General features: G+C 40.7%; 2 protein-coding genes across 4 annotated transcripts in view; one reads left to right on the top strand and one right to left on the bottom strand.

Moving 5' to 3' along the window:
• LOC108715773 overlaps nt 1–4,351 on the top strand; it is a 15,828-nt gene extending 11,477 nt beyond the window's left edge. Inside the window, exons 3-4 of the mRNA XM_018261227.2 lie at nt 2,843–3,246; nt 3,374–4,351. Of these exons, the coding sequence (XP_018116716.2) occupies nt 2,843–3,246; nt 3,374–4,054 (1,085 nt within the window). The 3' untranslated portion in view covers nt 4,055–4,351. The remainder of the gene's footprint in view (nt 1–2,842; nt 3,247–3,373) is intronic.
• Nucleotides 4,352–29,199: 24,848 nt separating this feature from the next.
• On the bottom strand, nt 29,200–68,662 carry sun2.S (Sad1 and UNC84 domain containing 2 S homeolog). Of its 3 annotated transcripts, XM_018261224.2 has the most exons (23): nt 68,481–68,662; nt 67,217–67,403; nt 66,438–66,497; nt 65,587–65,722; nt 60,773–60,977; nt 55,965–56,078; nt 44,851–45,002; nt 43,307–43,429; nt 41,747–41,845; nt 40,402–40,495; nt 37,347–37,417; nt 36,123–36,268; nt 35,268–35,495; nt 35,163–35,183; nt 34,587–34,643; nt 34,199–34,242; nt 33,883–34,048; nt 33,169–33,402; nt 32,953–33,037; nt 32,755–32,870; nt 32,511–32,678; nt 30,347–30,439; nt 29,200–30,063 (listed from the first exon to the last, which is right to left on the bottom strand). In XM_018261224.2, exons 6-23 carry the CDS (start codon nt 56,066–56,068, stop codon nt 29,950–29,952), a joined length of 2,115 nt encoding a protein of 704 aa, XP_018116713.1. In that variant the 5' UTR covers nt 56,069–56,078; nt 60,773–60,977; nt 65,587–65,722; nt 66,438–66,497; nt 67,217–67,403; nt 68,481–68,662; the 3' UTR covers nt 29,200–29,949. The 3 variants fall into 3 exon arrangements, with proteins under 3 accessions (XP_018116713.1, XP_018116715.1, XP_041417578.1); XM_018261226.2 differs by lacking the exons at nt 65,587–65,722; nt 66,438–66,497; nt 67,217–67,403; nt 68,481–68,662 and adding an exon at nt 61,300–61,417; XM_041561644.1 differs by lacking the exons at nt 34,587–34,643; nt 35,163–35,183; nt 65,587–65,722; ... (1 more) ...; nt 67,217–67,403; nt 68,481–68,662 and adding an exon at nt 61,300–61,417.
• Between the last annotated feature and the right edge of the window lie 3,427 nt (nt 68,663–72,089).

Genomic DNA, 72,089 nt, shown 5'->3' with positions numbered 1-72,089 from the left:
CTAGGGTAAATTGGATCTAGCTGCTGAAATTCTAAAATGGAGAGCTTGTTAACAAAAAGTTAAATAATGCCACAACCACAAAAAAACAAGACCAAGTAACCAAAATTTTGTCACAAATGTAGGTGAAAAAATGTGCTGCATGTTGTGTGTAAAGTTGCCACCTGGTCGCTATTTCACTGGCCTTTCCAGTAAAATACAAGCCAAGGCAGAGCCAGTATTACAAAAATTAGCAGCAAGGTCAATAAAGCTGTAATCACCTGACATTCCACCTCAAAGCTCACTACCAGGAAGTCTCTCCTTCCCCTCTATCCACTCATCTCACCAAATTTCACCTCCAATTGGACCTAATCCATAAAGCGCCGACCTTTCTGTCTCTCCAAAGTTGGTGCTATTTTGCGTCCATATTGATACATCGCGCTCAAGTTAAAATGGGCTTATAATGTATTTGCCTAACTGAAGGGACACTATACAATGAGCTTCTTAACCTCTGTCCTTCCATGCCCTACGCTGAGCTCATCAAACAGGGATTCCAGCGTCTGCATAAGCAGGAGATTCAAGTGAACAACAAATTCAGAAAGAGCTGGAAGGAAAGCTTGGAATTTGATAGGAGCTTACAGAATTCTTAGAAAGAATCTCTCAAGTAAGTGATCCCTGCAAGTAAGTGATACCTGTAATGAGGAAAACAAAGATTTCCTAAACATATCCTTTTTCTAAATACAATTTTTGCATCACTGGCTATTACAGTTTTGAAATGTATATACGAGAACAGTAGATAAAGCACACCCAGGGCCAGATTTAAAAGCTGTGTGCCCCTAGGTCCCTCAATTTCTCCCCCCAGCCTGCATTTACCCCTGGCAGCTTGCACCACCTTCCAACCACCACAGCAGGTCACCTATCTACTACTGCTGCCAGCCGTTCCTATACAATCTTCACTGGGGACTGGTTGGGTGGGAGATTTAAATAACTGTTAAAATATTGCCCCAACCTCTGCTGCCCTAGGCTTGGCCAGACCTTTGTGACTTGCCCACAAATCCAGACCTGAGCACTCCGTTCATATATAATTGCAGTAACTTGTTGATATATCATATTCTCAAAGCACATGCAGGATAAATACAGTGGCAATTTCACGTGTAATAGTGCATACTAGAACACAATAGGATAAATACAGTATTAATTCCATGTATGAAATTCTTAGAACACATGGCAGGATAAATACATCACCAGTTCCATGTATAACACCCCCAGAACATATAGCATGATACATACATACAGTGAAAATGTCATATAAACATTCAGATTCAGAACATATGGTGGTATAAATACAGTGTCAATTCCATGTATCACACCCCAACTTTAAAAAAAAAATGTGTATATGTATGTACAGTATATATATTTATATATTATGCACAGTATGTAGACAACCATTTCCACCCATCTTAAGTTATTAGTAATGCACCAAATCCAGGATTTGCCTGGAAAGTTTAATTTTTTTTCCTGTTTGCTGTGCACAAACCCTTCCTAGATACAAAATAGGGTTCAGTTCAGGATTCAACCGGATCCTTCATGAAAGATTCAGGATTCAGCCAAATCTGAAAATAGCAGATTTGGTACAGTACATCCCTAACCGTTATCCTTACTTGCTTTGCCAAAATGAGCTTAATCGCACCTCACTTCTCTTCACCTACTAAAACTAGGTAGACTAGATAGTCGTCAATTATTTGCGAAAAGGCTGATTTTTTTTAGTATTTTAGGTATGGATTATGGTAAGTCATTTTTGGAAAATTACATTTTTTGGGGTATCAAGGAAAATTTTGTTCCAAAGATCACAATCGTGTTTTTTTTCTTCTAATGTAAAAAAGCTTAAGATTTGTATATGTTATGGTTGTTTAATGTAATAACCTGCATATGAAAAAACGAACACGTTTGCTGAGGTCAGTTTACACGGACATTGGACATGGATAGAGATCTGGCTAAAAGATAGACTACAAAGAGTGGTGGTAAATGGAAAATGTTCTAATTGGACCAGTGTTGTTAATGGAGTACCGGAGGGCTCTGTAATTGATCCTTTGCTTTTCAACTTGTTTATCAATGACTTGGAGGCGGGCAATGAAAGTACTGTTTCTATTTTTGCAGATGATACTAAATTGTGCAGAACTATAGGTTCCATGCAGGATGCTGCCACTTTGCAGAATGATTTGTCTAAGTTGGAAAACTGGAAAATGAGGATCAATGTTGATAAATTCAAGGTTATGCACTTTGGCAGAAATAATATAAATGAAAGTTATACACTAAAAGGCAGTGAGTTGGGAGTTTCCTTGACTGACAAAAATCTAGGGGCTTTTGTAGATAACAAGTTGTCTAAATTCTGGGCAGTGTCATCTGTGGCCACAAAAGCAAATTAAGTCCTGTCTTGTATAAAAAAAGGCATTAACTCAAGGGATGAAAACATAATTATGCCTCTTTATAGGTCCCTGTTAAGGCCTCACCTAAAATATAACTAACTATAAAGGAAACTATTTTATTTTGCACAGCCTATCTGTTTAACCAGTTTTTATTTTTACACTGAACTGTTCCTTTAAATCTTGTTGTTGTGAATCTGCTTCCTAGGACTCAGCTGAATGATGACATCACACTGACTGTGACATCACAATGCCAATGCCAACCTACCCTTTAGGATCTCAGGCTGTACAACTGTCAAATCATCGTTTGCATCGAGTAGTGATGAATCTCTCCTACTTGTTGCTGTTATTTTCTCTTTTTATCTCAAATTTTAATTTCAAAATGCATCAAAATCGACTAATCTACTGGATTCTTATCTCCAGCTACTTAATCCCCCATGTAGTTTATGGAAGTGGAATGGATAAAATGGAAGAGCCTCTCTATAACGCCAATCATATGTGGCAGATGGATGGAGACAGTTCCTGGGATGATGAGACCTCTGTCGTCCTACAGTTGATCTGTGCCGATGTTTTACTGTGGCTTTTCCTGGTTTTGTTATATTTCTGGAACAGCGGAGAACAGACACTCTCAGTTTTTCTCTTGCTCTTTATTGTGAAAATGGGAGGAGTCCTACTGCCCTTCTGGTGGTTATTCCCCAATATCTACAGAAGCGGACATTCAAGCCAAGTTATTCCTCCAGAGGTCGAGCTAGAAGATACCCAAGCACTTGATTGTCTACAGAGCCTTTACATCAGCAATGTTGTGGTGCTTTTCCTGAGTATTGTTGTGTTACATCTGTGGAGCAAGGTGAGTACATCTCAAATTTGGGGGAATTTACAGCAGGGTAAACACAGACCCTCATTAACTCATTCTCATATTACCCCCCTGTGGGCAACAACAGTTTGTATAATGACTGTTTTATCTTTCTGTATAGGAGAATAGAAGGCAAATGAAAGATATCGGCCAAACTATCATGTTAACTGCAGCACCTGTCATATCAGCAGCAGTATCTCTTGTGTGCTCTGTACTTTCTTTGGGAAACATGTTGGTAAAGACACCAGCCAACAAAAAGGAAAAAACAGTCAGCCAAAGAAAGAAATCGAACAAAAAGAAACACAAAAGGGCCATAAATCAACCAGAACCACAACCCACGGTCAGCCTGGAGCAAAGAGATTCTGCTCAAGAGCTTGTGGAGCCAATGGAGTCTGCACAGGAGATTGTGGAACCAGAAGACTCTGCTCATGAAAAAGTGGGCCCATTATATTCTGCAATCATAGAAGAAATGTTGCTTGTGGATGGTTGCAATGAAGAAATTGCTGAAGTTGGCCATGAAGATATTCCCAGGGCAAAACCTTGTATGAGGAATAATTGTGTCTATAATGAGGATCTAGATACCACTGTTTTGACCACAGAACCCACTGAGAGCCAAGAAACAGAAGTCATTTCTTTTCCTGAGAAGAAGAAGAAAAAGAAAAAAATCATCCGCTTATTCCAGTTCATTCAAAATCTCAAAGACACCAGAAAAAAAAAGAGTGGGAAATCCAAGAAACAAAACATTTTCATGAACCTAACATCATGTTTCAGGTGCCATTCAGTAGACTCTGATGATCCCTAGACCGGAGGACAATCTATTCCAAAATATTTGTTTATATTTATATATTTTTTTTTTTACTATACATCAGTTATGAATAAAATTTCTATATATATATGAAAATTGATGAGATGGAATCATAAACCTTTTTGTGTGTTGAAAGAAATGATTTATTTAGTGTCACCTTCTAGTGACCGGGATTCTGTTAAGTCGCGCATTCATGTAAGACAGTTACAGTCAATATGAAAGATTTTGTGGGGTTCACATCTGGCACCTATATATTTTTAAAGGGATGTATTCTGAGCAGGCCTGAACTGAGAATCAAAATAGGCCCTGGCATTTCAAATACACACAGGCCGCACCTGCCCAACAGTGACTTTCCAGGGCATCATACAGCAGCCCCTCTGGCATTGCCAGAATCCACAGATTGTCAGTCCGGGTCTGCATCTGAGAGTTTGATAAGAAGATTAAAATGACTACTTGTTATTCAGCCATTAAATTCTATGTCTCCATGCAAAGAGTTCTCAGTTGTGGCAGGGGCACATAAAGCAGAGAGACAGTGCTTTTAGCTGCAAAGAGGGAAGAGTTAAGATTTCTTGAAAATATTCAAATATATCAAGGGAATGAAGAGAGTTAATGGGAAAAAAATCTATAAAATAGCTGAATAACAATTGTATGTCATAGGTTAATGGGCCAACTACTATACTGGATGTAGTGAGCTCTAGCGACCAAGAACGTATAGCAAATGTGCCAGTAGTTAAAACCCTGTGGAATAGTAACCAAAATGTTATCTCATTTAATGTCTGGTGCTAAAAAAAGCAAATCTACACTGGAGCAACAACAACAATTTTGAATTTCAGAAAAGCAAATTTTAGCTCAGTACTTCATAGCATAGATTGGGGAATTCTGCTAATAACACAGAATATAAATGATTGTCATTTAAAATAATATTAAATCATCACTGTTGTCAAGTTATTAGTTATTATTTGTTTAACATGTTCTTGTGAGGTAAAAGCTTCCTGGTCTGAAGTTTGGTTTGAGACAGATTTTTGAAATATATTATTTATCTTGACTAATTTTTTCAATTGTTCTTGCTTAGCAGCTTTTAGTTTACTGCTATGTGCACGTGAGCATTTTGACATTTTTAGATCATACTTAAGTGAATTGTTACTACACTAAATGCTGAATAATACACTATTTGGACAAAACTGTCCGCAGGAATGAGTGACATTACTGGATAATAATTTACACTGACCTGTCAATGAGAACAAGTGAAGCCATTAATGAAAAACATTTTTATTAAATGTCAAAACAAGTGAAGCTACTAGGTAGTAAATAAAAATTGTTTCAATTGAACTTCAATTTGAACAAGTGATACTCCTAAGTGTTTAATGAAAAATATCTAGACCGAATGAACTTCAGTTAGAACAAATGCCACTAATAGGCCCTGAATAAAAAATTATTTAGACTGACCAAACTCCTAGTCCTAGGGGATAAATAAAATTATTTACATTGACTGTACTTCAGTTACAACAAGAGACACACTCTAAGGTACTGAATAAAATTATTTAACCTGACTGAACTTCAGTTACACGAGACACACTCCTAGGTGCAGGATGGTGCTGAATAAAATTATTTAGACTGACTCAGACTGAACTTCAGTTACAACAAGAGATGCTTCTAAGTGCTTAATGAAGATTATTTAGACTGACTAACCTTCTGGCAGAACAAGACGTAGTGGTCCTATGTAGGAACAGGACAAGTCATCAAGGAAGGCACTGTGGTGGTCCTCCACAATATAAAACAAGCCCATGATCTAAGTCAGACCTTAGAAATATATAACTATATGACTGACGCATGGACACTGCCTTGACGGGGCGCGTCAGCTTATGCATGCTTTGTACAAACTTAGTAACTAAAAGTGTCTTTTTTAAGAACGTTACAGTTCAATTGTGCAAGAATATTTTTTCAGGGGGATATTGAGAGTGCTGGGGCTACCTTGTTTAGTATGTAAATTATACCTTGCCCATGTGTACCCAATAAGAAAGGTGAGGCGTAGCATTTCAGCTTGTTTGTTTAAAAATGTTATATATATATAGGGGGCGTGGCCTAACACTGCATGGCGTGAGACGTGTCTCGGGGGAGCTCCGGACCCAGGCCTAATATTATTAACAAAACAGCGGAGAAGCAGACATCAGATTGGGACAAGAACCCTATAGCATCCCCTTTAAGCAACAAAGATGGGAAGAACGCAAAAAAAAAAAGGTTCGCCGACCAAACTAACGGCCTTTTACGGATCCAAAGATAAAATGGAAAGTACGCGGAAAAGATTCCAAGATGGCGATGAGAGGGATACCTCGCGCCCATCCTCCCCAGCTTCGTCAATAGCACAGTCGCAGCATGAAGAACACAGCCCGTCACAGACGCAAGAAGGCCTCACAACAGCCACACTGAAGGGCCTGCTACACTCACTGCGTAAGGACATACATAGTGACATGCAAAAGTCCCTAGCAGAACTGCGTACTGAAATGCGAGAGATAGGCGGCAGAACCGAGCATCTGGAAAATAAAATGGAGGAAATGGTGAGCTCACACAATGAGGTTATTGACCTCACCTCAGCCCTAGAGGAGGAAGTATCTGCTCTAAAAATGAAATTGGCAGACATAGAAGATAGATCTCGTCGCAATAACGTAAGACTGAGGGGGATCCCGGAATCCGTCGATACCAAGGACCTAACTGCATATGTGAAAGCATTCATGGCAGCGATTCTCCCGGAGGCGCCGGAATCAGCCCTAATCATAGACAGGGCACACAGGCTACCGAAAGCGAGAAATGCACCTGCGACGGCTCCCAGAGACGTAATCATACGGATTCATTTCTATCATATCAAAGACCAACTACTTCGAGACCACCGCTTCACCCAGGATTTGCCGGACACCTACAAGGATGTCTCCCTTTTTGCGGATCTCTCCACGGCAACGATAAGAAGAAGAAAGGAGTTTGCCCACATCACTGCAGCGTTAAGGGAAAATAGAATCCTCTACAAGTGGGGATTTCCCACAAAGCTAATTGTCTCCAGAAATGGAGCCACAGCAATTCTCCACACACCAGAAGATAGCCGGAAAATGTTAGCGTCCTGGGGCATTCTGCTGGAGCATCAGCACCCCGCTACGCCGGTAAAGAAAGGTCACAGAATGGAAACAGAATGGATGACACCAAGGCCCCGCGTGAGGAAATCACCATGACTCGAGACGGTCTAAGTATAGCCTGTTTATTTTATGCTCATATAATCGATACTAATTTTCTGCAACTCTGAGTTACTTGTGGCCAGTTGGGCCGGGGGCCGGAGCCCTGTAGAGACGCTCTCCCCTTGAGATCATAGGATCTTTTTTCATTTGACTCTTTGTTTTTTTGCTCACACCAGTTCTACACCCCCCCACAATTCTGTGAAACTGGCTGCCAAAACCCGAGACTATCTTCAAAGTTCTTTTTCTTTTTATGTGCAGTATCACAGTAAATCCCCATACATTTGGGAATGGTGAGGAAACCGGTTTTCCCCAGGCATGTATATAGTTGGCGTATTGCCCAATATTCCGTTAACCCCAGTTTTACTTCCAGGAACATGCGGTATAATAAAAAGGAATGTATGTATGTGTATTCACGAACAATATGCTCTGCCAATGGTACAGGATACATAGATGTAAGCCCCAGGGGTCCCGCCTATGGTCGACGACGAAACTTTGATATAAAAGATGGCGCTTAAATTCATATCGATAAATGCTAAAGGCTTAAACTCCCCTTTTAAAAGATCAAAGATTTTACATGAGGCACAACGAAGCAAAGGAGATGTAATATGGGTGCAGGAAACCCACTTTGATCGCGATGCCCAGCCCTCTTTTGGTAACAAAAGATATCAACAGGTATACACGGCCTCGGCCCAAGAAAAGAAAAGGGGAGTAGCCTTATTATTTAGCAACCACACGGGTTTTGAGTTTCAGAACCAATGGCGCGACCCTCAGGGCAGATACCTCATTGTAGTGGGTTTAATAAGAGGTGAATGTTATACATTTGTGAATATATATGCTCCGAACAGAGGGCAATATAAATTTATCTCCACAGTGCTACGCAAGGTGGAGGAGATAAAAACAGGATGTACTGTCATAGCGGGAGATTTCAATGTAGTTCAAAATTTGGAGTTAGATTTACAAAGGAGTAAAACCGCTAGCACTAAAGCTAAAGAAAATACTAAATTTGGGACCCCACTGGCCAAATTAATAGCAACCCACTCATACCTAGACCCTTGGAGGGTGGAGTTCCCAAACCGGAGAGATTTCACATATTTTTCCCATGTACATTTAATGTACTCCAGAATAGATTTCTTCTTAGTAGACCAGTATACCCTGCAAAGGATTACAGAGGCGGACATAGGACCCATAACATGGTCCGACCATGCCCCGATTTCCATAACAATTAAAAATTCCCAGCAACCAAAAACATTCTCGTCATGGCGCCTTAATGAGGCTCTATTGACACAACAGCTCAACAAAACACACATTCAGTTAGCGATAGAATCCTTTTTTGAAACTAATATTGCTTCACAGACCTCCCCTTTTATCAACTGGCAGGCACATAAAGCCACGATCAGAGGTCTATACATACAAATGGCCTCCAGGATCAAGAAACAGCAAACAGCCAAAAGAAATGATTTAGAACAACAACTACTAACACTGCAAGGAGTAAATAAAAACTCCCCTTCAAAGAAAGTTACAAAACAAATAACTGAACTAAAAGAAGAATTACATCACTTAGACCTGCAGAAAATGGAAATAGGCCTTAGAAAATTAAAAATCAGATATTATTACAAGAGAAATAAAGTGGGAGACCTACTAGCAAAGCAAATTAAAAATATCAGGATAAGAACGCAGATACAATCTCTCCAAGATGAACAAAACCAAATATTGTATAACCCAAAACAAATAGCAGATTGTTTTGCCAGATTTTATCAGAAACTGTACAACCTCAATAGGGACTCAAATACCCCGCAGCCGTCGAAAAAGGGTATTGAGGAATTTCTTGCCCAGGCTAATTTGCCGAAACTATCAGTAAACCAAAAAACAATTTTAAATGAGCAGATTACAGAAGAGGAGGTGGGCAAGGCCATTAAACGCCTGAAACCACACAAAGCTCCAGGCCCAGACGGCTACACAGCCATTTATTATAAGACATACATAGACCTGCTCACCCCACATTTAACACAATTATACAATTATGCAGCAGAACAACAACAATTCCCTGCAGAAATGTTAGAAGCACATATCTCCCTAATTCATAAAGAGGGGAAAGACCCTAGACACTGTGCCAATTACAGGCCAATTTCCCTGCTGAACTTGGATGTCAAAATATATGCTAATATCCTGGCCTCTAGACTCCAAGAAATACTCAGTGATATCATTGACCTAGATCAGGTGGGCTTCGTGAAGGGTAGACAGTCCTTGGATGGCACCAGACGTTTCATTGATCTAATACAGATAATTAATAGGAAGAGAATCCCTACTCTGGTGCTATCCTTGGATGCGGAGAAAGCCTTTGATAGGGTACACCATGGCTTTCTGGAACAAACTCTTAGAGCCTACGGTATAGAAGGTTGGGGATTGACAGCTATACTTGCACTATACTCTAAACCCACAGCACGTATAAAAATGGGAGGATTCCTCTCAGACAGGTTTCAGCTTACTAATGGTACGCGCCAAGGGTGCCCCATGTCTCCCTTAGTCTTCAACTTAATAATGGAAACCATGGCACAAACCATAAGGGACACTCAGGAAATAGAGGGGGTGAAAGTAGGACAGAGAGTTCACAAGATAGGACTATATGCAGATGACGTTATTATAGCAATTACCAACCCAGAGAAGGGAACAAAAGCACTACAAGATATTCTGGAATGGTTTGGGAGAGTGTCCTTTTACAAGATAAACGTGAGCAAAACCCAAGCCATGTGCATCAACGTACCAGACAGCATACAACAGAAGCTACAAAATATATACGACTTTGATTGGAAACAGAACCGACTGAAATATCTTGGAATATTCCTCACAAAAACACCTGAACAGCTCTATAAGGCAAACTACTTGGGTCTACTTGCCAAAATTAGACACATAATAGAAACTTGGAAGATCAGCATGGTCTCTTGGTTTGGACGCTTAGCGATTGTGAAGATGATGGTCCTCCCCATAATCCTATACACGTTAAGGACGGTGCCAATACGGGTCCCAAAATCCTTTTTCCAGGACATACAGAAAAGTATCACGTGCTTTATCTGGGAACGCAGAAAACCCAGAATAGCACAACACCTTATGACTCGACCTAATGACAAGGGGGGGCTGGCAACCCCTGACATAGAAAGATACTACAAAGCCAACATTCTAGCCCAAACATGTGCATGGCATCTACACCCACAATCTAAAAGGTGGCTAGAATTGGAACAGGATTGTGTTGCTCCCCATTCCTTAACACAAGTTTTGTGGTCACAAACGCCAGAAAAGGCGGCTAAAGGAATAGACATGTATACAGTACAAGCGGGCCTGCAGTGTTGGGCAGAATGTGCAGGACCTGAGGGAAAGATACCGTTCCCATCACTTAACGCTCCTAAAAGAATGCTGGAACTACATACAGAAATCGACCTGAAGTCATGGGCCACCAGAGGAATATCCACACTTAAGGACCTATTTGATGGCTATCGGTTGAAAACCTTTGAACGCCTGCAAAGAGAATATGACATTCATAAATCAGACTTTTACAAATACCTGCAGATTAGACACCTATTGTCAAAGTTCCCAAACCCCCATAGCAGGGAACGGACACCCTTAGAAATTTGGTGTAATACAAGTCCAGATGCACCCAAAGGCATCGCAAGATGTTACAAATTATTATCCACGGGATTACACCTGGGAAAGTTCCCCGCAATATTAAAATGGGAGAAAGACTTCCAACAGTCTTTTGCACCAGAAGACTGGTGGGGAGCCATCAAAAGATTGAAATCATATACCAGCTGCGCAGACCACATAGAAAATTATTACAAGATCTTACATAGGTGGTACTACACACCTGAAAAACTTTCTCAGATGTACCCAGGCACCAGTATGCTATGCTGGAGAGGGTGTAATAGCAAGGGTTCGATGATGCATATATGGTGGAGCTGCAGTATTATACAGAACTTTTGGACCATGGTCTATCAAACAATCCAGGAGGTGCTGAACATGACACTTATAAGATCGCCAGCGATGGCTCTCCTGGGAATGGACACAGATATGGGAGATAAACCATCAGAGTTGATTTTAACACATATCTTTATAGCAGCGAGAAGACTGATAGCAAGATTGTGGAAACAAAAAGGAGCCCCATCATACGAACAATTATTGGCAGAGATAAACTCCAATCTACACTACCAAAAAGCCGCCTGGAAGGCTACAAACCATCCCTTCAGTGACAATCCAATATGGGAACAATGGACTGTATGCTATGATCAAAACACCAAGGTCTAAGAGTTAAAAGTAAAATAAAAAAAAAAAAAAAAAAAAAAAAAAAAAAACACAATTCCAAGGCAATAGAATGAGGTAAAAGGATATGCCACAGAGCAAGTAAAGGAACAGGTAGAAAATAGATACACATGGATACACTCTCAATATAGAATTAAGTGGGAAGCTCTTCCCATACCGCAATGGTTTGTGTCCTGGTTTCCCAATCAGTTCATAATCATCCCCCCCCCTATTTTTCCCTACCCCACATAAATAACGGCTATACGCTAACAAATCCTTCTGAGAAATCAAGGGATAAAGCATTTCATGGTTCAAGATAAGATATGGAGTTAATAAATGTTGATGTTGACATGCAAAATGATTCCATTGTGTGACATTGAAAGCTGTATGTAATCATATGGAAATGTATGTACTAATGCTTAAACATTTATCAATAAAGCCGTGACTTGAGTGAAAAAAAAAAAATGTTATATATATATATTATATATATATATAAATATTCAACTAGTAGTTATAGTTAAACTAAGAAAAACTGCCTGCCAGGGAGCCTGCAGTTGCTGTGTGCAGGGCCAGATTTGCACAATGATTGTCACCTGACTAGTGAGTTGCATGAGCTCAGCAGCAGCCTGCACTGGGACTGTCTCTCACTGCTGCCGCCTCTAACTGAACCACCCAAAAGAGTGTGAATCACTTTCCCCAGTCCTCCCTATCCTGACCTCCACATTCATTGTCTTCCCTCGCCTTCCTTCTTTCCTCTCAGTCACTCCTACTCCTTTCCAATCACCTCAGATCCTACGACACCAATGGGGCCCTTTAGGTTTCAGGCCCCCTCGAATTGCAGGGGCCATGTTTACACCACTGGGTGGCATGCTGGTCAGCCAGATTCTAAGGAGCCTGTACCCGTAATCCCAAATGCTCTGATGGGAACCACTGCGTGCGCTCCTGTGGGGGGGGTCAATAGCGAGGGCGGGCCGATGCCAGGGCCCTGTGGCCCACCTAGGGGTGGCCAAACTGGAAATCTGGGCCTACTCAAGGTGCAGGGTACATGATCACAATGAGATTCAAAATAGGTTCTGGTATTTTGGGTGCACATGTATCCATCTTTACTGGGCATGCCTACTTAATTTGCCAAATCTGATTGGTTGACAGCCTGACACAAATCACCTGATTACAGGGTCGGACTGGGGGCTTGGGGCCCACTGGCCCTGGGTCCCCCTCCTGCACCCCCTGGCGCTCCGGTGCCGTGTATGTGTATGCGGTCAGTGTGCAGAATCAAAACGCTAGTGCACACGCGTGAAATTTTGATTTTGCCGCAACCCCCGACAAAGTTGGGTTGCACGCCACTGGGAAGCGGATCTGGGCCGGCGGGGCTCTTGTGGGGCCCACCGGGTTTTTTTCTGGGGTCCCGTCGGCCCAGTCCGACACTGCCTAATTGGATGAGTGACCAGTACAGTACATACTGATATACTGCTCTCATTTTCAATAGTATCCTAGCCATACAGCATGACTGCACTGCTGTTTAAAAGGCACCTGTTGCTGTTCATGGGTATGTGTGACATCAAAAGCAATATGTGCATGAGCTCTGACACGACTGCTCACACGGGGAGCTCCCGCCAGGTGCCAGTGTCTTATTGCTAGTGGGGGGCCATTAAAAAAAAAAAAAAGACTTAACCCCTATTAGACCGCACCTTTGGTTGGGGTCTGGGATCAAGCATCATTTTTACCGGCCAGGCCAATAAAATACCAGCCAGGTGGCAACCCTAGAATTTGGGATTAATATATTTAGCCAACAGGTTCCCTATAAGAAAAGGGGCAATAATGTCATTATACCGAGTCACCTCCCTACACAAGTACAAAAGTAACTACAACTTGACACACACTTTTCTCAGCCACAAAACTGTAATAGTATTAGTTATTTCATTTGCAAACAATGCGCAAACAGAAAGACCTCATTTGCATTCAAATAGGACATTGATTTGTCTTGTTAGTCGGTAACTAAACATACGTGTTCAGAAGTCCAGTTTCATTCCCTGGTTTATCTACAAAATAACAAAAACAAACATGGCTCCCAGTCTCGAGATTCAGGCCCGGAAGGAAGCCACGCCTTAAGTGCCTGTGATTGGACAATCGAGACGTCACGCCTTCTAATCGCACCATTTTCCAACAGGATAGGCTGCTCGCTATTCTCTAAAATCTGTGCGCAAGTGATAAAGAAACTTGCGTTCCTACGGATCGTCCTCACGCTAGTATTGCGTAAAGTCTCCATCTCGAAATAACTAAGCAGAGCGGGAAAAAAACTCGGAGCAGCTATTGGCTTTGGATACTGTTCAAAACAGCGTTGTTGTAGCGCCTGGGAGTCACAAGGCTGAGCGGTCTCTGTGTGGGGCTTTCTTTAATCAAGGAGCAGTGCCGGCCGATTAGACCGATTGCAATTTACTCCACATCGGCCCCGCACCATTAAAAAAGAGGCAGCAGGTGCCAGGACAAGCGTTTACTAGTTTGTAATCGCTCTTCCCCGCCTATGTAACCTCACACGCACAGTAATTGATTCCAGTCTGGCTCCCAATCACATATTCAATGTCCTGCTTCTGCTCTTCTGGTGTCGGGCCTGGGGGGCACTAGCAAGGACTTTGTTTTTTTTTTACTAGCTTGAATTATTTATCTAGACATACCTCCCAACATGGAAGTAAAAAGAGGGAGAAAATTTTTTTTCCACACATAGCACAGCAATTTTTTTACCACACCCCTTTCTGTGGCCACACCCCCTAATTACCATGTTCGTTTTACAAAAATTGGCAGGTTATGAAAGTTTAAAAATATTTCTCCTTATCTAAACTGTTTTTGTCTCAAAATTGTTACAAAGTATCTTATTTGCACCTGTTAGCTGTTTTGGGCTCTCTGCTAAAAGCCAATTAAGTGAGAAACTTTGATTCTTTTCTGGCTGTTCAGTGCAGAGAAAAGAGGGACTTTCCAGTACAAATGAGGGACTGCGGGTTGAGCTGTCAAAAGAGGGACTGTCCCTCCGAAAAGGAAGCATAGGTATTCCCCTGTACTAAACACAATTCAGCAGGAACAGCCCCTGAGTTTGCTCATAATCTGTACAAAATACATTCCATAAAACTATGACAACGTAGGTATTCCCCTGTACTAAACACAATTCAGCAGGAACAGCTACTAAGTATGCTGATGGCAGCATAGCTATTCCCCAGTACTTAGCACAATTCAGCAGGAACAGCCTCATAATAAATTTTCTCATAGTCTGTACAGAGAGATACCATAAAACTATGGAGGCATAGGTATTCCTTTGTACTAAGCATAATTCAGCAGGAACAGCCCCAGAGTTTGCTTATAGCCTGTACAGATACATTCCATAAAACTATGACAGCATAGGTATTTCCCTGTACTAAGCAAAATTCAGCAGGAAGAGCCCCATAAGTTTGCTTATAGCCTTTACAGAGAAATCCCATAAAACTATGACAGCGAAGGTATTCTCCTGTACTAAGCACAATTCAGCAGGAACAGCCCCTTAGTTTGCTTATAGTCTGTACAGATACATTCCATAAAACTATGACAACATAGGTATTCCCCTGTACTAAGCACAATTCAGCAGGAACAGCCACTAAGTATGCTGATAGCCTGTACAGAGAGATCCCATAAACTATGGCAGCATAGCTATTCCCCAGTACTTAGCACAATTCAGCAGGAACAGCCTCATTATAAATTTGCTCATAGTCTGTACAGAGAGATACCATAACACTATGGAAGCATAGGTATTCCTTTGTACTAAGCACAATTCAGCAGGAAGAGCCCCTGAGTTTGCTTATAGCCTGTACAGCTACATTCCATAAAACTATGACAGCATAGGTATTCTACTAAGCAGGAACAGCCCCATAAGTGTGCTTATAGTCTGTACAGAGAAATCCCATAAAACTATGGCAGCATAGCTATTCTCCAGTACTTAGCACAATTCAGCAGGAACAGCCTCATAAGTTTGCTCATAGTCTGTACAGTGAGATACCATAAAACTATGGAAGCATAGGTATTCCCCTGTATTAAGCACAATTCAGCAGGAACATCCCCCTAACTTTGCTCATAGTCTGTACAGAGAGATCCCATAAATGAATGTCAGCATTGGCATTCCCCTGTACTATTTACCATACAGCAAGAAGGTTTGAGGGTAATCCTTAAAATAATCCACTCTATGTTTACATTTACTATGAAATTTAATACATGTTCTGTGCAGTTGAAGCCCTTAAACATTAAAAATAGAGTAATTAGTGAAATATATTTGTTTTTATATATTATCCATGGTGCTTTGCACTCGTCTCTACAATGGTCAACAAAGTTGCACAGGGCACATGGTCCCCAGCCCTGATTTACAGCAGTCACTTAGACAGAGGGTAAGACAGGCACTTTTTGCCCACCCAGTCCTGGAACCCTGTGCCAGACAGCAAAACTCCCCTATGGGGCACCGCCAAAATGGTTCCAATTGGGCCCTGCAGTTGGTAAGGCCGGCCCTGACAAGGAGATTACAATATGAGGGGAAGTTTCATGGATGTAACTCAGGTGGGTGTTACTGCAATACGAGCATTTAGATATACAATTAGGACGATGAAGTATGAAACCTGTTCTTGAGTATATTGTATAAAACCTATAAGGGTTGCTAAGCACTTCTGACAGTAAACAGAATGGCGCGTTGTTCTCAAGTAGGCTCGTGCTTGTGCAGACTGTAATATTATGTTGTTTTCTTCTTTATAACATGCTCGGGGCAACACAAATGTCGCTACTTACTTCTGTGTGCTGCAACAACTGTCTGGCAGGCTTAGTGGGAGTTCTTAAGCTGAAGCTTCAAGCGTTTTTTGTTTTTTTATGTGGAAACAGCAGCATAACCCGCTGTAATTCTGAGCTCAGCGCGGTATCCTTGGTCACTCGCCTCCATTTGTTATTTATAGACTTAAATGCACACATTTACATTCATCCTGGTTCTCCCAACACTCCAAAACATGATAAAATTGCCCCTTTTGAGGTGAATGTAAAGTTCTGTGGAATATGTATATAAAGAAATGTTCCCAACTCTTCTACAGAGTTCTAGAGCTATACTGTTGTAGGACTCCCTCAGGACCCCCCTCACAAAAAATAACATTTTCAGGGCCCACACCAGTGACCTGCACCCCCAGAACTACCAATCCCTCAACGCCAGCAATCTTGCAGTGGAGTGTTCCCTATAATAGTTACGTAACAGCAAATACATAAGGAAAATTTTTGGGGGCATTTCTTTTCTGTTCATAAATCGTGGGACCTATTTGTAGGTGTTTGTGACATACGTTCCTATTGATACAATCTTGTTTTTCTGGAATACTATGTTTAAAGTAATGCTCCGGAACATAACTGCAGAGGAATCACTACAGCGGGGCACAGTAGAGTACAGGGCCCAGTAAGAGCTAAGACGCACAGAGTAGAGTCCTGAGCGGGTCCATTTTTTGGAACCCGCAACCTGCAATACACAACCCTGACCCACATTCTTACCCGCTTGGACCCGCTACCCGACAGGCAAGTACCTTATCCGAAACCCGGACCCGCTGACCATCAAAAATCAGGAACTAAAACTAAAAATCAGGAGTAAAACAGGCAGTTTTGTCATTGTAAACCGGAAGTGACATCATCAGAAGTAGAAGTGATCAGAAAAAAGGAGTAAAAATCGCTATTGAGAAGACCCGCGGCCCGACCCGCATCTATACCTGCACCTGGAACTTCTACCCACAACCCGACCCGCTGTAGGACTCTAGCACAGAGCTACTAGTAGCAGCTACTCGTCACAGCTACAAAACACCAGAAAATACTCTGTAGACAACACTGAGAATTGCCTCTGCTAAGAAGCACTTAGAGAAAATCATCAGTAAATTATCAGCATTGTCTATTTTTGTAGCCGTGACAAGTAGCTGCTATTAGTAGCTCTGTGTGTCTACACAGCAAATTCAATATGTAATGGTACAATAGATAATCTTCCCATTTTTTGGGGGGCCACTAACATCTGTTAAAGGGGTGGTTCACCTTGAAGCGAACTTTTAGTATCCTATTCAATGACCAGTTCTAAGCAACTTTTCAATTGGTCTTCATGATTTATTTATTTTTTATAGGTTTTTTTAAAATTATTTGCCTTTTACTTCTGACTCTTACAGCTTTCAAATGTGGGTCACTGACCCCATCTAGAAAACAAATGCTCTGTATGGCTACACATGTATAGTTATTGCTACTTTTTATTACTTATATTTCTATTCAGGCCTCTCCTATTTATATCCCAGTCTCTTAATCAAATCAATGCATTGTTACTAGGGTACTTTGTACCTGTTTTCTCTTGTATAAGTAATGCTAACAAAAAATGCTTTTTTCTTTCTCTAGCATGATGTGGAGGAGAAAGAAATTACTGTCCGTGTTGTGAACTTCCCTAAACTTTTTTATGCTTTCCATCGAGCAAATTTCCCATGTAAGTTACTTATTGTGGTTTTTAATATTATTTTTTTTAGAATATTTGCAACAAAAAACTTTTTTTTTTCTTGAAAACATTAATTCTGTAAATATTTTAAACTATAGAGTATGTACTTGATGGTCTTCTGGACCAGTGATTTAAGGAACCCACACCAATCCAGTGCCTAGGATTTCCCCTTGCTTTGACCTGATATGATATGGTGGGCATTGCCCAAACTGGATCTGGTAAGACACTAGTGGGACTTAAGTTTTATTTGTCAATTCTGTTAAAGGAACAGTAACACCAAAAGGTAAAAGTGTTTTAAAGAAATTAAAGTTTAATATAGTGTTGCATTGTACTGGTAAAACCAGTGTCGGACTGGGACACCAGGGGCCCACTCTTAGTACTATTATTAGCAGTATGAGGGCCCACTGACACCTTGGCCCACCGGGACTTTTCCTGGTCCCATCAGTAGGTTTACACACATTAGCTGACCTTTCACTAATCCATAGTAATGATTCCCTGGAGGCTCCGTCCCTGTCCTCCAACCTGTATTAACAGTGTATATACAAATTTAGGAATTATAAAGGCCCTTTTTCCTGGTGTGCCTGTAGGCCAGTCCGACACTGGGTAAAACTAGTGTGTTTTCTTCAGAAACACAACTATCATTTATATAAATAAGTTGCTGTGTAGCCATGGGGGCAGCCAGTCAAGCACAGGATACACAATAGATAACAGACATTCTGAAGAATCACATTGTATACTACAGAGCTTATCTATTATCTACTATCTGCTGTGTATCCTGTGCCCTTTCTCCTCTTTCAGCTTTCAATGGCTGCCCCCATGGCTACATAGCAGCTTGTTTATGTAGAAGTTGTGTTTCTGAAGCAAACGCACCAGTTTTACAAGTGCAACACAACAGTTCATTATTTTTTCATTAGTGTCACTGTTTCTTTAAGAGACTATCCCCATGTCTAATAAAAGGGACAAAGCTTTCCTAGGCAAAGTAATCCTTAGCAATTGTTAAGATATTTTCATTTAAACAGGTGACCACTAAATGCTACTATTTTTTTTTTTGCTATAGGTGAAATTTGCACATTTTTTTTACATAATCCCATTTTGGTAGGAGTGAAATCAAATGTTGTTCCTCATAGGACTTAAACTAGGAAAGTCTGGAAAGCACTGCCCTGTAATATTAACCTTTAGTTTTTCTAGCAAATTCTTCATAATTTTGGTAAAGTGGTCCAATAGTATCTGTAGTTACATTCAGAAACAATAATTTTTTTCCCTGCTAACCTATTGTGTGCAGAATTGTGTATTCTATAGAGCAGGGTTGTCCAACTGGCGGCCTGTGACCCCATCTTGTGTGCCCCCCCACATGAAAGTCTGCCTGCTGTGATTCCTTAGCCTTGTAAACTTTAAAATCTAATCAGCACTGCGATGAACTGACCTCTGCATTGTTCACTCATCACATTCAGACAGTAAACTCCTGCATTGTTCACACATGTAATCCCCCTGCATTGTTCACACTTGTAACACGCCAATTGTTCACACCCCTAAAGCCCTGTACTGTTCACAGAAACTGCTGGAGGGGTACCAGCCGTGTGTATGTAGCACAGTATTTGCTGTTCATATTAGAGTCCTGATAGGATTTCCTATCTCCTGCTGTGTTCTGCCTTCCCTGTGTGTCACACTCTGCCTGCCCTATGATCTGTGTGTGTCACATTCTACCTTCCCTATGCTCCCTGTGTGTGCTGACATTTTTCACATATGAATGATATTCCTGCAGTGAAGACGATTTGGGTTTTTTGGTGTGTTACCACCAGTAATGTGGACATGGTCTTAAACGTTCTTGAGATAACATAAGTGCGGTTTAAATGGGTGTAGTTTAAAAGGGGAAGTGGTCAATACTGGTTTCTATTATCGACCCTTCACCATGTAAGACAGAAAAATTCTGTCCGTCGGTACTAGGGATGCACCGAATCCGGGATTCGGCCAGGATATAGCCTTTTTCAGCAGGATTTGGATTCGGACGAATCCTTCTGTCCAGCCGAAACAAATCCTAATTTGCATATGCAAATTAGGGGCGGAGAGGAAAATCGTGTGACTTTTTGTCACAAAACAAGGAAGTAAAAAATGTTTTCTCCTTCCCACCCCTAATTTGCATATGCAAATTAGGATTCGGTTCAGTATCCTTCGTGAAGGATTCGGGGGTTCGGCCGAATCCAAAATAGTGGATTCGGTGCATCCCTTGTCGGTACCACAGAAGTTGGTCAGCACCGCTGTAGAGGAATACATATATTGGCATAGATTTAAAGGAACAGTTGAGTGTAAAAATAAAAACTAGGTAAGTAGATAGGCTGTGCAAAACAAAAAATGTTTCTAATATAGTTAATTAGCCAAAAATGTAATGTATAAAAGGCATTTTTTTTCTTTGCAACTCTATTAATGGGACCAAGATTAAATGGGACTGTTGACTAGAATAAATGTGATATATACGTTACGTAAAAAAATACGTAAAATAGTGGTGTGAAAATGTGATCCTTGTGTTCTATTGATATTTTGTTTTCTGAAACTGATTTCAAAATTTCTTTGCAGAGTTCCGCAAACTTCCCTGGGGTCTAGGTTCGTATTTTCAGGGGGGGGGTTTCCCTTAATTTTTCTCCCCTTCCTTTATAATTCATGCTTTAATATATGTAAGCAGTATTTTCCAGTTTGCTGTTATTTATTGGAATATCTTTATATTATATACACTGCGTACCAGTTTTTGCGAAGTTAAATATATACAGACTACATATTAATGTATTTTTTTTATTTTTTAATGTATTTTTTTATAGGAGGAAGCACAAACTTGATCTTTCAAAGCACTAGTATGTGAAATAACAAGACTATTAGATGAATGTAATTACACTTATAAGCCTTACATGTTTTGTGCCATCTGTGGAACGTTGGCTTAGCCTGTGCAAAGTCGACTAAGCTTTTATTTCACTAATCCGTCCTGTCTGGTCTGGTCTGTGCCTCCTACTAAAAGTGTACATGAATGTTCTGCTCCCCATATTGATGGCTTAGGCCTCCCACCCCCCTATCCTGGTGAGTTTCTTATATTAACTGCTTAATATAACTGAAACTGTTTGGCTCTAATTTTGTGAATTGGAGGGTTGACACTATGGGGCACAATTACTTAGCTCGAGTGAAGGAAAAGAATAAAAAATACTTCGAATTTCGAAGGTTTTTTTGGCTACTTCGACCTTCGACTATGACTTCGAATCAAACGATTTGAACTAAAAATCGTTCGACTATTCGACCATTCGATAGTCGAAGTACTGTCTCTTTAAAAAAAACTTCGACCACCTACTTCGCCACCTAAAACCTACCGAGCATCAATGTTAGCCCATGGGGAAGGTCCCCATAGGCTTTCCTAGCTTTTTTTGATCGAAGGAAAGTCGTTCGATCGATGGATTAAAATCCTTAGAATCGTTTGATTCGAAGGATTTAATATATTTTTCCTACGATGGTTCGAACGAACGAATAGCGGTAAATCCTTCGACTTCGATATCCGAAGTCGAAAGATTTTACTTCGACAGCCGAATATCGAGGGTTAATTAACCCTCGATATTCGACCCAAAGTAAATGTGCCCCTATAATCATGCAAAATTCTTCTACTTAGAATTTGCCACAAATGTATTTGTCTCCTTCTCCCCAATGGAAAGGTGGTCTTTTTTTAAGCACAATATCTTCTGAATTTAGTTACTATTTTTAGTGCTCTCGAAATGTCTTTTGGCTATTTGTTGCTCTTAAGAATTGCATGGCTACCTGTTCTTTAGCGGTTAGGTAGCAGCCGGGTAAGTTCCAGTTCAGCATGAGTCTTCTACACTGTAGGCAACTTAATTTCATATTTTTAATTAAACATTTGATATTAAAATTTTTTTTTGGTTTTGTTTTTAACAGAAGCTGCAGATCTCTCTCGGTACAGGGCCAGGGGGCCGTTGATTACAGGGGATGAACGTTGGAAGCTGCCCACCTAAAGGGCACTGGCTTCTTACACTCCCTCGCAAAGGTCTTGTACTGAAGAGGTTATTTTTGGGTCTGCAACTACAAACCCCCTCAGTTACTCATTCTCAGTAATTTCACCCTGAGCACTGATATTGGGCTACTTCTACGTCCCATTAACCTGCTGATTCAATGTCATGTTCTTGCCCAGCCTTATTGAATAGATCAGGGGTGTCCAAACTTTTTGCAACAAAGGCCAGATTTGGTGAGGTGAAAATGTGTGGGGGCCGACCATTCAGAATGCGCACAATGTTTGGGGCATTAACCCTTCCTGGGGTGAAAAAAGGTATCCAACATAATGGGTAATAAACATGCTCTTATGCAGTTATATGGAACACTTGGGAATAATTATCTTTTAACTCCACCCATTATGTTGGAAACAGTCACTTGTACCTTTTTTTTTTACCCCAGGAAGAGTTACTACCCCAAAACATTGCGCACTTTCCTTTTTCTACAATAGATGTGGCTATATAAGACTTGCACCTTCCTTATCTGGCTTGTCCAGGCCCGGACTGGCAATCTATGGGTTCTGGCAAATGCCAGAGGAGCTGCTGTAAGTTGCCATAGACAGTCACTATTTAGTGGGCTGGTGAGGTGCTGTTTGGGCCTCTGTGTGGGCTTTAATGCCAGGGCCTATTTTGACTCTCAGTCCAGACCTGGGCTTGTCCCATTCTACTTTTGTTGATGCCAGAGTAGGAAGACGCTGCTAGCATTCCCATTTCTACAAGCTTGGTAGCCATGGTCACATGTCTCTTGTTTACAAAGAACAGGGTAAATCAAAACCATTTGGGATTAATAAGCAATAGCAAAGTCCACCACAATTGTCCATATGAAAGTCCAGTAATCCATGTTTATAAACATATAATTGTAATTCAATCATTATAACAGCCAGTAAGTAGCAGAAACCTATTATTCATTACCATATTATATTCTGTTGCAGTAGTCGGCAGCATCTCTTTGCACTGCGCATATCTTTCTCATATCTTTGAGAACTAGCGTCTAATCCATCCGGCGCAGCAAGAAGATAGACGGCACTACTCAGTGACCGACTCCTGGCTCGGGTTGGCCATTTGGGTGCCAATTTTTATCTGGGCCTGTCCTTGAATGGGTGAATTTTTGTTTAAGGCTGCGGGCCAGTCAAAAATTGAAAATGGCCCGCAATTGGACCGCAGGACGGAGTTTGGACATGCCTGGAAAAGATGAACCACCTTTCTAGAAGGGAGTTCACGCAGCCTATATGAAAATAGCGGAGGAGCTTGAAAAATATGGCCATATATTTCTTTTTTTGTCTATGTTTTTTTAGGTACTTCACTTTGTATCAATTTTTTGCAACTCATTATCTAGTAACACATTAACTTTCCCATTGGATTATGGATATCACTTGAGTATTTACACTCCTAAAGATTATTTTTTGCATTTTGCATTATTTTTTCATTTTTATTTTTTCATTTCCCCTTCTAATTTTGGACATAGGATTAATTAAATGCCTTGTTTTTTCTATCATTAATTAATTAAGCAATTAATGTTAATTGAGTTTATTGTTTCACCTATAAATGTATCTTTTCACCATGATCCAACGAATTTTGGGGGTTGCCGTTTACCTCTATCACTGGGCACCAAGCAACTTTGGATTTATTTAAGAGTGTGCGAGAGCTTCATCTTCTACTTATATAGAATATTCTAATTGGACTGAATTGAAAAGTCGCAGGTATGAACTACATTACATCCGACGCAACGCAATTGGTCGGATGTGGAAGCAGAAAGCAGCATCTTCATCCAACAGTCGGACCGTGTAGTTGTTACCTCCGACTTTTCATTCAGTCCAATTATATCTTGCCGCCTGCGACTCCATCCGACTTGTTTTGTCACCGGGAGTTGATCAGATGAAAAACGCTTGTGGAGTTCTACCCTAAGAGTTCAATTCACGATTAGTGAAGGATGATACAGAAACTGGAAAGTTATAGAACTCCTCTTGCAGGTGCTAGAAGATTGGGTCAATGAAAAACTCCACAATGTTTACCGGGTGGCACCGTATTGTGATTTGGTTGGATTGACTGATTTTGAGCATAATGCTCGGCCTTTTGGGGACATGTGCGTGTATGGTGGCCACGCACGTGAATTCGCTTTTTGAAAATGTTATTACATTTCCCCAAAATGTCTTAAAGCAGAAGAAAAGGTTAAACTAAGTAAGCTTTATCAGAAAGGTCTATATAAATACACCAGTAAACCCTCAAAGTAGTGCTGCTCTGATTGAGTCCTCTGTCAAAAGAAGCCAAGTATTTCTTTCCTTCTATTGTGTACACATGGGCTTCTGTATCAGACTTCCTGTTTTCAGCATAAACCTCATGGAGCATGCTCAGTTTGCTCCTCTCCCTCCCTCCCTGCTGTAATCTGAGCTCAGAGCTATGAGCAAGCAGGGGGAGACTAGGGCAGGAACGGATTTCACAAGCTAATATGGCAGCTGCTATCATAAACAGAGCGGTTCTAGAGCTGTTTACTCAGGTATGGCATTCTGTAGAATAAATATAGTGTTATAGCTTGCACTACTGTGGCTAATCTATTGGCAACAAACTGGTTCGGTAGCTTTCCTTCTGTAATGTCCTTAATATATTACAGTGAACGCAGATGATCCCTTGTGTTTGTTTATATTGAAGTGCAGCTGCTTGGGGGTAATGCTGCCGCACATTTTCATGCTCTCAGGGCCCATCAGTAAGATCTTTGCCCATTTCCCTCTGGTACCATCTCGAAGCAGCCCTATCTCTTGACTTGTTCAACCCAAGGCTAGCATTCCAATAAGATCCTGCTGCTCGCAGGCATTGCTTTGAATATACAGTGTTTAGTATAAAATATATAACATAAGTAGAAATCAGTGTATTAGGAAACTTGAATTCACTGGGGCTTTCAATAATTAGATTCTCTAAAGCAGGGGGGCAAAGTCTCTGAATCCGTCACTTCGCAGTGGAACAAGGCCAAGGAGTGGTGGCATTACAAATCTGTACCTGACAGTAAATCCATTTCCACAGTGCTATTTACATATGGTAATTCAGTAAATTACACACTCAGCCATTCCAATAAAATAAGGGACAAGAATGTATTTGAGAATTGAACATTTTATTTAGCATTTATAACACCTTTGTAGAAGCCGGCCTTTGCATGATTATGGGTGTCTCTGTAGAAAGGCCATGGCCCTATACTCACTGCAGTGCCACCCAATAAATACTGTAGGATTGTCTCTACTGTATATGCAAGCATTAGAACAATTCATCTTTCCCTGATCTCTCTGCTGTTAAAATCACTTCTTAGGAGTCATTCCATCTGTTTCTCGAGGTGCAAAGCTTGGCAAGACCCTGGGCAGAGGTGCTAAGTGCAGTAGAGAGCACATTCTTATCCCTCCTCGTGTATCTGCCCGGAGTCTATTTAATTTACTTCTTAAAACAAGGAGTCTCTATCAGTTTATCTTCCATGGTTTTCTCTTAAAGGGGTTGTTCACCTTTGAGATAACTTTTAGTATGATGTAGAGAGTGATATTCTGAGACATTTTGCAATTGTGCTGCAAAATATGCTGGTGCATTTATAAATAAATGTTAATAATAATAATTGGTTTTCATTTTTTTATTATTGAAGTTTTTTGGGTTATTTAGCTTTTTATTCAGCAGCTCTTCAATTTGCATCTTAAGCCATCTGGTAACTAGGGTCCAAATTACCCTAGCAACCTTGCATTGATTTGAATAAGAGACTGGAATATGAATAGGAGAGGCCTGACTAGAAGGATCAGTAATAAAAAGTAGCAATAACAACACATTTGTAGCCTTACAGAGCTTTTGTTTTTTTTAGAAGGGATCAGCAACGCCCATTTGAAAGCTGCAAAGAGGCAGAAGAAAAAGGCAAATAACTATAAAAAATAAATAATGAAAACCAATTGAAAAATTGCTTAGATTTGGCCATTCTATAACACAGTAAAAGTTACCTTAAGGTGAACCACCCCTTTAAATACATACTGGGGCGCATTTATAAACACTGGGCAAATTTGCACCTGGGCAGTAACCCATAGAAACCAATCAGTGATTAGCTTTTTTTCAGCGAGCTGCAGGTTGAGCACTGAAAGCAATCATCTGATTGAAATGACCCCCAGTTTGTACGATGAGTTAACTTATTATGTGCACAGACCAGCATTTATGTATGTTTGTATGAACATGCCATGTTCTGCTGAGCTTGAAGATCCTCCACCGACAAAACTATAGTGGTCACAAATAAATGGTGCTGATGTGGTTTCCCCTGATACAATCTACACGGTCATTTTACAATCATACGTAACTGCATGTTTAAGGGGAACTAAAATAAATCCATCACTTGGGGCTCTTACAAATGGCCGTTTTTGCCTGCGATCCCCTGCGTTGCGCTTTCTTCCGTTCAGCTTCAGAGGAGCGCAGGAGTAGACGCACTCAATTATTTTGAAGAGGGCTGTACTCACACGGACGCATGTAACACGCATAACACAGGTTGGGACGCAGCATGTTGCATTTCACCTGCGTTTGGCACATACATGTGCCAGAGTTGACACACTCAATTATTTTGAAGAGGGCTGTACTCACACAGACGCATGTATGTGCCAAACGCAGGTGAAATGCAACATGCTGCGTCCCAACCTGTGTTATGCGCTTTACATGCGTCTGTGTGAATACAGCCCCCTTCACAATAATTGAGTGCGTCTACTCCTGCGCTCCCCTGCGGCTGAACAGAAGAAAGCGCAACACAGGGGAGCGAAGGAAAAAAATGGCCGTGTGTAAGAGCCCTAACTGTTGCTGGATGTGGGTTATCGTTGCCTGCCAAAAAGACTTGCCACCTGTGCAGCTTTGAGCTGAAGGTCCGTTTGCCCCTATTTAGTTTACATCAGAAAGGGCAGGTGGGATGGTAGATATCTTATAATTCTATTCTAATGTGTACAGGCATTTGATCAAGTAAGAACTATGTAACAGGTGCAGCTGGAGTGTCCCAAGTCTGCAAACACTAAAGCTTCCAAGCCTGGTTAAATATTATGGAGTAGATTGCTCTTAGCCAGAGTAAACTGCACCTAAAAGGGTAAGATCTGATGGCAGTTGTGTGTTGCTAAACTATATGCCAGAAAGAGGCTCTAGTAATAGTCTGCACAAGCTGGTAGCGAATACTGTTGTGTGTGTATTTAAATACAGAGCATGAATACTGCATATTTATATATATATATAGTCAAAATATGTACATTCTTCAACAACAGAAATATATTCATTGCTTACAATGTGCAACATCCATTCATTTATCAGATGTCGGTACCTGGGTGGCTTGCAGTCTTGGAATACAATGTTCCAATTACTGGTTACTTCTCGAGATGAATCTGATTTGCTGTAAATGCCCAATGCTTCGCTGTATATACTGCAAGCTGCTGATACTAATGAGTCCTTTGCACTGTAGGGGCCCTGGCACACCAGATCTAGTGACTGATGCTGAGCTTTCAAATGAAAGGGAAACAGTGTGCCCATGGCAGAAGCTGCCAGTGATGTTTGGAGACCACTAAGGAATATTGGCAATGACTAGTAGGGAAGGGCATTGTACTGCTGCTGTTCTGGTTGACAACAGTGTCAGTTAAAAACAGTGGGGGACAGAAGGAAATTTGGTCAGTCGCTCTCCTATTCAGGTCACTGATAACTTAATCTTATGGGGTGCACTGATTATTAATGACAGCCCTTGTCAAAATGACTGGTGTGCCACAGGCTACAAGAATTCAGTAGTTTAAATTTCGGAGACCCTACTTAAATGGCTTAAGACTGGCCAATGGTTGTAGAGATACCGATAATAACACAAGCAGGACAGTGCAACTCCAGATACACAAGGTAACACATTTTAACATATAATATACAACATTAAATAGTCATCGGTCTTCCTACTTATCTGCACCGAAAACCACTGCATTGGCCTGAGAGCAGGATTTTGCATAAGCCTAATACATATTGGCATTAGCCTAAAGGTGGCCATACATGGAGAGATCTGCTAGTTTTGGCTACATCTCTCCCTGATATGCCCACCATGAGTGGGCGATATCGGGCTGATCCGATCGTGAGCCCTAGGGCCCAAAAATCTGATCATAACGATGGGTAAACGGGCGGTCGGATCGCAGGACTGAATCAACGAACAGATGCGGTCTGCGATCCTCTTGGATTTTTAGTCCTGTCTGATCGACATCTGCCCGACTTTCGGCCAGATAGCAATCGGGGAAGCCCGTCGGAGGGCCCCATACACGGGCCAATGAGCTGTCGACTTGGTTTGACATTTAGACATGATTATATTCCTTGTGGGGCCATGTGTGGTTCAGGGGGTCCAGGGCAAATGCCGCCCTTATCAGCCCTATCCTGTAATTGCCGGTGTAAATTGCTCCAGTTGTGAGGCTGAATATAATTTCATAATGACATACACAGACATTACATCAGGCCTGGACTGGCAATCTGTGGGTTCTGGCAAATGCCAGAGGGGCTGCTGTAAGGTGCCATAGACAGTCACTATATGTTGGGCTGGTGGGGAGGCTATTTGGGCCTCTTGGTAGTGAAATGCCAGGGCCTATTTTGAATCCCAGTCCAGACCTGCATTACATTACCTTGCTGAAGCACAAAATATCTAAACAAAGAACACACTGATTTGGATTCAGTGGTAGCTATCCAGTGCTACTGTCTGCCTCGATTCGATTATTGTGATGCCAATTAGAACTTCATGTACAGAACACAGTATTTAATACCGTGACAACATATAATACTGCCTGGGGGGAGGTCAGTCCATGTCATTAAATTATCAGTGCATAAACTCAGGCAGTTAAGTGCAAATGAAGAACAAAATATATATATAAATATGTATATACACTTACAACCAGACAACGGCATTTGAAAAACATCTTCCTAAAATTAATTTAGTTATGTGACTTGTTAAAAAAAGATTATTTTATACTTCTACCAGGACCAGAGCGGGAGAAGCCTGGGGCCCATATTTGGGAGGAGGAGGTACATCAGTGATATCTAGGCTGGACCCTCCAGCAGCTGTTCTGTTGTTAAACTGAAGTACTATAACACCTGGAGGAAAGCACTTAATCCTGACAAATATACTAAAAACAATTGTTCCAGAATCATTCCTTTTTATCTACCCTTGCCTTTCTGTAGTGGACCCCTTTTATGTTGGAGGGCCATGGTACCTGGTCTCTTTACCCTAAAACCAGTCACCAAATGTAGCTGGCCAACAGGAGAATGAAAGTAGCATGAAATCAATAGCCATTGGCTGCACTAGCAAGCATTAAATGTTATTTTAACCCCTCCATTCTATGCATGGGGACAGCACTTCTAACATGGGAGGGAGGTAATTAGGAGAAAGCATCCCATTTGTACAAACACTGTCCCTACAAACTGCATTGTAACATGAGTATATAATTATTCCTTGTTGGACAGATGCAGGCCTAGCATTTTCCTATGGACATGTTTGCACGGGACACCCTCTTCTCTAGCTCTTAGAAAAGTTTCCTACAGAGCTACACACTTGTCTCCAATCCAATTCCCTGGTTTACAAATACTTTGCTTATAGTTAACTTACTTTGTGTAGCAAAATCACTTTTTGTAAGAGTTCAAGACACATTCAAAGCTAATTAGAGGCTTAAGCACAAAGGTCTCCTGATAGATCTGTAGCTGGAGAAGAAAAGCAATAGGTCCGGGGATTCTAGGTTGGAGAAAGCAGAACATGGCTGGCTCTCAGACTAGATCCACACGAGAAGCCTGTAATAATGGGCAGGGAGTAGGGGCTCTGTGATGCACAGAGTGTAACTCCTGCAGTTGTCCTGTTGAAGTCTTGCACCGTACACTCTGCTACACCTCTGTCTCCCCATGAACTCGGAAACGGTAAATACAGGTGTATTCCGGATGGCCCCAGTTGCTCTGAATCCTCAGTTCCACCAGCTGATACATGGATATGTCTCCTCCCTTGGAAAAAAAAATATGGTAATGGTTTATAGACCTAAAACACTGCTTGGACAGTGACCAAGTCCATAATAGCATGGAATGGAAGTATAACTTGAATATAGATTTTCAATGTTATCCAATGAACTATTTCAGCAAGTTTCCTTTGTGCTTGCATTAGTCTTGTGTGGACCGGCCCGAAACCCGTGGGTTTCCCTTGCCCACTTAATCTACAATGTTGGGACTTGTAAATAAAAATAATACATTTCTAAAATATATAAAGGTGTAGGAGAAATTAAATGTATACCTGTATGGAAAAGGTCTGTATTGCTTCCCCATTCTGGTTATAGGTGAAATTTCCCAACAGAAGTCCTTCTTTCTGTGACTCTTCCTCTAAACCCTGCGAAAAGATGATCACATCACATCGCCATTTTAATTTAGATCTAGACTATCTTTAATGATACCACTCACATGGCTTTACAGTAAGCAACATATAAAAAGAAGACTTTATGAAGAGAGCTGTAGAACACTAGTTTGTCCCACCAGTGGGCAGCTCTCTAAGAATAAAACTTTCAATATGAGGCCTTTGTTCTCCTTTAAATTAACAGTTGGTCCCTTCCTTCCTTTGTATACATACCACAGATTCTGTCTCGTTTCTGTAACTGACTCTCAGTGTTTCTCAAGTTGGTTGCTATGATCATATAGACATAAGCTAGAGATGGTTACTTTAGATACTGTAGATGCTGCTCCAGACTGTAGAACATCTGGCTGCTGCTGCTGCTACAATATAGAGCTAAACATAGCAATCAACTAGAATGCCAGGAGGTTTTTATTAACTGTAATATAGCTGATTCTGCAGGATACTAAATCCGCACCTCTGCTGGGTTACCATTTAAATGCCTCCTGCCTGCCTGGAGATTAATCTAGAGGACAGCATTTTTGAATATGACTTATTTCTGCTAAGACCCTCTACTATTTATGTCGAAGTTTGACATTCTTACCAACCTTAGGTACTAAGGTAAGTGAGCATCTAGTAACCACATATGAGTTAAAATACCAACCTAGAACCAAATTCCCCCCAAAGAAATGGAAAACATTTTCTATCTCAAGTATCATCCACTAATCATCCATAAAATAAAGCAGGGGGCCCTAAGGGGCTAGAATGTAAATCGCCGGCGGGATTGCTCTCACTTTGGCTTTCCAAATTTGGCTGAAGTTTTCTCGTGAGTCAACTAGGGATGCACTGAATCCACTTAACCCCCGAATCCTTCGCAAAAGATTTGTCTGAATCCTAATTCGCATATGCAAATTAGGGGTGGGAAAACATTTTTTACTTCCTTGTTTTGTGACAAAGTGTTACACAATTTCCCTCCCCGCCGATTTGGTTCGGCCGGGCAGAAGGATTCGGCCAAATCCTGCCCCAATCCCAAACCTGGATTTGGTGCATCCCTAGAGGCAACTTCGAGTGACTTTGGAAACTGAAGCATTCCGAGTGCCATCCCACTGGCAATTTACATTCTAGCTGGCGGGAAGGCACTTCGGGGAGATTAGTCACCCAAAGAAGAGGCGATTTGTCGTTGGGCGACTAAACTCCCCAAGTAGCAGCATGTGCCACTACCCTTAGACATGTTCCCTTCCATTCATCAACAGTACAAATGTTTGGCTTACATAATAAAGACAAACTAAAGCTTAACTAAAGAACAACAGCAAAGTCTATTCTGAATGAAGAATATTATGAAACTACAAATTTATAATACTGAATAAAGTACAGGTATGGGATCCTTTATCTGGAAACCAAAGGCCATCTCCCATAGACTCCATTATAATCAAATAATCCAAATTTATAAAAATGATTACCTTTTTCTCTGTAATAATAAAACAGTAGCTTGTACTTGATCCCAACTAAGATATAATTAATCCTTATTGGAAGTAAAACCAGCCGACTGGGTTTATTTAATGTTTACATGATTTTCTAGTAGACGTTAGGTATGAAGATCTAAATTACAGAAAGATCCCTTATCTGGAAAACCCCAGTTCCCAAGCATGCTGGATAACAGGTCCCATACCTGTATATTTATGTCACATGATTGGCAGGAAATACGCTGACTAGGGTTAGAATGGCAACAGTAAGGATACCGTATGAATCAAATATTCCTAGCCTGTTAAGCTGGTCTACTCTTGCAACTATACAGCAGCTCTATGGGATCAGACAGAAAAAGATACTCTTCTCTGTACACTGTTTGTACCAACGTTCCTTGATAATGTAACATTTCTGTATTCTTAGTTACGGACACTGGATGCTTGCCAGGTGTATTGGGGAAGAGTACACATTATTTCTATAGCTGGTGAAAGTCTGCCATATAACAACAGCTCTATGCAATAGATACATTAATGAAAACGCGCTTGTCCATCATCCTTGTCATCCAATTAACATGACACAAGTTTTTAAGTAACTATAATGTACAACTCACATAGACTGAGAAATCCTTGGGTGCACTGGAAATGGTGGTCTTAGGTGACAAGGAGCGAGGGATGTGGTCAATAGTTACTGCTGTTGGGTGGATACGGCTGGACAGGCGAATAACTGCATAACCCTGAGACCCTCGGAAAGCCCAACAATTGCCTGGGTTCAAATCCGGCTGGAAAGAAAAAAAATCATGGTTATCATATTATAGGGAAAAGGATGTAAAATTTTATCAGAAAGCAGCAATTTACCTGGAGAATAACTCGGGGAGATTGGGAATGGTACCAGAGGGGGACACCAAACAGACTGAGAAGAGCTGTCTTTGTCTCAAATGTTTCAGAACATCTTGTGTTTATAACACTGGCTCCTGCAGTAGATACAGAAACAACATGACTATGAGATGGTACGGCATTAGGCTACGCTGGTGGAAAGGTTTAAACACAACTCACCTGAAGATTCCAGAGCATAATCCACCAACGCAATCCGGTCCTCACTGTATCTTTGGATTGCACGGTTTACAATGTCATGCACCTCCTAAACATTAGAAAGCAAGTGCAAACAAGGGAAAATGTATAATAATGAGTAAAAACAGAAGTAGTAGTAAAAATGAGATATAGACACTAAGCTGGATCACATTAAAAAGATACTATGGTAAAATACTGTACCTTTTTGGTTATCTCAGAGAGTCCTCCTGCCTGCAACTCCCTGTCTACAGAGGTGTGAGCACGAGCTGCCCATTCATTCCTTTCTGTTGCTATTCCAGCCAAAATCTTCCTCTCTAGCTCCACTAAGTGTTTTTGGAGCTCCTCTCGACGCAGAAAGAGCTCAGAAAGGGGCCCGGTTCTTCCATCTTCTGCTTCCATTTGAGTTTGAAACCATTTTGGAAAGAGCAATTCTACCTGTAATAGATCAAAAAGGAAAGAGAATTATGGAAATAGTAACCCCTTATAGATAACATCAAGTAAGCAAACGTAGAATCATACTATGTTTTATTTTTGATACTGAGAAAAAAAGACCATTCCAATTTAGGTTTCAATATACTGTATACGATTATAGAATCACTATCATATACTCTGCAAAGTCCATAAATAAGCTGGAGATTGCCTACCTACTGCCTAGAGACTGTGCTGTCTGGGAGTGGAGTGATCTATTCTGTGTATGGGACAGGTCTCAGTAGAAATATCAAAGGTTAGATCTAACTTGGACAAGTATGCCAAACAAAGGACTAGAAGAAAGAGCTCAGTATAGACTGGATGCAGGTCAAGCTATGAAGAAAGTTGGGGATTGGAGGGAGTACCAATAACAAGAAATGTTTAATTATGAGGAGGAAATCAAATGCCAGCAGCAGTGGTACGGTACAAGAACATCAATAAACTTACTCCATCTCTTACGCCCTGTATTTGCTTTGGGAAGGTTTCCACTTTCTGTGACAAATCCGTTTGAGTTTTTCTTACAGCTTTCAGTTGTTCTTGTATCCCCAGAAGTTCACTACTTAGTCTTCCCTCTACCTCCATGAGGTTCTTATTTGAGTTGTCTGTGGCAGAACTGTAACGGAGTATAAAGGATGGAGCCTCAGTATAATATATGCTCTGCTACTATGCATGTCAGATGTTTTTCCCAGTGTGCCCAAAATATCTATTCTTTTTCATTTCAATGATCTTCAGGCTTTAACAGATTAAATAGGAAGGACTTTACCTTTTCATATCTGTCTTGAGCTGTAAAATCTCTGCTTCCACATCCTACAAGAAGAAATAGTACTTAGAGCCCGTGTCCCACAGATGCATGTAGTTTTTCTTTAACTGCCGTCTCAAAACAGAACTCTACTCAAAGTGCGAGTTAATTGCTTTTTTTTTCTGCAGTGTTTATATACACAAAACATTATCCACACAATGAGAATTGCAAGAAAATTGCAATTTTAAGGTACAGTCCAATTTACATTTATACAAAATTGTCCATAAGTGTAATTGCAATTGAAAGCTGCACGGTTTATCCTTTTTATCCAGTCCCACAGTTTGGGAGCCATTTCCAACATCTATCCAGGTGAGCAGACTAAGTATTTTCCTATTCAAAGCCCCCCCCTTACCTTGAACATATTATCCATGTTTTGTATGACCATGTGAAGGTTTCCTTGTTGCTCTTCTTTAAAGGGGACCCGTCACCCAAAAAAATTATTAAAAATCCTATTTTATCACATTAGTCAAGCAAAATGAACTTAAATTACACTATATAAATTATCTGAATCTTGTTTCCTTCAGTCTGGGAATTCAAAATGATAGCAAACAGGCAGCAGCCATTTTGTGCACACTGTTATTAAGGCAAGCCTTGTATCATCTCAGAATCTTGTTTGTGCACCAGAATGGGGGACCTGATGTCCATTCCCATGCCCTGGCTACACAATTAAATGGTAAAGAGAACTGGGGAATGTGGGGAGAGCAGTGACATCTAGGAAGTGCTGAATGGAAAGTGAAAGTAATTGTCTGCCCCGCCTCTATGCCCGTGGCATAGAGGAGGGGCAGACAATATTTGATTGACAGCTGAGATTTTTAAATGAGTTTACAACAGCTATGAATGCTTTAATAAAAAATAGAAATTGGATTTCATGTTTAATTTGAAAAGGACTTTTATTATACAGATTTTTGTGTCTGGGTGACAGGTCCACTTTAAGGTTCCTCAAGTCATTCTATCATTTGGGACAAAATTGTATTCCATTAACAGAAATCTGCTGATTCCATAATAAAATCTGGGTATTCTCATCTTTCCATACCTTGGCCATCTTGGCCCCTTGCTGTAAGATACCCTCCATCAGTTCAGCTTCTCTACCACTGAACTGGTCTGCAAAAATCTGTATAACTTCTTCCCGACTAATATCAGCATCTGTTGGAACTTCTGCTTCCCTGGGTTTTGCCATGTTCTGTTGCTGGAACAAGGCCAGTCCTTTCTCCAGACTGTGGAACTTTCTTTCCAGTAACTCTATGCGAGAGATAAACTCTGTCTACATTGCAAAAAAATGAAAGATTAGAACCCTCTATATAATATAAAGGCACATACCTGCCTATGAAGAGTTGCCATGCAGGCTATTAGCTTCAGGTCCCCTAATTGATTTATTAACTAAGATAGATTGAAGAGAACATGTTATATATCTGGTGGTACCAAGTACTCCATGTTTTTGTCATTGTTGTAGAACAGCTGTGGTCCCTACATGATTTAAAGAAGGATTCCACTTCTATTATTGAAAGTTTGGAGGAAAGTGGGAACCTCTCTGTATACAAATACATTGCTATTAACCTGTGACCAGCTATTTCAGCCAAATGCTGGCATAACAATAAAAACAAACTTTTGATTGGTTGACATGGTATAGTGGCTTGGAAATTTTATGATCATCATTTTTTGACTAAAAACCCGTTTTTGAAAATACATGCACTTGAATAGAAACTAAATTACTAGTGAAACAGGAAAAGGGATTGTGCATTAATCGAAACGCTTTCTTTTATGGGTTACTGCCCTGGTACAAGGTTACCCAGTGTTGAAAATTGTCTCATGTTTATTTTGTGACTGTTGTGCTATTTGCTTTAGTTAGAGGTGCAATAAAAGGATCATTTGTTGGTTTTTTTTAACAAACCTCAGGAAAAAGAGTTTGTGCTTGTGATTCTGTTTGCTCTGGTTTCAGTGGGATGCCCTCTCCCATGGGGTTATGCTTTGCAGAAAATAATGATGTAGGGATTATAGTCAAACTGCCAAGCCCATAAGGATAGAAATGCCATAATCCTGGAAGATAAAATAAAAGAAAGTAGACATTAAATACACAAATGATGACCGTTAAAATGAGTATCATGGGCAAAACAGTGAATGGCATCTTCTACTGTGAAAACAGACATGCGGACTACCTCCACTATAAATTTCGCCTGTGATGTCTCAGCTCTGACACATCGGCCAGATATAAATTGGACAGGTTTAAAAATACTGTCGAATCGGGGACCACATTTTATGCTTGATGATTTGTGAAGACCCCTAAGTTTAGCTTCTCAACATCTGCTAGAGCCCACTGAGCATGTGAGTGTCGCAGACACTCCTGTCACAACTTCTCAGGCTGGATCAAAACATTTATAGACATGCTCAACCTTTAGGCTAATTCAAGAAGTCCAGAATATAAAATATGGTATTTCTAGCTATATTCATTTAGTTCTTCTTTAAACTGAAAAAAGTGGAGCTACATTTTTGGGTCTTTCCAGTCTGGGTTTTTTTTTTGTTTATCCTGGTACTGCAAGAGCACATTAAACAGAAAAATACTGTGCTTTTGCAGTTACAGCCTATGATAATTCAGTGCTGACATATCCAGTTTGCAATTAGTGCAGGCACAACCAGTTATATATGAGTGCAGTTACAGCCAATCATAATTAAGTGCAGCTATAGCCAGTTATAAATCAGTGCAGCTATAGTCAGTCAATGTAATCACGCTATGCTTAATTCAGCATCAATCTCACTTATACATCTTACACCATTTCACAGGTATCAACTACAGCTCCTAAGAGCCCCTACATCCAAAATGCCAGGAGCTTGATATCAACAGCAGCTTGTAAGCAGTGGGCTGAAGATCCAGACTATTTTTATAATGCCCTCCTATATTTTGGGGTAATCCATTAACCGTGGAGATCACAGATTGTGCCAGAGTTCAAGGAAAAATAAACCAGCCCTCCTGTCTACCACCATTCTGGTTTTTCTTCTCCATATGTACCTCACTGTACCATTCCTACCTTTCTTAATCCCTCCCAGTGACCTGCATATAAGCATCTAGAATGCTTGCAGAATGGAGAGAAGATGTTGACCATTTATCTATGGCACTTACCTGCACCAACCAGAGCTAATAAGAGCAGAAGCAGCAGGATAACCAGAGCTTTCTTTAGGATGCTGTAATGTCTGTAGATAAACAGATACTGTAGATTAATCCCCAGTATGTGCCAAAATGTATCATGCATTATATATTGGTGGGACCAGAGAAAGTGTAAAATGCAGGAAAACTTTAAATCAGGAGAGGTTTGACAAGCTTCTTATGTATGATTGCCACAGTGTTGTTATAAGCATTTGCTAAACAGTTCCCAGTATTCTCTGGTACAAAATGCTGAAACTGTATTTTAACAGTAGCCGTTCCCCAGCTACATCGTATGGATCCCTTGCGGATAGACTGCACTACACTGGGAAGGGAAGGAAGCGTGTTTCGAGGAGCTGATTTACTAAGAGCAGTAAGGATTCTGCTTTCATTTTATAAAATATTTCAGTCTGGTGCAATGAATTGCCGACTGAATACAGAAATAAGGTGCACTGGTGCAATTTAGCACCTATTTTAGTAAATCAGCCCCTACAGTTGAACAGCAGCCTAATAATGGAATGCAAAGGATGACATTTCAAAATGATTGTGATTTCTGTTAGCTGTTGCTGGCACATATAACAACTACTGCTTTTGCTAAACTCATTTTCACTGAACTGGTCTGTAGTTTAAATTCACACAGCTCTTGGCTATGGCAGAGCTGACCTTTGTGTAGAAGAAAGGTTCCTTGTAATTCTGAAACAATCTTTTTTTCTCTGCCTTTAAAAAATGTATTTTCCAGACGCCGATACTATATGGAAACTTCTTTATTTGTGTAACAGGAAATACTGACAATAACACAGGAAGTGAAGCAATGCGGATAATTTAACTGTAGTGGTAGTATTCCCACGTAACACCTGTACATCAGTGCCACTAAACAAAAGCTGTATATGTTTGTTTTAAAGGAACAGTTCAGTGTAAAAATAAAAACTGGGTAAATAAAAATATGTTTCTAATATAATTAGTTAGCCAAAAATGTAATGTATAAAGGCTGGATTGACTGGATGTCTAACATAATAGCCAGAACACTACTTCCTGCTTTGCAGCTCTCTAACTCTGAGTAAGTCAGCGACTTGAAGGGGGGCCACATGGGACATAACTGTTCAGTGAGTTTGCAATTGATCATCAGCATTCAATCAATCAGTGAAAACCAAGAGATCTGCAAAGCAGGAAGTAGTGTTCTGGCTATTATGTTAGACATCCAGACACTCCGGCCTTTATACATTACATTTTTGCCTAACTAACTATATTAGAAACATTTTTTTATTTTTCACAGTCGATTGACCCAGTTTTTATTTTTATACTGAACAATTCCTTTAAAGCAGGATTGTAACTTCATCCCTGTGGAACGACTGTAAAGATCATATTCTGCGGGGTTCATTAATATTCAGGTCAGGTTTAGTTTGCATGGACTTACAGAAACAAGGGCTGACAAAAAAAGACAGGTCTGGTCTGACTCTGCATTCAGTGTTACAGAATAAAAACAGTATGTAAATTTCAAATCAGGATTTGTACCCTCGTTTTTACGGAATGCATGTAAAACCCACATGATACAGGGCTCACTACTAGTTAGGTCAGGTAGACATACAGCAAAGGTAAAATTGCAAAACAAAAGAAAATTAGCAAAATTAAAGGGAGAGTAATTGCAAATCTTTTTTGATGTTCCTTCACTGGATCATCAATAATTATAAACTATAGATCAGCACTACAAGCTATGGGGAAAAAATACAGACAAATAAGAGAACGCAGTGCAACATTCAGTACAAACATCAGGGTGTTACACAATTCAGTGTGTGTTCAGAACCATACAAAGTCTATACAGGGAATTTTTCTGTGATTCCAGGGTGCTGTAGGGCTTTCTTCAAAAATAAAACAAAGTGCTATAATAAAAAAAAATAATAATTAAAAATAAAACTCTCTGGTGGTATTAGCAATTTACAAGATGCCTGATATAAAACCAGAATATCTGTACCAGCTCCATAGTGTTTATTGTTTTTATTATTTTACCTGGAGGGGGGCCCTGCGGCCGCAGCCCCTGTGGGCCCCGAGCCCCCCAGTCTGACCCTGCTGGCAGTACAGGTATGGGACCTGTTATCCAGAATGCTTGGGACCTGGGATTTTCCAGATAAGGAGTCTTTCCTTGATTTGGATCCCCATACATTGAGTCAATTAAAAATCATTTAACATTAAATAAACCCAATAGATTTGTTTTGCCTCCAATAAGGATTAATTACATCTTAGTTAGGACCAAGTACAATTGTTTTATTATTACAGAGAAAATGGAAATCATGTAATGCTGAGCCTTTTGGATAATGGGTTTTCGGATAACCGATCCTATACCTGTATTATAACTGATGCGGCTGTTAAGTGCACCAGGCTAGTATCACACTGGCAGTTCAACTCACAGGGGCCCATTTACTTAGTTCGAGTGAAGGAATAGAATAAAAAAAACTTTGAATCTCGAATGTTTTTTTTGGCTACTTCGACCTTCGACTCTAAAAATCGTTAGACTTTTCCGACCATTCGATAGTCGAAGTACTGTCTCTTTTAAAAAATAAAAACTTTGACCCCCTAGTTCGCCACCTAAAACCTACCGAAGTCAATGTTAGGCTTAGCAATCTTTTTTGGGACGAAGGATTAAAATCCTTCGAATCGAACGATTTGAAGGATCTAATCGTTCGATCAAACGATTTTTCGTTCGATCGAATGATTCTTCGAACGAATTGCGGTAAATCCTTCGACTTCGATATTTGAAGTCGAAGGATTTCCATTCGGCAGTCGAATATCGAGGGTTAATTAACCCTCAATATTCGACCATAAGTAAATTTGCCCCACAGTGTTGTATCTTCTGTGCATGTATTTGTGCGCCTATAGAAAAGAAATGTCTCCTGTGGACATGTTATCCTATATATAAATATATATATATATATATATATATATATATATATATATATATATATATATATATATATATATGTGTGTTTTACTGTTAAACATAATTATGCATTCACTATACATTTATGTCATGATCACTGACCTGGTTAAGATAAAGACATCCAGGAGTGAGGCAGAGGTGGTAAGACGGTACCATGTGGTACCAAGCCACCAATACAGGAGACTAAACATGCGCCCTGTGCCATGGAGAAGAGAAAGTGAGTGAAAGAAAGATGACAAGAAAGTGGCAAAAAACAAACAAAATATGAGGAACACAGACGATTCTGAGGTTTAAAAAACTACATGTCCCACAAGTACAAACCTTTACACAAATAATTCCGTCTTAGCTTCTGGCTGACCCAAAAAGATAGTCTAGTTGCTTTAGATTTATTACTACTAGATACTGTATCCTTACACAGGATCCTTACACAACAATTGGACCAATCACTGGATCAACACTGAACACTTGACACTAACACAACCGATGTAATAGTTGTGTTGAGCTGGCGGCAAGTAGCTGCTGTCAGTTCCAGAGGGGACACAGATGACACTCTGCAGCGAGTGAGACTTCTCGTGGGAGATGATGACTGGATATTAAATTAACCCCTGAAGCAACAGCTCGGCAATTCTGAGGGAGAGCTGCTAAGTAAAAAAACCCAGCATTCACACTAAAATACAGATAATTGTTTTGAAATTACTACAAAATAATCCTGCTGTGTGGACTCCATTGTATAATACTGTTTGGTGTGTAATAATACCCACTAACTGCAACAACTGTAATGGTGGACTCAGGTCCGAGGCATATATTAAAGGGGTGGTTAACCTTCAAGTTAACTTTTAATATGTTATAGAATGGGAAATTATAAACAACTTTTCTATTGGTCTTCCTTATTTATTTTCTATAGTTTTTGAATTAGTTGCCTTCTTCTTCTGACTCTTTCCAGCTTTCAAATGGGGTCACTGACCCCATCAACAAACAAATACTCTGTAAAGCTACAAATGTATTGTTATTGCTACTTTTTATTACTCATCTCTCTATTCAGGCCTCTCCTATTCACATTCCAGTCTCTCATTGAAATCAATGCATGGTTGCTAGGGCAATTTGGACCCTAGCAACCAGACTGCTGAAATTGCAAACTGGAGAGCTGCAGAATAAAATGCTAAATAACTCAAAAACCACAAATAATAAAAAATGAAAACCAATTGCAAATTGTCTCAGAATGTCACTCTCTGCATCATACTAAAAGTTAATTTAAAGGTGAACAACCCCTTTAAGGCTGAGCTCCCAAGGTTAAACAGCAATGATACAAGGTGGATCTACTTTGTGGCCTTTCCGCTGTTGCTAAACTACAGCCATTACACCCAGAATTCCGACCAAACCATTATGAATACATTGTTATGCAAACAATAAAATGAAGCATTATATTGCCTCTTTTTATACGGCATACCTGGGAAGTAGAACAGGAGCAAGGGCAGCTTTGCAACACTTTTGGCCATGCTTTTCCAGCGGGAAATCCGTGTAACATCTTCACTGGGCCCAGGCTGGCCTGGAAACAACACAACAGTTCACTGAGGGATTGAGGGCACAAATGCATATTGTATGTATACTGCACAGCAGCTGTTCCTTCACATGGTGCTGGTCTGCAGTTACATCCCTTTTCCTATACCTTTATTATATAAGTATATAAAGGCCAGACACACATTACTACACTGGCACTGAGTAACAGATCTCAGAAGCAAAATGCGCCTCATTCACTAAAATAGGTAGAATACAAAAAAAATGCATGCCTGTAACACCCATGGTCAAAAAGGCATGTTGCAGGAGGGATGTGATATATATATATATATATACACACACACACACACACACTATATATTTGAGCTCAGCTTTTTAGGTGCAAAATTCCAATGCAAGGGGAGCCCTGTATTTGGAACCTGGTTTACAACAGCAGTTGTGAAGTATCACTGCCTCATATTTATATATGATATTTGCAACCTGTACTTTGGTGCAAGGTATATTTGTTGCAACCTCTATATTATGGACATTGTTTGCCATTATTGAATTGTGCCTACAATTCCACTAGAATCCCTGAACACTTTACCACAAACAGACTTTGATATTTCCACTAGTAAATATATATTTACCACCTGTCTGGCTTTGGGTTTTTACACCCGCTGTCTGGTTGGAAAATGTCTGTCGGTTTTCAAAATCACACAGAATTAGAGTGCTCACCTGAACGTAATTACCCTCTCGGGTGCCGGGTGCTAAACAGTCCACAGGACCTCCTGCTCAAGGTTCAAATAACTCGAACATCCAAAGAAAACTGTAGCACACCGATCAAACTTGTCTTGTGAAGAAAAGTGTTTTTATTGGCTCACGGCAGACATAAAGTTTGGCAAACTTTATGTCTGCCGTGAGCCAATAAAAACACTTTTCTTCACAAGACAAGTTTGATCGGTGTGCTACAGTTTTCTTTGGATGTCGGTTTTCAAAAGTCTGAAAACCGGGCAAGCCTGTCCCCTGCTTCTGGAGCGACTTGGTCAATCATGATCGTATTATCTGCCCTTCTGCGTCACTGACCCGCCCCTCGTATCACTAACCCGCCCCTCCTCATCACTAGCCCACCCGCTTATGTCATCAACCCCGCCTCTGACATCACTAGTGCCGACCCCTGTCCGGATTTAAAGGAAGGAAAAGGTGGCAACCCTAATATAGCCTCAACTTATAACTGTATGACTATTCAAATTCTGGTTGCATTGCCATAGACATAGGTAATGTAACAATGTGTATTGCAATAAGAATAATGAACGTGGAAATCTGGTTGGCTGCCACGGTTACTATACCTAAACTTTGCAATTGTTATTACATTGCCCCTGTTATCTCAAATGCATCATGTATTTTGAGTTGGTCCATGTTTATATATGGTCCTATTTGTGAAATATGGACAACATATCAAAGCAATTGGGTTATAGAGTTCATCAGCCACATAGGAGAAGAAATTGCAAACCTATATAATCTTCCTCAGAGGAATAGCCAGAAGAAGAAGTAGACTTGTCATAAGAGGATTGTGTTTCTGTGACACCATTTTTGCTCTGGTATGACCTCTCCAAGCCAACACGTGAGCGCACTCCTGGGGATGATATCAAAACCCAATTTAACTCATATACACATTTACATTCATTCAAAGAGACCAGCTTTAACGAAGGGTGAAATAGTCAATCAAGTCAATTATTTCCAGCATATTTTCCATTCCTCTGAAATGAATTATTTCCTTGTTCTGGGGTGCTGAGTGAAGAATTCATTACACAAAGGAGATCCATTCATTATTAAATATAGCCTATGATCTGTAGTGTATTCTTTCTATTATGACCTATCTGTTGTAATGTAATCCAGCCATCTAGTGAAGCAGAGGAAATCAGGATATTATGAGGGCAGTGCCACCTTAAAGGAGAACTAAACCCTAAAAATGGCCAAAAATGTCATTTTATATACTGAACTTATTGCACCAGCCTACAGTTTCAGCTTCTCAATAACAGCAATAATCCAGGACTTCAAACTTGTCACAGGGGGTCACCATCTTGGAAAGTGTCCGCGACACTCACATGCTCAGTGGGCTCTGAGCAGCTGTTGAGAAGCTAAGCTTAGGGGTCGTCAAAAATTATCACTTAGGTTTGCCTGGAATATAAGATGATGCTACATTGATTATTAAGTTCTGATGCTAGTTGCACTGGTTTCTGTGCTGCCATCTAGTAAACATTTGTGTTAATTACTAATCAGCCTTTTATTGTGACATTTTTATGCTATGTGTACTGTATATTGTGAGTGGGTCCCTAAGCTCAGTAACTGACGGCAGCACAGAGCATGTGCAGTGAATCAGCAGAAAAGAAGATGGGGAGCTAAAGGGGCATCTTTTGGGGCACAAATCTTCCCTGCTAAAGGGCTGTGGTTGCCTTGGGCTAGTACAGAAGAACAAAACATAATGTACAACATTTGTAGCCTACTTCTTTAGTTAAGCTTTACTTCTCCTTTAAAGGCACATTGGGTCTAATATATGTCTTAATTTGGATATATTTGAAATTATTTATCTTACTTGACAGAATTTAAAGAAACTCTCTTGCACAGGAGCCTCTCTCATATTTGGTAGTCCAGCTAAGAACACTTTTTATTTTTTACATACAAATTAAATGCAAGGCCAGGCACTATGAGGGACACTGCTCCTTATTCCTTTCTCATGCCAGTTTGTACAATCTTGTAATGCAGCCAGGCTGGCAGCCCTGTCTACAAGCTGGAAGATCACTAAGAACCTGCCTTGTCACTCATTTGCTACCAGGTGCAACATATCACGTCTTAGCTGTCACCGGCTGTTTGATAACCTTAAGTGACAGGGGGACAACCACTGGAAATATGGACCTTCTATAAACTATAACAAGTTATAGAAAAGAAATAGAGAATCAAATGTTTGTCAAATTGCTGAAAGCAGTAATAATAACATGCAAATGTAGATCTTAACACTGAAAAAAGTATTGTATTTCTTATATGTCCCTATCTCACCCCAGTAGGAGGCATCGTCGTCTGTCTCTGGTAGCTCTGAAGAATGCCCCAATTTGTCTGTGGTAATGTAGCTGCTTTTCTCACTGTAGTGGGAGTGATGGGTAGGCTGGCGTGGGGTTGGTTTTAGGGTGATCACTTTTCTCCTCAGGCTCCTGTAAAAGACAAATTCAGATGGTGAATTTCCATGTTCTCCTTTATTTACACAGGCTTTCTTTGGGTAGTCTGATTTCCTCCAAAATATGCTGGCAGTTGAAATGGCTACTGATGACAGTGGCCCCAGTGTGTGGATGTACTCATGTCAAATACCTTGTACTGTAAGCTTCACTTGGCCAATAACCCATGTGAATCAATAAGAGTCTCTGTAAAGCTCAGTACTATATAAATTAAGCAAGGCCAGGCCAGATGAGAACGTTTCCTGCCATGCTTAAAGGGATACAGTCATGGGAAAAAAAATGTTTTTCAAAATGCATCAGTTAATAGTGCTGTTGCAGCAGAATTCTGCACACTTTTTTAATATTTAATTTTGAAATCTGACATGGGACTAGACATATTGTTAGTTTCCCAGGAGCCCCCAGTCCTGACTTGTGCTCTGATAAACTTCAGTCACTCCTTACTGCTGTACTGCAAGTTGGAGTAATATCAACCCCTCCCTTCCCACCCAGCAGCCTAAGGGCAGAGACACAAGCGAAGATCTGGGGAAATTTAGATGCCCTGTGACAAATCACCTCTACTTTGGGTGACTAATCAATGCGAAAAGCCTAGAATCCAAATTGCCGACGGGATGGCACTTGGAGCTCTTCGTTTTCCAAAGTTGCCCAAAGTTTTCTCGTGAGGCAACTTCAGGCGACTTAGGAAAACTAACTGATCCAAGTGCCATCCCGCCAGCGTTTTAGATTCTAGCCAGTGGGAAGGCAGTTCGGGGAGTTTAGTCGCCCGAAGAAGAGGTGATTTGTCGCAGGGCGACTAAATCTGCCCTAACAACAGAACAATGGGAAGGTAACCAGATAGCAGCTCCCTAACACAAGTTACAGCTGCCTGGTAGATATAAGAACAGCACTCAATAGTTAAATCCAGGTCTCACTGAGACACAGTCAGTTACATTGAGTAGGAGAAACAACAACCTGTCAGAAAGCAGTTCCAACCTAAAGTGCTGACTCTTTCTGAAAGCACATGACCACACAAAATGACCTGAGATGGCGCCTACACACCAATATTACAACTAAATAAAAATACACTTGCTGGTTCAGTAATTAAATTTTATATTGTAGAGTGAATTATTTGCAGTGTAAACCGTGTAATTTAGAAATAAAAACTACATCATAAAAATCATGACAGAATCCCTTTAAACACTGCCCTACATAATTCCCAAATGGCTGAGCTGTGCCCAAATGCCATGCCTTACTGTACAGCACTGCCCATTGTGATTGCTGGTAGACTGGCAACTTGCAATGATAGAACTATAGTAGCTGCACAAGATACTGGGCAACTTAGCCCCAGTCTATTACTTATACTTATTACTTACATATACACCTTGTTTAGCATTAACTATAAACTGAGAATATCTTAGGAAGTGGCAAGAGGAAAGTGATGGCAGTCCCAGTAGGCATGCTACTTTTATAATGATGAGAGTAAAGTTTTGTTCTGCTGTTCTAATTCATGTAGATGGCTTTAGTTATGTTAAAGGCTAGAAAGCACTTTTGGATCAGGAGTGTATAGGGATAGGAAGGGAGTAACATTGCTCATCATGGGTGTGTCACATTGGGATTTAGGAGGATGAAGGTGAATCATATAAATTACTGTTGAACAGCGAGTTGTGTTAATGTTCAAGAGAGTGTGCTGTGGTGAATGAAATATTGCATTAATGGAAATATGATTTTGGTGTCAGAATTCAAATCAGGGGTAGGACCTGAGTTTTGGAGCCTCACCCTTAGGTGTTCAAAGATGCTGGGACCACAACTGATAAACAATTGGGATTCAGGGACTCAACAACAGCTGGACGGCGTTAGGCTGGACAGCGCTAAAAGTGGCCATATACTCAGATTCAGGTACTTTAAACTAATTCAGCAGCTAATTCATACATCCCAACATTTTGGAAATAGAAAGAGGGACAAAAAGATTTGTTGCACATATTATGGTGAAATTTTTTGACCACACCAATTTTGTGGCCACTCCCCCTAATTAACATGTTCATTTTACAAAATGTGGCAGGTTATGAAAGTTTGAACACATTTCTGTGTTTTTTTATGTGTTTTAAAGTTTTGATGATGAAGGTGAATTGCCCTTTAAGATGCATGTCCCCAAGAGACCTGCTCTTAAATTGTTACAATTGTTGCTTTGCTTTTCTTAAATTGTTAAATTGTAAAAGTAACAATTTGAATGAACATGCACCTGCCACGTATTCTGGGCTCTCTGCCGAAAGCCAATTTAGAAACTTTATATCGTTTTCTGGCTGTTCAGTGCAGGAGATCATAGAGAAAGTCGGGACATTTTAGTAACAATCAAGGGACTGCGGGCTAAGCTGTCAAAATCAGGACTGTCCAGCGAAAAACGGGACAGTTGGGAGGTATGGCTAATCTGCCAGTGTATGGTGCCCTCCGACGAGATATTAGGTAGATATCAAACAGGCAGGTTTGATTTTCCCACCTCTGATCAAAGCCCACACTGGTTAGTTGATCCTAATCCTATCCTATCCTACGCTATCCTAATCCCATTGGTGCCTGTTCCCGTCATTGTAATCCTAGGACAGAACGATAAGATTATCTTGATATTGCCTGCCTTTGGTGGACATATCAGGAGAAAGATCCGCTTGTTAGGCCACCTTAATGTATATCATAAACTAGTATTTAACAACAGTTATGGTGCACATGAATGATGAGAAAGTTAGGGGCAGCCTATGTGCCCCCTCCTACAGTGCTAACACAATCAGCATTGTTTTCACGGGCCTTTTTGAACTTTGCAGACTGCCTTAAATTGCAACACTTTTTCAACACTTTTTTTTCCTAATTCAGAGGAGCATGTTAAAGGGCAGCAAAGTTTCCAGCTCTAACATTCCTGAACAGTTACAAGAGAGGAGGGCTTCAGGGGACAGGAACGGTCTATCATCCCCAGTAGTATTTATGGTTTCCAGCAGAAACCTACACATAAACAGCACGTAGCCAAACGTCTGATATCTGGACTATGTCACATCAGTGTTTATTGGAGACATCCTTCTACAAGATGCATCTGCTTAGCAAACAGTGGGGGGACACTAGAAGAGTTTGTAAGGGGCTGTTCTGTGTATGATAAATGAAGGGAGGGACCAATGTTATTTTAGAATGAGGCGAAATAAAAGATAGCACAAAACCCTGCATTTCAAAGTAGGTAACATATACAATATATATATATATATATATATATATATATATATATATATATATATATATATATATATATATATATATATATAGTCCAAGCGAGCGTGGAACGCACACCATAAGCAATGTCCAAATGCTGGGTGCCAGTCTGTACAATTATACAAATATCCCATAGGTGACGGCACTCCAAATAATAATCAGGATACACAGGTCATCAAGTCATAATCGAGGTTTATTGGTGGACCAACGTTTCGATTCCGTATTGGAATCTTCGTCAGGGTGAGAACAGTGCCCAAACACAAACAGCCAGTTTAAATACACAAAATGGCGCCAAAACCCTTGTTGCTAGGGTGCCTAGCAACCACCGTGAGGTAAAGAAAAGAGTGTAAAGTGAAACAGAAAGATAAGAATACGCAGAGCCCCATCAGGCCCCCTTACCGTATAGAGAGATCTGCCAGTTACTGCGCTTCATATCGGATACAAACCCTGGTGGCTAGTGGAGTAATTTGGAACCGCCACGTCCTGCAGGCTAACAGCGGTGAGTCCGCAACCCGGAAGTTGCAGGCAGGGTCAGTGACAACGAGCGCTGTTTACCGTTGCCAGGTAACCAATGCGGTTCGCACATAGAGAGGCACTGTAGTCAAGCAGGGAGACGTAGCCGGTAGGCGCGTCCCTGCGAAGTAACGCAGGCAGCCCCCATCAGTGTCCGTCAAAGCCCTGCTAGTCTCATGGATTGCGCCGAGGCTGGCTGTCAGTGGAAGCCCGTTCAGACACGGGCACCGTACACCAAAGGCGCACTGGTGCGTATCCCAGGCAACCACAGAGCCGGAGGCCAAATTAAATAGCATAATCAAAGCGCTGTGTCACATCATCCTGTCACCTCACTTATCAAGCCACCGGTGTAGGTCCTCCCTCCGTTGCCATAGCGGGTTTGTCCAAAATTGTGATAGCCTCATTGTTGAGGTATTCTGGGGTACGCCTGCTACCCATTCAGGCGATCATTGGGTACACCTGCTACCCATTTGGGCAATTTCTGGGTACACCTGCTACCCATTTAGGCATGATCTGGGTGTTTATACATTCCAGAGACGGATGGGGGGGCATCTATCGTAAGGCAAGATGCGTAAGAGAAAGATTTAAAAGCAAAGTTTCTGTTAAAAGCAGAAAGGTAGCCAGGAGGTTGGAAGTAAGTAAATGGGGTATTTCCAAGTGAAATATATTTGTCATGATAGTCGCAGAGGGAGACACATGTAACAGTTTATACAGGCTTACACAATAGACAATAGACAATATTAAGCAGTAGACAGTATTCACAGTTCTTGGTTAGCTGGAACACACTGAGGGAATTCCTCTGGATATGTTCCAGACAATATTACAAGAAGCATCCTAAGGGAAGTGTCTCATTGAGCCCACGAGGGGCTACAGTGTCAAGTTTGTAAATCCATCTTGATTCGAGTCTCAATAGGGCTTGGTTCCGATTGCCACCACGAGCTAGAGGGGGTTGAAAGTCAATCGCCATACATCTAAAAGAGGGTAACGGATGGCCTTTTATTAAGAAATGTTTCGCCACAGGTTGCAGTGCCTTGCCCTCCTTCAGTGCTTTGCTAATAGACGCCTCCTAAGAGAGCACCTCTTAGGAGGCGTCGCCTGCCGAGGTCATTACATATGGTCGACAGCTCTGACCAGTCCACTGACTCTGAAACTGGGACAGAGAAAACCTCTACCAAGTCTTTTTTAGGGGTAAAGACAAGATCAAGGCTAACAAAAGCTGCAGAAGGAGGAGAAGGGGCCATACCCGACGTGGGGGACGGAAATCCAAAGGGAAAACCCCCCAGGAACAGGAGAATGTGATATTCAATCTGAGCAAACACCTGCTGACACCAGGCGAAACCACCTTACTATCCAAAGGCCTATCATTTGTCCCAAGCAACACACCAAATACTCTGGATATGCTGATTGACGTTCATAAATTCCAGAGGAAGCTCAAGTTAAAAGAACACTTCAAGGACTCTCCCTCACACACGAGACCAATATTCAACAATAGAAGCTCTTTTGAACCTAGCAATACGCCTGCTCCTATTACTACCTTTGGCAATATACTGAACAGAGACGTCAGAAATCTAAAACCTGACCCTCGCTCTTTCAACAACCTTACCCCGAAGGAACGTGAAGCCATCAAAACATTAAAAAATGACAAAGACTTGGTCATACGGCCCGCAGATAAGGGAGGAGCAATTGTCTTACTAGATTATACATATTACAGGCAAGAACTACTTGAACAATTGACGGATGCAAACACCTACAAACTTCTCCAGGGGGACCCGACTGTGAAATTCAAAAAGGAATTAGACATGGTCCTGGGTCTAGCAAACAATGCGGGATGGTTAGACCAGAACACATACCAGTTCCTTACCACCGATTACCCAAAGACTCCAATCATTTATACTTTACCCAAGGTCCATAAATCTCTCTCCTCCCCTCCAGGAAGACCCATCATTTCGGCTATAGGCTCCTTATACCAACCAGTTGCCACCTATATCGATCATTTCCTCCAGCCCTTTGTACAATGTATGCCCTCCTATACACAGGATTCCAGTCATGTCATTAGGAGACTCAGAGATCTAACGAACATCCAACAGAACTGTATATTAGTAACTATGGATGTCAGGAGTTTATATACGGTGATTCTGCACGGACAGGGCATTTGGGCATGCAGGAAGGCTCTACTGACCTCACCACCAGAGACCCCTCCTATTGAATTTTTGCTCCAACTACTGGAACTGGCACTGACCAGGAATTTTTTCAGGTTTGAAAAACTATACTACCTACAGGTCTCTGGAACGGCGATGGGAAGTGCGCTGGCACCATCTTATGCCAACTTATTCATGCTTGAATTTGAATCCAACCACATCACCCCCCTATTAGGAAAATCGATACTTACTTACTTTCGCTATATCGATGACTTGTTTTTTATTTGGACTGAATCAGAGGAAGCTCTACTAGCCTTCCATCAACATCTGAATGCTTTGGATAACCCCATCAAATTTACCATGGACTTCAACAGATCCAATATAAACTTCCTTGATTTGAATATATTCCTGGAAAACTCAGAAATTGGCACAAGATTATTTAGGAAAAGTACCGATCGTAACTCTATCCTGCATGCGTCCAGCAATCATCCGCCGGCCACTATCAGGGGCATTCCCTTCTCACAGTTCCTCCGTGTAATCAGGAACAACAGCTCACGAAATACGGCAATCACACAACTTAAGGATATGTTTGAGAGATTCCTTGAGAGGGGATATCGCGCTGACATGCTCGTCCAACAACTGGAGAGGGCACTTGAACACACACAATCTGACTTACTCTCCAAAGAAAAAAGACACAACGATCAGACTAATCAGATGATTTTCACTACAACATTCTCTAAAGCATCTCTGGGATTGGCCACAAGTGTGAGGAAACATTGGCCAATGCTGAACATGGATGAATCCCTCTCCCTCCACCGGGCGTCCAAACCTATGTTTGGCTACAGGAGGGATAGGAGTCTTAGAGATCTATTAGTACAAACAGATTTTGTGAAATCAAACACAGACACAAATTGGCTCACCACACACAAGAAACCGGGTTGTTACAAATGTCCAGATTGTACTACATGCAGGAGCCTTTTGACTGGCGCGGATTTCCCTCACCCACACACAGGTAAAAGATACAACATCACATATAGACTAAGCTGCACGTCAACATTCGTGGTCTATATCATAACATGTCCATGTGGCCTATACTATGTAGGGAAAACTAGTACTTCCCTAAAGGAACGAATTGCTAACCACCGATCATCTATTAGCAAAGCACTGAAGGAGGGCAAGGCACTGCAACCTGTGGCGAAACATTTCTTAATAAAAGGCCATCCGTTACCCTCTTTTAGATGTATGGCGATTGACTTTCAACCCCCTCTAGCTCGTGGTGGCAATCGGAACCAAGCCCTATTGAGACTCGAATCAAGATGGATTTACAAACTTGACACTGTAGCCCCTCGTGGGCTCAATGAGACACTTCCCTTAGGATGCTTCTTGTAATATTGTCTGGAACATATCCAGAGGAATTCCCTCAGTGTGTCCCAGCTAACCAAGAACTGTGAATACTGTCTACTGCTTAATATTGTCTATTGTCTATTGTGTAAGCCTGTATAAACTGTTACATGTGTCTCCCTCTGCGACTATCATGACAAATATATTTCACTTGGAAATACCCCATTTACTTACTTCCAACCTCCTGGCTACCTTTCTGCTTTTAACACAAACTTTGCTTTTAAATCTTTCTCTTACGCATCTTGCCTTACGATAGATGCCCCCCCATCCGTCTCTGGAATGTATAAACACCCAGATCATGCCTAAATGGGTAGCAGGTGTACCCAGAAATTGCCCAAATGGGTAGCAGGTGTACCCAATGATCGCCTGAATGGGTAGCAGGCGTACCCCAGAATACCTCAACAATGAGGCTATCACAATTTTGGACAAACCCGCTATGGCAACGGAGGGAGGACCTACACCGGTGGCTTGATAAGTGAGGTGACAGGATGATGTGACACAGCGCTTTGATTATGCTATTTAATTTGGCCTCCGGCTCTGTGGTTGCCTGGGATACGCACCAGTGCGCCTTTGGTGTACGGTGCCCGTGTCTGAACGGGCTTCCACTGACAGCCAGCCTCGGCGCAATCCATGAGACTAGCAGGGCTTTGACGGACACTGATGGGGGCTGCCTGCGTTACTTCGCAGGGACGCGCCTACCGGCTACGTCTCCCTGCTTGACTACAGCGCCTCTCTATGTGCGAACCGCATTGGTTACCTGGCAATGGTAAACAGCGCTCGTTGTCACTGACCCTGCCTGCAACTTCCGGGTTGCGGACTCACCGCTGTTAGCCTGCAGGACGTGGCGGTTCCAAATTACTCCACTAGCCACCAGGGTTTGTATCCGATATGAAGCGCAGTAACTGGCAGATCTCTCTATACGGTAAGGGGCCTGATGGGGCTCTGCGTATTCTTATCTTTCTGTTTCACTTTACACTCTTTTCTTTACCTCACGGTGGTTGCTAGGCACCCTAGCAACAAGGGTTTTGGCGCCATTTTGTGTATTTAAACTGGCTGTTTGTGTTTGGGCACTGTTCTCACCCTGACGAAGATTCCAATACGGAATCGAAACGTTGGTCCACCAATAAACCTCGATTATGACTTGATGACCTGTGTATCCTGATTATTATTTGGAGTGCCGTCACCTATGGGATATTTATATATATATATATATATATATATATACACACATATACATATATATACATATATATATATATATATATATATATATATATATATATATATATATATATATATATATATATATAATATATGTAACATAGTGGGACTTATTTATTTATTTAGTGTGCAAACATAAGGTGGTAAAAAATAAGTTTTTGCAATGCTTTGAGTATTACCAACTTACCTAAGCCGACTTAGTTTACCTAATAATACAGAGCTCTGTATAAACAAACCCCTATTTTAGTTGTAACTGTATTGGTTTACAGATTATTATTACAGAGTATTAGACATTCTGCAAAGGGGTTATCTGTGTGTAGGTACTCACAATGTTAAAAGTCAGTGGGTTTAGTTGTGGGTCAAAAGGGTTCAGGCCAACAATGCACTCCTCCAGTGAGCTGTGGGTGTGTGGCAGGTCTGAATCTCCCTCAGTGAGTTAGTAAAAAATAGGCAAAAGTATGTTCAGCACAAGTACTCATGCTGAACAAGGGGGTATTGCTCAGTTAATAACCTTCATTAAATAGGACGGTATCATATGACTCATGCTATATATACACAGACATTATTGCCTGCCTGTGTATCATTATTATTAATGTGTGTGTTCCAAGGAGAGATTATGACAGCTCTGTATAAACACAATCTATTTAATCCCAATATTTACATTCTGATTATTTAGACAACACTATGTGCAAGCCATGTGATGTGAATATGTCTAAGAAAAGAGTGTCGGGAAGAAGTTCTGCTATGTAATACATTACAATGCTAATCAATTTAGATTTCTAGTTTTGGGGGGGTCGGAAGCATTTAGTGGTGGAAACTCCAGGTTAGGATCTGGCGGAAGGTGTGTATGTGCAGGGAGCATGCTAGTACGGACAACACAACTTCCTGTGTGATGCAGTTTCCTCCCACACACCACAGGAAGTTAATAAGCCAACAACACAGCGCTTGTATCTCACACACCACTGAGATGTCAGATGGCCAAGCACGAATGATGGAATAGTTAAAGGGGAACTCCTGCTTATAAACCAAAATTTGATAAAGAGGCCCACATAACACAGAAATTCCTAATATATCCATCACAGTTACCTGTTTTTTCAAAAAGTATGAATAAATGTAATTTTCTATGCCGGAATCCAGCTGTTTAACAGTTCTCTTTCTGCATCATTTGAAATCCTGGCAGGAAAGGAGGGACTAAATACTGATGTTAAAAATTGTAATAACTTCTCCACAGCTTACAGACAGCATGCAGGAACTACATAACCCACAATGCATTGCACTGTGATGTTCTGTTTCTTATTTAAATCACATGTGCAGCAGGGAATTGTGGGGTTTGGAGGATGCAGGCTGAGGACAGGTGGCTGTTGATATAAAGTAACAGTAGTCAGCCAGCTCAAAAAAGTAGTCAGACTGATCAGCAGGAGAGCAGGGGGCTAGGCTTAGGGAACTGTCAGAAACCATTAAAAATCATGAAAAGTCTGCATATTTTTTTAATTGATGTATATTGCTTGTTGCTTGAAATTATGTTTACTTTTCAAAAAGCTCAAGTTATGTTTTTTGTGGAGTTCCCATCACATCACAGGACACACAACACTTCCCTGTACAAGGGAACCCATCACACACACAGGCAGAAAGCACAAGGTCTGATGCAGCTTGTACCACTGGCAGGTTCCATGAATATAGATGCCTATAGGCCACCCACAAGATAGTTTTTAATTGCACATGCCTGCTCATCATCCACCGTCAGGCATAAATATATGTGCCTAATGCTGCAGGGCTCAAACATATGCAGAGGGTACAAATACAAATGAAGCAAAGTGTCTTGGTTAAAAAAAAATGTAGGTTTGTGTGCAGAAGGTTCTGGAGTTGTGCACTTTGCCCCCTAAGATTTTTACTTTGTGGGGTGGTCCAGTCTAGTTACATCACTGCTTGTACCTAGGGGTTTTCAAGGGTGTTGAGCTTCAGTCTGCCATGTTTTTTTCCCAAAAACACATGCCTCTTATCCTGCCCATCAGACTGCACCACTAAAGTTTCAGAGAACTACCGATGAGCAAGATTTTGTGAATTAGATTGAATTATTCCATTGTATCAGAAAACTACTCAGTAGGAGAAACCATATAGGGGTTTACAAGCATGTAATATAATTTTTCCCATGCAACGCTGGGTAGCTTAGGTAATTATATATTTACACACCAATACATATTACATAAAGATAGTGGAAACAAATCACAATGTCTAGCTAGTATTTGTCTATTCATTTCTATTCTCTGCACTTCTGGTACCTACTCTGATTCTGACAATGTTTAAGAAGCCAGATGATCAACAGACCTTGGAGAAGAATTGATTTTTGCTATATTTAGAACCAGAGAATAAGAAGGCTTAAGTGAATACTTTTAGGCCCAGGACAAAAAGAAAAACACAGCTTTGGGTGGAGATTTCCTATAAAGTTTACCTGGTAGGGCCCTCTTTGTATAAGGAATGACTCTCCATACTGCTGGTGCTGATCCTATCATCCTCTTGTTCAAGTGTCCCGAGACGTTTACTCCGCCGAGACATGTTCTTCTGCCTATGGAAACAGAATTACTATTAGGTGATCACAGTCAGCACAGCAGTACATAGCACACTACTCAGTCCATTGCAACTACAATTGATGAAACTATTCACTGGGTGAATAGAGAATTAAGAAAATGATACCCTCTGGGGACACAGGTTTTTGGACCTGTGGGTCTCTAGATACACACTCCCCATTACTCATGAACTTTCAGTTGCTACTCAAGGTCAGCATCCTGAGATAAAGAATTCATACAGGACTGTATTGTCAGGACTGCCAGACGCACCCGAAGGCGCTGCTCACCTTCTTGACGGTCGCAATGAAAATCCAAGATGGTGGCACCCATGTTGAACACATGGGTGCAGCGTCGCTGCATGATGATGTCATCACTGGTGCCGATGAAAATCCAAGATGGCGCCGCCCATGTTGAACACATGGATGCAGTGTCGCTGCATGATGATGTCATCACTGGTGCCAGGTTTTTGTCATAAAAGGGCGCCCTGGACACTGAAACCCTGCCCAATTATAGGTTTCTTTTGCTATAGAACCTGGGTGTGTTTGCTATTGTTATCCTGATCCGGAATCCTGCCTGAAACTCTGACTTTAAACCTGATCTGCCTGCCTCCTGAAACTTTGCCTGGACTTTGACTATTCTCTTGTTAAACCCCTCAGATACCACGATCTTGGACTCTGGTTCCTGGCTTCCTCCTTGGTCCGGACTATTCCCTTTGGGAGCCGCTAGGCCCCCTGACATTTCTAAAGTGCAAATTTACATACCAAAAGGATGATACCCCTAGCAATCTACTTTAATTAATACAGTCATTAGCACAACACTGGAGCACAGAAATAAAATCACATGATCTTTGTTAAACCAGTTAAAAACCACAGATGCCTAATGCGTTTCATCCACAAGGACCCATCCATTATAAGATCTGCTTGCTTGTTAAGGTTGGCAAATGAGCGTATCTTTCTTCCGATGTGCCCACCAAAGGTGGGCAATATTGGGTTAGTCTGATTGTTTGGCCCTAGGGCCAATGACCGCATCGGTCCTCAATCCGATGTAAAAAACAAACCAGCACAATAAACATCTGCCCAATTTTTAACCAGATATTGGTTGGGTAGCCCCATGGGAGGGCCCCATAAATGGGCACATGAGCTGCTGACTTGGTCTAAAGGACTTTAGTCATAGGCTAAAAAATTTAGCACAACCCAACAATAAACGGTGACTTGAAAACCTCCCCATCCAAACAGGCAGAGTATTGAGCAGGGTAAACACTTAAAGATAGTGTGCATTCCTATAGTGTTTAAATCCACTGATGGCAAACCAACTCCCTATTGTGCAAGACTTAAAAGTCGCAAATGCTAAAGTATTCCAAATGATATACTACCATGCTTACTGCATACCTGAACCAGGGCTGGAACTAGGGGTAGGAAGAAGAGCCACGAACCTTGGGCGCAACACTGGGGAGACTATAAGCACTTTCCTACCCCCAGTAGGGTCAGATGCAAAATTCGAGGATGGCAGTTAATACCAGGGGGGTCTGGGCATCTAGTCATTCCCCTGCCCACTTGTCACTCTCTATAGTCATATAATGAATACAAGCTGATTACAGGTATACTGAAGTTTTCAGGTCTCAAAATGTAAAAACTCAGCAAATGCAAGAAGAGGTCCAGGCTATGATTAAAGGAGAAGCAAACCCAAAAGTTAAAAAACTCTACCCCCCTACCCTACATAGACCCCCCTCCCTCCTCCCCCCAGCCTAAGTGTTACCCCGGGCAAATGCCCCTAAGACTTTACTAACCCCTCTGTGCAGATTCTGTCCAGCGGAGTTCACAGACGCCATCTTCTTCTCAGTAATCTTCGGAATGAGACCGGCATAGCGGCGAATGTGCAGTTGGAGAAATTTTTCTGTTTTGCGTCAACTGCACATGTGTTGAAACTCATGAAAATTGCAGAAGCTCTGGTCTCATTCAGTGGATTACCGAAGCGGCTGAAGATGGTGCCCGTGAACTCCGATGCCTGAATCTGCACCAAGGAGTATGTAAAAAGTTAGGGTAATTTGCCCGGGATAACACATAGGCTGGGGGGAAGAGGGAGGGGGGTCTATGTAGGGTAGGGGGGTATGGTTTTCTTAACTTTTGGGTTTGCTTCTCCTTTAAGTGTCTGAAAGATCCGAAATGCATAAGGCTGTATAGCGAAATAAAATACCAATTATTTTACACGTCTGTCTGGAAGATTGGTCTTTGGAAGTGCCTGCTCTTTTTTTGATACTCTCTATAGTCCCTCCACTGCATGCTTGTGCCCCTTTCCACAAGAGTGCGAGGGGATGAGGGACTGTCCGATTGCCAGCTTGCCTTGGACAGGCTTCCCTCTTGGCCTGGCACTGACCTTTACAATCGAACAATGATCATTAAAAAAAGAATAAGGATACAAAGTTGCTGTTAAATGAAACAACTAAGGTCAGATATGGAGTCCAAGCCCAAAGGTTGACTATGCCAAAAGTACAGATCCAGCCTGTCTCTTTCCTAAGCAGCCTATACCGTATACAGGTATGGGACCTGCTATCCAGGATCTTGGGTACTGGGGTTTTCTGGATATGATGTTTCTGTAATTTAAGCCTACTAGAAAATCATGTAAACATTAATAAAACCCAATAGGCTGGTTTTGCTTCCAATAAGGATTAAAGGGGTTGTTCACCTTTAAATTAATTTTTAGTATAATATAAAGTGATATTCTGAGACTATTTGCAATTGGGTTTCATTTATTTTTTATTTTTTGTGGTTTTTGAGTTACTTTGATTTCTATTCAACAGTTCTCCAGTTTTCAATTTCAGCAATACTGTTGCTAGGGTTCAAATTACCATATCAAACATGCACTTATTTGAGTAAGAGACTGGACTATAAATAAGAGAGGCCCTAAATAGAAAGATGAGTAAAAGACAAAGCAATAACAACAGATGTGTAGCCTTACAGAGCATTTTGGGTTTTAGAAGGGGTCAGTGACCTCTTTGTGAAAGACGGAAACAGTCCGAAGAAGAAGGCAAAAACTATAAAAAAGAAAAAATGTAAGACCAATTGAAAAGTTGCTTAGAATTATAACATACTAAAAGTTAACTTAAAGGTGAACCACCCTTTTACATATATCTTAGTTTGGATCAAGTACAAGGTACTGTTATTATTACAGCGAAAAAGGAAATAATTTTTAAACATTTGGATTATTTGGGTAAAATACAGTCTACGGGAGACAGCCTTTTCATAATTCGGAGCTTTCTGGATAACGGGCTTCTTGATAATGTATCCCATACCTGTATCTCCTGCTTTAAACTGATGGATTGACTAATTACCTGGGCTTTAAAATCTGCTCTGTCCTATGTCCTTCTCTACACTAACTAAATGCTTGGATAAAATAGAAATGGTTTAATCTTGGCATATTAAATTCAGGTGTTCACTTATTCTGCTTTTCAAAGATCTAGTTGTACAACCTACATACACTATTCTGCATTTAACACAAGTCAAATAAACTACATATAGGGGTATATAGAGTAGCATTTCATTACAAATTCCTTTGTAAATGGGCCGAACACCATTTAACAATATAAGTTAATATATGAGTAGCAAAAACATGATGGGACATACAGCAGCAGCCAGTTCTATATTAGTAGCTCCTGTCCCAGGCGGGTTGCCACCTTTTCTGCAAAAAAATATCAGCCTTCCTATATTTTTTATCTTTTTTCCCTATTAATAACATTGGGATCAACCATCATTTTAACCGGCCAGGCCGGTAAGATACCGGCCAGGTGGCAACCTTAGTCCCAGGTACATCCATATTCACTCATTAACTTTTTCACAGTTTCCTCACTATTCCTCTGTAATCCCCTAAGGATTAGCTCCAGTGCTCCATAGACTTCACTGTATGCTGTTTTATCATAAGCTGGCACATACAGCTGGGTAATTGTACCACTATGAACACAAAGCGTGGCTGTAGGGGTACAGCTTCCATAATGAAATGAACAATGCACAAATTGTAAGAGACACATATTTTTGCCTATCAGCAAGTTTTACAGAAAGCAGGAGCACCAAAAGTCTTATCTGCTCATGTAAGAGCACATGGAGAATTGCATCTACTGATACAGACAAACTGAAATCCACGAGGCAACAAGGTGCAAAATATATATATATATATATATATATATAATATATATATATATATATATATATATATATATATATATATATATAGCAAAAGTTTCCAGACCAGCACTCCCTTTTGGTGAAAATCAACAATCTTTTATTGTGACATGGTATCTTATTCCAACGTTTCGATCCCAATAGGGATCTTTTTCAAGGAAGATATATATATATATATATATATAGCTCATGGAGACAGCACTACACACCCCTATAGCCCCATTGTTAGGGGCACACCAGGCAGAGAATAGCAGGGTCAAGGAACATTTCCTGTACAGTTTTGGAGATACCGTTTCTTTGTCATGGTTTTCCTTCCAGCAGAAATATAGATATTTTACAAGCACGAATGTCACAGTGGAGGGAACATTACATTGCATTTACACAAGGCTTCATCTGAAGCACACACAAAGGATTGCAAGCCACACTCCTCCAAGCTTTTGTTATATATATGGACTTTATTTGTATATTAAGAAAATCTAATGGTACCAGCAATACCCCACCCTCCATTCAGTTATATTTACCTGGTTGTGAATATTATATATAGAATGAGTCTCCCTTCTTAGACTTGCTGTGAGTTTCCTTAACCAAATGTATTCAAATCTTCAGTATTTCTCCCCCCGGTGAAGAAAGGAAATAGATCAGATTGGGCGAGAAAACAAATTGCTGGTATGCAAATAAACCGCCGTGACAAAAATGGGAGGAGGCACAATATGAGGGTGCATGGGTCTATAAAGAAAAAAGAAAACAAAATTTAGCATTCAATTTCCTTTCCAAAAAAAAAAAAAAAGTATGGGGGGAATGACACACCTCTTTTCTAATGAGACAAAGAGAAAGAAGTAAAAGGTAAAAATTGGGGAGCAGAAAGAGAAAATGGCTGAGGGGAGCAAAGAGCAAGCAATAAACAGCTTCAGGATTGTGGGTTGCAGTGGTAAAGACAAAGCAGATGAAGAAGCAATGTGAAGTAGGGAGGCAAGGGTTAAAGGAACAATGCAGAAGGCTGGCAGGCTATAGGAATCACATTAAAAAGTAAGCACATTGGGAAACCCACAGTGAGAGAGAAAAAGCGCGGTGAGTGACGTTGGCAGGGTGCCTCTCGGTGCTCTCCTGGTCTGGGTGCAGATGACAGTGACACAAACGCTGGGCTGTCAGCTTAGCTTGCAGCTGTCTGCATGATATTCAAAGCCCTCTAGTGATTGGCCTACTCAGTTGGCAGTCAGGGTGGAGGAAGGCAGCTGATTGGGGGGTTTAAACAGGAGGGAGGCATAAAGACTTTAGACCCTGTCTCTGCAGGAAAAGGCTGTACTTGGCTGAATGTTTAATTAACCATTGCAGTGCCAGAATGCATAGACTGCCAGGGCTGTTACAGACCCTAAAGTTGCTGCTGTTCCACTATCACTTTAATATTGTTGTTGCCAGTGTTTCCACTTTACTGTGGATTTTAGTAGCTGAGCTTACTTCATCCCTCCCACTGCTGCTGCTGCCTCTGCCCTCCTCCTCTCTTTGGGTATTTTTTTCTCTGGTTAGTCTCTCTCATTCAGTCTGCCACCTCTATACTTGTCTCTCTACTACTCCAGCACTTTCTCTACTCTTGGAACACCATGTTCTTCCTCGTCATTATCCCATTGTATCTGTATTATTCCATGTAGAACCCCCCAATCTAGTCCCCTGTAACTTGCGTATTTTTCTGCCCACTCCTTACTTTTCTGGCTTGCTTTTTTCTCTTCACTCCAGTGGTTATTATTCAGTCATTAGACAAAATGTCTATGAAACTCCAAATGATGGTTGATCCCAATGTTATCAATAGGAAAAAAATATAAATATATAGGAAGTCCGGTATTTTTTTCCAGAAAAGGTGGCAACCCTACTCAAGTAAAAAACAGAAAGACACTGAATTTGGGTGGAGTAAAAAACAAATTATTGTATATTTTCTGTGAGTCTAATTATTTTTTTTTTTAAACTTTCTTGTTTTAAAATTGTCATATGCTAATTGTGTATCCAGCATTTGCTATGATGCATTAGGACTATGACACGCGCAAATATTACTTACCATGTTCTGCTTAAAATATAGGAGCTTTATCACAGGCAACTAATCTTCACATGTGCCAGTACCCATAGAGTAGGACTTCAAGAGGCGAGAGGAGCCGAAACGTCGCAATGCGACAAAACGCATGCGACGTGTCGGATGTTCTAAAGAAACAGAAGTGAAGGAAAAATCACAGATAACAACTACATTTATCTGTCGGATGAAAACACAGCGCCCTTCCGTTTTCTTTAGAACATCCAACACGTCACATGCATTTTGTCGCATTGCGACGTGTCGGCTCCTCTCGTGTCATTAAGTTCTACCCTTAACTCTGCTACTGCTGTTGTATGGATGGTACAGAAACTTTGTTACTCTTTTACTTTGCTTGATGTGTTTGACAGTGTATTATTAATCAAGTGATGTAACGTTTTGGGGGCGTACCCCTTCGTCTGACGAAGGAGTACGCCCCCGAAACGTTACATCACTTGACTAATAAAATTGCAGGGGATTTCCCCGCTACGCCTGCCTAAGGGGTATATAGTGAAGTTCCGCCACTAGAGTGAAATTTCGCCACTTTCCATTCATTTCTATGGGATTTTTAAAGGCGTATTTATCAAAGGGTGAACTTTCACTTTCACCCATTGATAAATATGCCTTTCAAAATCCCATAGAAATGAATTGTGAGTTGCGGAATTTCACTCTAGTGGCGGAACTTCACTCTTTGATAAATTTACCCCTAAGTGTTTGGCTAAACCTTATTGTACTAATTGGGAGAGGTGCCGACCGCTCCAACCAAATACAAGGCGAGACTGAATTGGAGAGGCTGGGGGAACAGGAAGCTTTTTTGATACATCACCTCCATACACTCATCACTTCATATATTGGAAGAAGCCTTCGATGGCAAAGAGGCTTGTCTTGGGCCCTGCCTGGTTTTGGCCTAGCACTGTGCGATCATAGGTGCAATGTAGCACTTAAAGGACAACTAAAGCTTAACTAAATAAATAGGGCAGAAATATTGTACATTATGTTTGGGACTTTAATACCAGCCCAAGGCAACCACAGCCCTTTAGCAAAGTAAAGATCTGTACCACCAAAGATGCCCCAGTAGCTCCTCATCTTCTTTTCTGCTGATTCACTGCACATGCTCTGTGCTGCTGTCACTTACTGAGCTTAGAATCCGACTCACAATACACTAAATATATACAGGTATGTTACCTGCTATCCAAAATGCTCGAGACTGGGGGTTTCATTATATGTTAGTTTGGATCAAGTATAAGCTACTGTTTTATTATTACAGAGAAAAAGGAAATTATTTTTATAAATTTGGATTATCTGGATAAAATGGAGTCTATGGGAGTTTTTTTGGATAATGAATCCCATACCTGTATGAATGTTTAAGGCTGATTAATAAATAATTCAGATTATTGGTACATTGCAGGTCAGAGACCAGAACATTTAGCATTACAATTTACCGGTAATAATCAGATTGACCCGCCTAACAAAACCCAAGATAGGAAATTCAAGTGACACCTTTGAAGGCTAAGATTATTACTACTATAGACATGGTGAACCTTAAGGCTGTTTCAATAAACTCAGTGTATAAAATATGACATTTCTAGCCATCAGGGGCGCTGCTGTCATGAGGCGAGTTGAGAAATTCGGCAGGAGCCCAGTTAGCAGGGAAGGCAAAAAAGCCACTCCTGGTAACTTTAGGAGCCTAAATTTGCGATTTCTGAATTAAAATGTTGGCTCTGCCAGTGCAGAGAGTGCAGTTGCAATCTCTGCACTAGCAATGCCACCACCACTACACCTGCTCTGGCACTGGAAATGGTATGTGCCAGTGTGAGGGGGGGTGGCATCAGACAGGCCGCCTCAAGGTGGCAAGGTGCCCCAAAATGCCTTGCCTTGAAAACCTATTGAGTTGAGCAAAAGAATTTGTATATGGGTAGGCCCCAGCCGTCGTGGGCCCCGCCAGCCCAGACCTACTGTTGCCGCTGCCCCTGATCTCCTACCCAGCCCCCGGTCACAACCGTTAGCAGGAAAAAAAAGAGTATGCACAGACTAGACTATAAACTAGACTAGAGACTAGGGGGAAAATTTACTAAGCGGCGAAAAAAGCAGCCACCGCAACACTTCGCCAGACGAAAATACGCTCAGATAACGCTAATTTATTAAAATGTAAAGTTGCGAATTTTCGCTAGTGTTATTTCGGCAAGCAAATCAAAGCGAAGATACACAGTGTTCAGTTCTGCCTAGCATAACTTCGTTAGAGGTCTTCACTCCGGCTAATTTGCAGTACTTTTGCAGGCTATCACTCTGAAAAAAGGAAAAGACGCCAGTGTTTTTTGGACTTAGAAGCTTTTTCCACTAAAGAATATGATGTAAGTAACAGAGGAATGAGGAAGATCTATGCACTCCATTGCACTTCACCTGGTCTGAGCTGCCGAAGGCAAGTCTGGTGAAAGAGGTAACGTTCAGTAAAATCCGCATCTTAGTGAATTTGTGGAGTAACGGCCATTCGCCAGAGCAAAAATTCACCTGGCGATAGAGTGGCAATCACCGCTAGCGCCTATCTCGTTCGCTAGCGAAGTGACGCCTGCATCGGTTAGTAAAATCAGCAAAGTCTCTGAAACGGTAACGCTGGCGAATCTTTGCCAGCATTAGTCACTTCACCCTTTAGTTAATCTGCCCCTAGAAATTGAGTGGGGCCAAAGGAGAAGGGTATAATTTCTGTTTGGGGAGGCCACTAATAGATTCCATTGAAGAATGAGAGTATGTTTTTAGGGCAACTAAGCCTCCCTAAAATCTTCAATATTCTCCTACTATGAAGAGGTTCCATGACTGTATAAACTGAAGCCATTCAATAAAATAGCTCAAGGTGATGCAGATATCACTATAGTTCCATAATATATACCCTGTACTTTACAGATACTGCAAAACATGCATTTGTGATATATATTTCATAATAACTAAGCAATTGAACACCAGATACAAAATATTGGTGGATGATAACTAAAAGCTAGGAAGGATGATCAACTTGTTATTTTATTAATTCTGCAAAAAGCCATGTACAGTACAACCCCTTTGAATTCAGTTAACATGCTAGCTTCCATGTCTTGAAAAAGAGAAATCAGTGATAATCCATCTTCCAGTAACCCCAACCCTTTTCAGGACAATGATTGAGACAGTTCTGCATAAATAGGGACAGTAGGGAGCTATGGTACTATATCATGATGATATTGAAAATACAGTAACAATATTATGGAGTTGCCCATCAACACCATCATTCAGGCCCTTGCCCTATTACTTTACCTTCCTCGGTTTTCCAAAACTGCCAGTGGAAACCACCTGACACTGATGATACAGGAAGTTTTCCACGAAAAAATGTACTTCAGGTTGAGCGTCCCTTTACAAGCAGCCCCTTTCCTCATTACCTTAATAAATGAAACTGAAAAATAAAAGATGCCTTTTTATTTTTCCATGATACAAAGCCAAAATAGATCTAAGAGGAATCATTGAAAGGTTGAAATTGTTCTGAAATAAAGGCATGATTTGCCTTGTGCAAATAAGCAGACATACATAGTAAACAAAACTGACCAAAGGAATGCCAAATACCCAACCCTCTTCAATAAAGCAAAATAAAGAGATTCAGCTGGAGAGAACAACACATTTACATTAGCAACACAAGTTAACAGTGAACTACAATGTAACTTCGGTTTGCCTAATGCTATGTCTTGTATTTTATTAATGGGGTAGGTAAGTAAAATATAAGTATGACGTAAACAGTATTACTGCGACATCATTTCCAACTGGTCTTCATTTTTATGGCTTTATAATTATTTTAATATTTGTTCAGCAGCTCTCCAATTTTAGCAAGTTGTCTGGTTGCTAGGGTCTCATTTACAATAGCAACACCACTTAACAGTGAACTACAATGTAACTTCGGTTTTCCTTATGCTATGTCTTGTATGTAATTATCACAAAGGTAACATACATGTTTGACTGTCGAGTTATGTGCTTGCTGGCTCCACAGTTCTGATGTTTCATTTGTACATTACAGCTGCATAAAGCAAAGTTTCACAAAACTACAGGGACTGTCAGTCAATATAACCTTGTTTAGTGGTAAAAGAATGCTGGAGAAAGGGATAGTAGGAGAAACTGACCTGCAACACTGCTGCAGAGGTGCCAGAATGGAGAGGTCATCATATGAGTGACGTTTGAACCTGGAAAAAAAACAGGGCCCTGTGTATTTTAGGATTGTCTTAGCCCAAGAACTCAAGTTTTCCATGCATTTCTTTCATCATGAGCTCTATATGCAATGCACAAACACAAATCTCCCACTGTCAATCTGGCTGTGTCTCCTCTTCCTTGTATTCTTTCTCCTGACTTCTGTCACAGTCTCCATATAGCCACTGGATTACTATTAGGAACATGAAACTGCTTCTTCCGGGGCAAAAATTTGGGGCAGGTTGGACAGACATGTGCCTGGGGAGGATAGGATGCAACTGAGTAAAAGCAGAGGGTAGCAGCATGTTGGGGAGGTGATGCAGCAGCTGGGGGTAGTGCAACTGTTCAGAGGTCAAGCTGGAGGGGTGCTGGGCCTAGTAGTATTGCCTTGAGAAACAACACTACTTAGCCAAGCACTTCTTCATTTTTCTAATTTCTACATTCCATGGAATGGTGGCAACATTTCTAAACTGGTATTCTATTGTAATAACATTAACCCCATAATGTATACACTAATCTACTCTATGTACTATGTGCCCCACGTACAAGGTATTAAAAGGATAATATACCTTTCCTTTAAAAAATAAAATAATAAAAAAAAAGGATAATATACCTCCCTTTTTGACATGATTTTGCTCATTCATTTGGATGAAAGATGCATAAACACTACTATCTTCCAAATATAAATATAATTGTATTTTTTATACAGACATACCTGATTCCAATGATTTAAGAAAACCATGTCTTCCTCTGCCAGCATTGGAATGGTGTTTCTGGAGCTCACCAGGAGTGCAACTGTCAAAACTCTCCATGTAACTGAAGGGCTCAACCTCAGACAATTCCAAGCCCCCCTGCGAGGGTGGCTACCGTGGCCGCACTTCCCTCTTCTTTTATGATTGCATCTGGCCAGGGGAGAGGTGAGGGAATGATATGGACAGTGGAGTGGGTCTGGGTCGACAGCGCTTATGAAGGGCATTTTTTTTTACCCACAATATGTTTTCTCCATAATTCGGTGTAATCATGGATGCATGGGATTGCAACATTAGGTGATAAAATTATGTTAGTATGTGTGTGATTCTTTCCCACAGATCTGCTGCAACTGCTGCGGGGACACTGGAATTATTGCATCATTTAGGGTGGAGGTATTTCAAGGGCTCCACAGTATCAATAGGTGCACTTGAGCAATTCATCATAAGAGACAGGATGGACACAATCGGGCAAATATGAAAGCATAGGGGTATGTTTGCAATTACCTTTAAAGAATAAGTGACAACTTTAGCACAACCCACTTGCGTCTGCAAAGTATAGTAAATGGCATTGCCATTTTTCAGGGATTTCTAGACAGATTCCATGCCTAAATTAATGCAGTACAGTATTAACTTTGAGCACTGCTGAGTTATGCCTCCTGGTCTTTACCTACATGCACCATTTAAGCTGGTGGCTTATATGATTTATTTGATACCCGAAAACTGCAAGAGAATGATGGAATTGGGAAGTGAAATAACTTTGTGTGCATAGTGCTGGCGAATGGTTTGTTGTATATAATAATAATAAAGAGACATAATATAGGCCTCAACCTCTTCCAGTGTCCAAGTGAAGGAGGAATGTTTGGTTTCCAAATTTCTCAAATGTCTCATAGTGATGAGGATCTTGATTTCCTTTGAAATAAGCATGGGTGATATATAATAACCCCTTTGCATTTAGAACACCTGTTTAAAACCAACTTATAGAGCTTATTTTTATATGTATGATGCTACATTGCAACAAAAATACCAAACAATAACAGAATTACCCAATTTATTGTAAGACAGGAAAGAGAAGAAACACCTCTCCATCTGCTTGACAGTTCCTTGCTGGATTATTTAGATTTATGAAAATACCAAAATAGCATAAATTCCTAAAGCAAATAGTGAATTTGGACACGTATGGTGGCCCTGCCGAAAGATTGAGGCTTAGGTTGGGTTTTCATTTTTACTTACCCATGAGAAAGTCTAGGATAGACATGTCTATGAGATCCAAGAGTTGTGTCCCCTCGCTGTAGGGTGGGTTGACTTTTTTTGCATCACAGTAATTTGGATTCAGTTCCCATCTATAAAGAAGCAAAGAATATGAAAACACTTTGACAGACTCCATAAATATATGTAAATTGTATTTCCAGTTCAGTTCTGTGCAACTTGTTCACAGTGCAGAGGGTTGGCAATTGGAACGGTATTGCATGCCTGTAAAAATATTTCTATGTGCCCCACTATTTATATGCTCCATTGCCTCAATTTCTGTGCCTTGCAGGAACAATGGTTAGCAATATCAGACTTTCACAATGTCTGTGTATGCCGGTCAGTTTGATCTGTTTTACAAAGGCTACATCCTCTTAGTATTTGAACAACGTCATATGTTGCTTTTATTTGTCAAACCATTAGTATTCTAAGGTGTGTGGTTGTTTTTCTTTCCATTTCCACTTTCTTATTTAATTAGGAATCCTATTCAATAGAAATGTTTCAGGCTGTTGCCACGCTAATACACTTTCATCAGAGGCTCATATCCAATCTTCTTTCACTAGTTTTCTCCCTGCTTGTTATTACAGTATACTATCATTAAACACTTGCAATATAACAACCACCCTGCTCTCATTTATCTGTGATGCACTTTAACATACTGTAAATGTTTCTTGGGAAGACTGACATATATTTTAGAATTTCACATAAGCCTTTGAACACATTCTGTTCTCAGTGTTATTCATACACACATACAGGAGTGATGATAATTATCCAGTGCTGTGCAGCGAAATGTTCTGTTCCGGCTGCTCCATAGACTTGACAGTAGGTCAATATTTGCCTTCCGGCTGCACAATATGAAGTAGAATTTCACCACCCTGGGTTAAGTATTATTTGCTCTTAGAAAGTGACTTTACAGCATAATATCTAGATTATATTGCAGCATACTATTTAGGGAGGAATTCCTAATCATAAACAAGCTTCTACTTCATCATGTAAGAGTAAGAGACGTCCTTGATTTTATCATTAAAACATGGATACAAACAACCAAATTAAATTTTCATGATATAAAATGGTTTTTATTATCAAGATAATCTAACCTAAAATTTCTGGCCAGCATGTTAGAATGGCTGAAAAGAGCAGACTACCTTATATTTGTCTTATATGCCCACAGTGCCATCTAATGGCACAAAATAGCAATGCACTGTATTTGGCTTGAATTTTTCAAACAGACGAGGAGTGTAATATTATTATTAGTAATATTTTTAGAGTGCCAACATATTGTGCAGCACTGTAAAATGAATGTGCTTATACAAAGAAATCACATGAATTACATACATAAAACATACAGAGTTACATACATAACAACCAGTACCGGTACAGAAGTTGAGGAAGGCCCTGTTCAAAAAAGCTTACAATCTAAAGGGGAAGGGAGTTTGACACAAGGTGCGGGAGTGGGCAAAATCAAACTGCCATTTTCCTAGCACTTGTGAAATATTAGCACTTAGGAAATGTTAGCACTAGTGCCATGCCCCAATATCTGGCTAAACTTCAATTCAAGCCCCCCAAGGTAAATCTAGGGTCCAACATATCTTGGTGAAAATGATAAGCTTTGTGCACATATACTAGAAACATATTAATAAGTAACCCCCTCATTACCTCTCAATACAGATATAAAACTTGTAGTTATTTCTGACATGCAAATTTAAAGGGAAAATACACACCCTATAGAGTCTACCCCCAGCCTTCTCCCCAAATGCATCAACTTGGCTCAATAAAAATGAACGATTCCAACTTTTGCAAAATGCAGACCGTGCAGAGGGATGGACAGCTGCAAGTGTCTTCAGGTCCCAGAATAACTATAGGCCTCTATCCACCAGTACCCTAAGCATGGATATATTAAATACAGTACAGATAGTATGCCAGTAACAGATACCACTTTGGCACTGGCCCATGACTAAGTGCCATTTGGGCATGAAACGTGTAGGGCCTATAGATATGTGTATTTTTAACTTTAATCAATAAATATTGCTTTTACTTTTATAATTTTGGCCCTGTAGGTTTCCTTGAGTGCCAGATAGAAAAGGGCTATTTGCATAATACCACTTTGGTACTAAACAGGTAAAAGATTTAAAGCACCACACAAACCCATGCAACCATGGCTTTGACTGTCATGTATGGTATTCCAAAACTCAGAAAAAACCCCAAGGTCCCAGTCTCGGCTCACGCTTTTGCCTCTAAGAAACACCTTCCGCTTCGGGAGGAGCCCTCTGCTACTCGGATGCCACCAGGTCATAAAGTGAGTGGACCAAGGGGGAAGTTCTGGGCAGGCAAGGGAAATGTAACGTATACAGGAAAGATGGGGAACAGAGAGTGAATCAGGAACTAGGAGCTTAGTCAGGATTACAAGCTGGGGTAAAAACCAATCAGTAACACGGTACCAAGTCAGGATCCAGAAGAGTGGTTAAACAGTCAAGGGTCGTTCAGGCAGTGATACAGCAAATTAAAAAAACAAGCAGCGGTCAGGATCAGAGAATCACACCCAGAAACTATTGGAAATAGACCTACATTGGGCAATGAGCCAGTGCAGAGTAGGGGGTTTTATAGGTTTTAAATGGCTTACACTGATCGCCTGTGGCCAGATTGACAACAGTAGTAGGAACATTCGCCATAGAAGTAAGTATTATTGGCTACAGGTAAGAAATCAAGAGAAGATAGCTGAGGGGTAAGTGAGAAGATCCACGTGGGCTGGAGCTTAAAGAGACAGTGCCACCTCAAATTAAACCCTTTTTTACATCTATCATAACATTGTCTTTGCATGCTATTACCTATCTGATCCCACATGTTCCTGTATGAGGGGGCTGCCATATTTGTGCAGCAGTAGTCTGTTAGCATTAGAAACTCTAACTGACAGGTTGAGAAGGGACAGTCAGGTTGGCAAAACAATCAGGTTTTGGAAGTTCAATTAACAATTACTCACAAAAGCAACATGACTTATAGGTAACTTTTTGTGTACATTAATATTTTGAAAAGTTGTTTTTTAGTGTCAGTATCACTTTAATACACAATTAAATAGTGTTTTCTTATGGACGATCTGGAATGTACAGTCCCTTTAAAAACATGTAAAACTGAGTAATTCATTAACTAGGCATATGCTTCTCACACAATGGGGTATTAATGGGAACAAAAGAAAATGGATTATACCAGAAGGTTTGCTACAAAATCAGAATTAATCAAGGATGTACAGTTGGGTGCCCTCTAGTTGCTATTGAACTACAGCTTGCAGAGCCCCAATAACCTTTTGATGTTAGTAAGATTAATTATTAACATTTTCACTTTTGCAGCTAATCCCTTTTCCATTTGGCCCCAGATCTGTAGTTTTGAGTTAATCATTGTAGTCTTGCTCTACTTTTCTTTTGTAAAACAGTTTCCTACTAAACGTTTCTGTAGAGTGGTGATTCATGTGGCGTGTCATTTAGCGCTACCTTTCCTGGCCTTTGAAAATGTAAAAAGAACAAAGAAAGTTACTGAATAATAATTCTCATCAGAGCATAACATACAGAAATGTTCCCATTTTGCCCTGCACCCCAAAATATT

Source organism: Xenopus laevis, chromosome 4S (assembly GCF_017654675.1).
Source record: "Xenopus laevis strain J_2021 chromosome 4S, Xenopus_laevis_v10.1, whole genome shotgun sequence".
In the NCBI taxonomy this organism is placed as follows: domain Eukaryota; kingdom Metazoa; phylum Chordata; class Amphibia; order Anura; family Pipidae; genus Xenopus; species Xenopus laevis.
Note: the sequence above shows the minus strand (reverse complement) of the source record. Positions and strands in the feature narration are given on the sequence as shown.

Coding starts and splice junctions, on each gene's coding strand:
- sun2.S (XM_018261224.2), bottom strand. CDS start 56,068: ATGTCTCGGCGGAGTAAACGTCTCGGGACACTTGAACAAGAGGATGAT. Junction 40,496..41,746: donor GCTCCTGTTCTACTTCCCAG/GTATGCCGTATA, acceptor TCCATGGCACAG/GGCGCATGTTTAGTCTCCTG. Junction 35,496..36,122: donor CACAAACTCTTTTTCCTGAG/GTTTGTTAAAAA, acceptor TTTGCAATGTAG/ACAGAGTTTATCTCTCGCAT.